General features: G+C 41.2%; 1 non-coding gene and 1 pseudogene across 1 annotated transcript; both read left to right on the top strand.

Moving 5' to 3' along the window:
* The first annotated feature begins 30,378 nt into the window (after positions 1-30,378).
* On the top strand, positions 30,379-30,480 carry LOC129325353 (U6 spliceosomal RNA). Its single transcript, XR_008596606.1, has one exon. It is a non-coding gene; the product is annotated as a U6 spliceosomal RNA (small nuclear RNA).
* A 26,011-nt stretch (positions 30,481-56,491) lies between these two features.
* Positions 56,492-57,209, top strand: LOC129323568 (SCAN domain-containing protein 3-like; annotated as a pseudogene).
* The last annotated feature ends 14,880 nt before the right edge of the window (positions 57,210-72,089 follow it).

Raw genomic sequence — 72,089 nt, 5'->3', positions numbered from 1 at the left:
CCACGGCTATACAGCCCGGAAAATCCACAGCAACCATCAGAAGAGACCCTGTTCGGATGAGCAAAGCTGCTGTGGAGGGACCTGCAGGGGGGAAAATTCCTGGGGCTCCATCAGCTCTTGAGGGCCCCTGAAGCTGGATTAATCATGCATTCAAGAAATGCATCTTATTTTTTATTATTTTGGTGCAGTTTTGCCTTGTAGCCACCCTAGGCAAAGGGAACACTAAGCCAAGGAAACTGCTTCGCAGTAAAGAAAGCTCACCATAGTTGTATTGAGTTAAGGCAAACATGGGCCCATCAACCAACCAGGTGTGTCTTAATTCCTCTACTCTCCCTTCTAATTCTCCCTGTGTTTGTCTCTCCCATTATCCCTACCCTGTCTGGGAACTTAAAACATATTTAATTTCAGAACAGAAAACCTTTGTTCATATTATGTTCAGAAAGGGCGTGTGTGTGTTAATATTTCTCAAGAATCTATCATATTAATGAAAGATTGATTCCCTCTCCACAAACACATTGCATAAAATGAGACTTACTTCTAAGGAGATTTGCTTAAGATGGGTCCCAAAAAAGTATTATCAGTTCTGTACCTTCAACCTGAGCACATAATGGGCCACTCTCGAAATTATTTCCATGGTCTTTTCAATTGCCCAGTCTGCCCCTGCTCCTGCTTTCTTGTTTTTCTCTTTAAGGAGGCAGCAGCAGAAGAGGAGGGGAAGGAAGCTGGAGCTGGTTTGATTTCAGCATCCAGGGACTAGAATCTCTTCCTAAAATTAGAGCAAGTGCAGGAAGAGAACAGCATATGGAGACTTGGCTCACCTGCTTCCTCCACCTGCAGGGTAAAACAGATTTTTCCTATGCCCCAATTTTTCCATCCTTCTTTATCCATCTTCATGTTGCTGTGAATTTGTCTTTTTGTTTTGGGATAACAGAAATATTTTAAAAGTATTTTTCAGTTTAGTACTTTTTGAAAAACTGATGTCTCACTTTATTCAACGGGCTTATTCCCACGTAACTTGTTTCTCACCTATATTTAATGGATAGTGTGCTTAAGTGTTCAACTAGGCCCCTGGCTGGAGAGGCTTCCGGATTGTATTTGCTGCTGGTTTGTTGTTGTTTGAGTGAGTATTAATAACGACTACAGTTATTATTCTGTTCTCAGTAAGAGAAAGCCAAGTGACTTGTTTTGTTTTAGATGAGGAGGTCTATGCACAGAGGAAGGCGATGAGTCATGTGCAACTCAACAGCACATTCTTCTTCATAGAGAGGGCAAATTGAATTTTTATCTGTGGCATATGGTGGCTCTGGGCAGCCCTCTCACCTCCTCGTGGAGTCCATTCCACAGATCAGGGGCCATGATGAAAGAGGTGCTACAAGGCCTGTCTCTTCACCAGGTCTTTTTAGAAGGTTCAAACAGCAGGCATCTGTTAATAAGGGGAGGGGAAAGGATTTGGGTGTTGTTATTTTATTATTGTTTTAACTTAAACTGTTTTCAATCTAATATTCTGCTATACTGAGCATAATCACCTGCTTCTAAGAGTCTCTCTACACAAGACATTTTACATGGGGATGCTCAAGTGACTTACATTCTGTGTGGTCTTATATTCAACTGTACTCTGTCTCCCTAGCCGTGCATGTGTATCCACAATGAGAGAATAAGTGTAAGATCTTTCACTTGAGTGTCCCCGTGTAAGATGTTTTGTGTAGAGAGACTCTTAAGTCCACACTCATAAGTGCTTACAATGGCACTGGTAAGATCCAACCCAGAGATTTTAGAAGTTGTAAATAAATAAAGTATCCTTGACTTTATTCAGAGGAGTACATCCACAGAATAGGAAAATGAAGTAAAGATCAGCCTTTTCTTGCATATCTATGGCCCATAATACGCAATTTCAGTGTTTTACATTACACAGTGCACTGCATCTTATATCATTATATATGAAGTTCCAGTTACTCCAACTCCAAAGCCTTTAAGGATTCCAATAGTGCAATCATATGCACAGTTACTCCCATCTAAGCCCATGGATTTCAATCAACATAAACGCGAGTAACCCTGCATATGATTGTGGTGCTTATTTCCTGTCAAGCAATTGGTTTTCAGTGACATGAAGTCAGTGACTTATCAAGAGACAATCACGTTTTCAAGAAATCAACTTTATATTGTAACGAGACAGACTAATATCAAACACAGATTCATATATAGTAGTGCCTGCCTCCCTAACCTGCTTGTGTTGCTTCTTACCGTAGCTGTTAATTAGAGATGGGCACAATACAAAAAAAAATTAACGATCAAGCTGATCGTGGATCGGTGCCGGCGCCGATCGGATTTAACGACCCACACCGAGCATCTCCCGTTCCCGATCCGTGGATCGTGGGTTGTGGATCATGGATCATGGAGGCAAAAGCGGAGGGACGCCCTGCTGTTCCCAGCGATACAGGAACGGTGGCTGATGCCGGCGGCATCTGTGTTTGTGTTTGGCCATCTGTGTTTGGCCATCAGAGCTGCCCATCAGGGTTTGCAGGGATGAGATTGGAGTGCCCATGGCTACAGAACACCCCCTTCCCCCTCCCTCCCCTGGGTGTCTTCTTCCAACTGGTGACTGCTTTGCTGCTCCGTGGTTGGAAGGAAGCCCTGCTGATCAAGGAAAGCTGGGCTTCCATTTGGGTTTCCAGGGCGACAGAAGGAGGGCAAACACAGCTCAGGCATTCCCCTGGCTCTGTTGCCAGGGGAATAGATTGCTGGCGCCTGACTGTCTGGATCCCCGATCCGAGCCCGATCGCCCCGATCCAGGCCCCTCCCGATCGCTGGATCGTTGGCCGTGGACAATAACGATCTGCCGGGTCACGATCGCGCAATCGCCCTTATCATGGGTTTTTTTCTATCGTAATGCGGATCATGCCCATCTCTGCTGTTAATCTCTTTTCTCCTTAAAATGAAATCGGCTCCTTCACCACCAACACTCCTTCCTACAGGCCATTCCCCCATTTTAGTCCCTAATATTTATTTTGTCAGGCAGTCCTTCCTGACTAGAGACCAAGAGAGCCTTGGATCTGTTCTGTAAGTAGATGGAATTGCATTATAACCTCCTCAAGTTTTTTCATGCTGATGTGTCTTGAGACTAATATTGAAGCATATGAAATAGCTAGCAATTTTTTTGAAAATGGCATATGATGGAATGTTTCACAGTAGCTTCTATATTAATAAATTGACCATTTGCACTTTAAATATTGCTTCCACAATCCCATGCCTTTCTATAAGAGTCCTGGAGTGTGGAATAAAGAGAAAAAATAAGCAACTAGTCTAGCAATCAGTTTTTCAAAACAATGTAATCAGACATGACAATCTTCATGTAATGATCAAATTTAGGTTCCAAAATAGTTTATTAAAGAAAAAGACTAGAGAACAGTCTGTGAACAGCATGGAAAATAGAAATGGTTTATTGTTTGATTGAAACACACAAATCTAAAATGCATAATGCACCAGCCTAGCAATTTCAATCAAATTAAACATTTGATAACCCTTTTCCAAACTAATCATTAATTTTACATGTATGAATTATTTATCACAGACCATCAGCTACTTTTGTTCCATTGTATAAACCACAAAACTTGAGAGATAAAATTCCCAAGAAAGCCCCCCACATTTTACGCACTCTAAGAAGGAAACTATAGGTTAACAAAAAAGTATGGATGATGCAAATCGACCATACAATGAGACAGTTGTAGGGAAAGTGGCATGGTGAAAAAATAATCAAACTGTAACAAAATTACAGTTTGACACTGAGAGATCTCTGTCTTTCGGTGCTATACCTCTGAAGATGCCAGTCACAGCTGCTGGCGAAACGTCAGGAACTACAATGCCAAGACCACGGCGACACACCCCGGAAAATCCACAATAACCATGTAACAAAATTATATATTTTATTTTTTCCACAAATGTCCATTTTTTCCACACACACAAAATGGGGGGGGGGATTCCCTGTGGCTTCAAAATGTCCAGAAATTTTACATCTCCAGCTCTGAGTTCCCACCTCCACCAAGAACTGCATCACAAGCTTTGTGACCCTCTCTCACCATACGTACTCCAGAGAGCACATAAATCAGCTGACAAACAATTACTGGTGGTCCCTGGCCCCAGGGAGGCTCAGTCAGCCTCAACCAGCGCCAGGGCCTTTTCAGTCCTGGCTCCATCCTGGTGGAACTCTCTGTCTGTGGACACTTGGGCCTGCCAAGATCTTCTGTCCTTTTGACAGGCCTGTAAGACAGAGATGTGCCAGCAGGCATATGGTTGAAGCCGGTCTGTGTCATCAGGTAAGCCTCTCTATCAGTCTGTTCTTGGGGGAGCTGTATTATGATCTTGCCCCCCCCCCATATGAATCAATCTGACTAGAATGTTGTTCCTCCCGCCCCCCCATGTATTATTAGCAGGGGTGGATGTTATGGATATGGAGAATTATAAACTGTAAATTTTAAGCTGTATTTATGACTGTCATGATTTTATTGTGATTTTAATTGAATTTATGCTTGATATAACCTGTCCTAAGCCCGTTCATGGGGAGGGCGGACTAGAAATTGAATAAATAGAAACAGAATAGATAGCTCCATTCTCCCATCTGCTTTTCCTGTACTTAATTGATGCCTATGGGCTGGTCCCTGGTATTTGCAAGTATAGCTCTGCACTGTTGCCAGGGGCAGGGGGGAGTGCTTTCTTGTGCCTAGGTAGCTTAGGGAACTGTCAATCCTGACATGCCCCACAGGCTGCCCCCTTTTCTACTCACTTAGGGGCCTGAGCCAGCATGGGAGGATATGGTCACTCTGTGCTGGTGTTTGGCAATGGCGTGGTAGTGCCACTTTTTACCCTGAACCATATATGGTAAGGCTAATTAAGCTAACCAGCAAACACACAAAATATTTAAGTATTTGAATGTAATGTATGTTTAGGGAGCGTAGCAAATTTATTTTATTTTATTTCTATTCCGCCCTCCCCACGAAGGCCTCAGGGTAGATTACAACATATTAAAACACATCAATTTAAACAGTTAAAAACCACAAATAGATTGATAAAAACATAGTATATTATAACATATTTCACATATAAAAATATAAAAATATATATTCAGATATATATTCAGATATATATTTTAGATGGCAGCAATCGATAGCAGCAGATACAACTTGACATGATAAGGTAGTGGACAACCTTAGTAGGGAGGGATTCAGATTATATTTTCATCATTTCCTCCATTTTTCAGCCAGTGGAGGCCAAGCCTGACCTCAACCATATGCCTGGCCGAACATCTCTGTCTTACAGGCCTGGCGAAATGATAACACATCCTGCTGGGCCCTGGTCTCAGTAGACAGAGAGTTCCACCAGGCTGGAGCCAGGATCGAGAAAGCCCTGGCTCTGGTTGAGGCCAGGTGGGCCTCCTTGGGGCCAGAGACCACTAGTAGGTGTTTCTCTCCTCATCGAAGCATCCTCTGGGGCCCATTTAGGGAGAGGTGGTCTCGCAGATACGCTGGTCCCAGCTTTATAGGTTAATACCAAAACCTTGAACCTGATCCGGTACTCCACTGGCAGCCAAAGCAGCTGGTGCAGTATAAGTGTTAGATGAGCTCCAATTGGTGCTCCCACAATAACACGCACTGCTGCATTTTGCACTAGCTGCAGTTTCCATGTCAGGCTCAAGGGAAGCTCCACATAGAGCGAGTTATAGTAGTCCAGACTAGAGATGACCGTTGCCTGGATCACTGTAGTTAAGTTACTGACTGAGAGGTATGGGGCAAGCTGCTTGGTCTGTCATAGGTGGAAAAAAGAGGACCTGGCAACTGCTGTGACCTAAGCCTCCATTTTCAAGGAGGCATCCAGAATCACCCCCAGACTCCTAACTGATGACACTGGCATAAGTGGCACCCCATCGAGGGTTGGGAGTCAAGAGTCTAGCACCTAACCCACCGCGACTCAAATACAGGACCTCCGTCTTCATAGGATGTAATTTCAGTCAACTCTGTTTCAACCAACCAGTCATGAAATCAAAGGCATGCTCCAGGACATCTGGGGCCAAGCCAGGCTGGCCATCCATCATCAAGTATAGCTTGGTGTCATCTGCATATTAATAACATTCAAGTCCAAAGCTCCACACCAACTGGGCTAGGGGGCACATATAGATGTTAAACATCAATGGGGAGAGTATTGTCCCCTCTTGACACCGCCCACCATAGGTTGGTGGAATGACAATCGAATGCTGCCAACAAATCCAATAATATCAGCAAGCGCCGATCCACCTCGATCCAGGTGTCTGTGGAGATCATCTATGAGAGTGACCAGCAGTGTGTCCGTCCCATGCCCCGGGCGGAAACTGGACTGGAAGGGATCTAGGGCTGGGATTTCATTCAGGAACCCCTGTGTTCCACTACTGCCCACTCAATCACCTTACCCAGGAACGGGAGGTTCGAAACTGGGCAGTAACTGGCTGGGTCGGTGACGTCCAAAGATGGCTTCTTTAAGAGAGGCCTCACCACGGCCTCCTTTAGCACCCCAGGGACAACTTTGGAGCTCAGGGACAAGTTGACAATGGCCTCCAAATGACTCCGTACTCCATTAGCACTGGCCTTTACCAGCCACAATGGACATGGGTCCAAGAGGTACGTGGTGGGTCTCACTGCTCGCAGGGTCCTGTCAATCCCATCCCCACAGAGTGGACTGAAATGATCAAATGTTGGCCCAGAAGATGGCTGAGGGGTCTCTAGTTCATGTACTGTATTAACTGTAGCTGGCAAATCGCAGCAGAGAGACAAGATTTTATCAGTGAAGAAGCTCCCAAAAGCCTCACAGCTTATATCCAAATTCAAAATCTGATGATCTCCATCTATCAAGGAGATCAAGGAACAAACCACATTAAACAATTTTGCTGGGCGTGAGCTAGCTGACATGATAGAGGCTGCAGAGAATTCCTTCTTTACAGCCTTCATTGCCACCTCATAGGATTTCATAAGTGTCCTATAAGACCATCTTGCTTCTTCATCACAGGATCGCTGCCACACTTGCTCAAGCCATCTTAGCTCCCGCTTCTTCCAGCGTAGCTCCTCTGTATACCATGGAGCCCATCTGATACAACTGATCCCCAAAATTGTTACGAACTTCATATCACACCAACAACATGCTGTAAGTCTGTGTGTGTTGGCAGTAATTAAGTAATAATAGTGGCCGATGACACAGCTTCTGTGTTTCCCTGCCCTTTATCCATTATTTATAGCTTAAGTTCTAAAGCCAATAAAGCATTCTCCATCATGGAACTCATACTAGGAGTAGACAGAGGAAAGGTAGACCTTAAAGTTGCTTAAATCCAGCATTGCATTGAGGCAAGAGCTCTAGCATCACTTTGACATTTTTCATCACAAGATTTTATTCTGATCTTTGTTGTCATTTGAGTTTGTTTCCCATTTGTGTTTTAGTATTTACTTTTGTTATTTAATGCAAATCAAGGTGAACTGCAAGGAAGGAAGAGTCATAAATAAACATTTGAGCCGACATTGGCTGGAATATACACAATAATATTAGCTGTCTGCCATGGAAGCAAACAAACCCAAATATGTCAGTCACCAATGAAGTGTACTCTAGCATACTATGTAAATTTCTGTCCCTTTACAAATATGCAAAATGGCTAAGCTCTTGATTCAACATCTTACAATATCCTTCTAAACAGTCATTTTAAACAGTAGCATGGTGTCAAATTCTTGACACCATGTTGAGGATTTTAGTTCCAGATTTTAGCATCATGACTGGATTAGCACGGTTTGGGATTATTCAAATTAACAACAAACTAAATTACAGCTGGTATTATTATTATTAGGCAAAAATATACAATGTGAAATTTCTTCAAGATGTATTCCAAAAACTGCCTACAATAACAAAACATTTTATGATGTGGATTTTCATTAGAGTCAAGAGTTATGCCGCAATCAGCAGCCATCAGAACTGTGAGATATACAGGCCATTGTATGTAACATAGTACTATTGGTGTTTCCCTGGATAACATGAAATTTGGCTCTCCGTACTTAGTTTTACATCACTGTGATTGGGGAAAAAATGAAACACTGACTTTAAAAAAATGCATTTAGTATATCAGAAACAGAACTGGGCAAGAATTATCTTAGTGGGTCAGATGAACTGCCTGTCCCATTGATCTAGCCTATCTCATTATCTTGGAACACTGTCTGGTTTCCTTCTTAGATTAGCAGTGGAATCCTATGGTGAATTACTATAGTCTAAGCCCATTGGAGTAACTCTTTGGAAACTTTTCTTTGATTCCTGTCTTTCCATGTAATGGGCTGTTTGGCTCTGTATCCTCATCACAACCTCACAATTATCCTGGCAAAACTGAAATAACATCAGATCCACAAGACTGGCAGTTTTCTCCCTGCATTCTTTCCAGCAGTTCCACCACCGCATGACAAGGCATGAAGGAAAGGTGAGATTTAGTGGCTGACATCTCAATTGCCCATGAATGTCTAGCTGCACAGTAGTGTACCCAGAGATACACCCAGCACAGAGGATGAGGGGAACCTTGGTACTTGTCTAGAAGGAACCCCTTCACAGTCTGCTTTCTGTGAAAGAGGCAGGGTGGCATGATCTGACATTTCCTACCATATGTCTGTTTATGAATTGATTCTAACCTTTCCTGTCTGGTCCTGTTCCTTACCAAGGCTCAATATGTGCATCACAGAAGTACATTACAGTACCATTAGAGAAAGTTTGTACTTTTATCACAACAGTTTTAAAGCAACATGAATATGCATCAAGCAAATGTATGGATAGTTTTAGGGGTGAGAATAAATATTGGCAATAAATCTCAAAATTATGGATGGTGCTTATCGTTGTCCATTAATGTAGCATGCTAAGTTGATATTGCATTGTTTGAGTAGAAAGTGTTTACAGGTTCACAAAATGAAGCATCATTCATCAATCATGAACGATTAAACCATTATAAGGCACAAAAGGGAAAGGAAAGTCCAAGCAAGTCCAAGAAAGGAAAGGAAAGCCTTAAGAAAACTTTACATATAAGTGAAAGTTCTTGTATATGATTGTCAGGGTGAACTGTAAAATAAGAAGAGGAATTAAGCAACATGCTCTAAACAATTTTAAAAAATACGTTCACCAACTTTAGGTATATAATAAAACGAAGTGCTAAAAACTAATATAGAAGGATAGAAGTAATTTAGGAATTTGAGATCTTGGTTGGCATTTATTTAGAGTATTTATATACTCTGTTTAAATGCTGAAAGGGTATAAAAACCTACAATACATTTGTAAATTTGGCAGCCATATATGCCAATGAAACCTTGATCCTGGCTTTTAAAAATAAACTTCATTTATTTTATTATAGGGGAAAGATGTAGGGGATTTTAAAAAGCTAAATTTGCAGACCAGGGCCTGAAGTTAGTGCCTGCCATATGATTGTGGAGTGGGGGGTGGACTCAGCCAAGGAATGGAGCTAGACCCAGTAGGAAAAAGAATAGTCAGATATGAATGGTTAGATTCTTCAGCATGTTAGGAATGGATCATCAGCAAAGTTAATATATTGAATGCAATGAAGGAACATTAGGATGAAAGAAAAGGCTCTTCTCTAACTTTGATCAATATGAAGTCATTCCATTTAATAGTCAAGATTTTACACAGCCATTTATTTTCATATACATTGAGTTTTCTGTCTGGTGCTTTTGTTGATTTTCCATTCCACATCGAGGGGCTGGAGAACAGCAAGGAGAAGAACATTAACTTGTCATAGCACAGGGGTTTTTTTTTCCAGCTTATATAGCTTTTCTTGTTGTGTGCCAAATGGCAGAATATAAACAAGGAAGAATGTTGAATCCAAGCTAAGGTGTACATAAAATGGAATAAACTCTAGCAGTATTTGAGTGAAGTTAGCCAGCAGTGTGGAAGTCTAGGAAATGCTTTCAAGAATAATGTGCACATAACAAAAAGAACCTTGTACACATCTGTTTATATTCTTACTTTCAATGAAAACTTTAAAAATGTGTTATCTTAGTGGAATGTGCACTGTTTACATACAGATTCTGAAAAGAAATTCAGGTATTGAGGGGAAATTAAGGTATTAAGACCAAAGGAAACAGTGAGTGGCCATCAGTTTTCAACCAATGTGGTTCTGTATCGGATGGACCTGCAATACATGGAAAGCCTTATATACGATGTTTCTGGCCCTTGATGAAGTAAATTGAAATGGGTATAATAAGCTAGCAGACTCATTGGGTGCACAAAGTATTCGGTTGCATAAGTCATAAGTCCACTGGCTACCGTACAGCCCACCAGCTGCTCCAGACAGACCCCAATTCCTCACCGATGAGAATGTGCCAAGGGGGTCACCGGCCTGCTCATTTTGCCATCCTAACCTGCCAACACCAAGGGTCAAGCCTCAGCTTAGACCCTTTCGCCCCACAGATGGCTTATGGCCAACCTGAGCCCTTGCTGTAGATCATTCAAGAATATGTTGTTGCCCACCCCCGACAGGTGGACTCCATCACACCTGTATAGGTTGGCACGCTCGGCCTGAATTAAGGGGTGTGGCAAGTAAATCCCCAGCCCATGTGCTAGGGCTTTCTCAAGAGCTCTGTTGGCCTTGTGCCTAGCCCACTCTATCCTCGCAGGATGTAACGCTTCCCGCCACACCTGGCGCGGAAGCATAGCTGACCAGATGATCAGCATCTCAGGCCAGAACTTGCCTATCAATAGGAAGTCCTCCTGGGCCTGCAAAGACAGGGCCTTGCCCTTAACCAAGCCAAGGTCATTACCACTTAGATGAATGACCAAGACGTGAGGGGGTGGACTGGTTCTCCCCTCAAAGAGGAGTGGCAGTAACCCAACGAAGGCCTCTACGGCCCTGCCACTCGACTGTGGCCCACTCACTAAGGCCGAGCTGAGACATGATTGGAGTCCTTCTGGCTTGGTGGGCTCCCCAAAAGACCATACTGTGCCCGCAGATGAGGATCTGAAGCCTGTCACCATGAGACAGAGCACCTAAAGAAGAAAAGGACCAACAAATTACAAGGATGATAGAGGTCGCACGTAACCCTTGTATGCAGAGGATCACCAATACCCTACCTTCTGGATGGCAGGCCCAGGAAAGCCCATGGCTGCTGCTGTTGAAGCAGCCCCAATCCTAAAGGAATGGGTGCCAAATCTAATGCCCACCAAACCTAGTCTGGCGAGAGCCTTGCCAGTAACTGCCCAAAACTGATACTTGGTGAGAGGGGTGCTGTCCACATGACAGAATAGTAAACCCTCACCTTCCCCTCTCAACTCCACATAGTGCTTAAGCACACCAACAGGACATAAACCCGGCTCAGAACAAGCACTTAACTGAACTACAGTCCCCTTACCCATCTGGTCTGTTTTAGACCATGTGATCCTAAGGGTAACAGCATTGCCAATCAATTTGAGGTCTTGCGCCATAAGGGCATGACCTGACCCATCCCTAAGGGATTGGGCTACCAATTCATTGACCCGCAAAGCCCCCCAAAATGCCGTGAGAGCAGCCACATGAAATAATGCCACCTCGAAATCTGTGGCACACCTTCCTCCACACAAGGCAGAGGCCTCGGAGCACAGAAGGAGAAATGGGTTGCCTAACATCGGCCCTTGTTCCCCATTCACGTGACCAACCCCCAAGCATCTTTCTTAATCTAAAGTCCCCAGTGGTTTCCTCCAATCCTCTAGCCTTGCTCTTAAAAGCGAAAGCCGCTAGCTGGCTTCTTATGGACTCAACCGCCAGCCCCTTATCTTTCTGCTTGACACAGAATCGCATAAGGTGTTTCACTGGTATGGGCCATACCTGCGGCAGTCTTGCATCACGCCTAAAGTCTGAAAATTGATGCTCCACCTGGCTGTAAGATCGCTGGGTACTAGGGGCAATAGCCAATTGCATGGCCCTTTGCACCTCTACCATTCAAGGCTCCACAGCTCCTGGGGCATCTTAGCTGGCTGCAAGTTGGCCTCCGGGGCAAGCTGCCAAAACCGTTCTATCTGCAAGCAAAACAGAGCATCTGCCATGCTGTTATTTAAACCCGGAACATGTCTTGCCAAAAACAAAAGGGAGTGAAGGACGCACACCACTGCCTGGTTATCACACCAGAAATGGACAGTATGGTCCACCAGGTCGGCCCCCACAAAATAAACGGCCACTAAAATGGGGAAAAGCTCCAAAAAGTTCAGGTCTGAAGGGAGTCCAAGATGTATCCAGCGTTCAGGCCACTGCTCAGCACACCAGTGCCCCCAGAAAAACACCCCAAAACCTGTGGACCCAGATGTGTCAGAGGACACCTGAAACTGCCTCCAACAGGAGAGACTCCCTCCAGAAAGTTACCCCATTATATTGTGTCAAAAACTCCTGCCAGACCACCAGGTTGGCCCTCATAGCTAGACTAATCCGTAGCCTATGATGAAGTAATCTAAGGCCTCCCATGGCATCACAAAGGCATCGTAAAAACACTCGACCGGGTGCCACAACCCTACATGCAAAGTTAAGGTGTCCAACTAGTTGCTGGAGCTCTACCAGGGAAACCTTGTGCCTCTCCAAAAAATAAGCCACTCAAGCACGCAGTTCCTCTAGCTTCTGGGGCAGCAGATGTGAAGTCTGATGTAATGTGTCTAATTCTATTCCCAGAAAGGTAAGTACAGATGATGGATGTTCAGTGTTGTTCTGACTGCTTGCATTTTCTAATTGGCCAGAATTGTATTATTCTCTTTAATTTTATTTAAAATATTTAAATATTCATAGATTTCACTTTACAGCTTAGGTGTTCTTACTTCAACACAGCACTCTTTACCCTTTACATCAGACCCAGAGTCCTCCTCAGAGCCAAAAACCCCTTTTCAGACACTGGTCAGGAATTATTCTTCTCCAAAAGACATAACTGTGATCACTTGGCTGAAGGGGTGTCTGTTTTCACCACCCACTTCCTCTGCCAACAATATACCCCCAGTTCTGTCTTGTTTGTGTAAACTAGTGCTGGTTTCCACACTCAAGTACTTTAACTAAAAGTTTTCCATAAACCTAAAGCTGTCCCAGTTAGGGCAAACTTTTTCCTTTTCCTCACACAAAAGGTTACTAGTCTGACCCTCCTTCTCAGATTCCAAACTTCAGCTCTTCCAACAATTCTGTCAGCACCAATTGTTACCTTCTCATAGAGAGGGGGGAGCAGCCTATCAATCATTCTGTCTTCAGGCAAATCTGATTGGTTACACAGAGAACCATGGCATCATCATCATCACATTCACAAAATGAGAGTAGATCAGGAAACTAGTAGCTTCAAATAGGAGACAAGAAGGCCTTAAAAAATTTCACAAGGGGACCTAGCAATATATTTTCCCCTAAATATGTTGCTCACACGCACATAGTTTGTACTTCTCAAAAATATTGCAAAATGAAACACAAAGAAAATCAATGAAGAACTGGAATCATTAGGGAGTATTTAATTCATTATACTAGTGGGAAGTTTTCCTAAAGATGAATGGTGAAGGGAGAGATTGATGGTGATATAAATTTTTCTGTGCCCACACATCTCTGATCTCTTGAAAAATTTGATGACAGCAGACTATTAATGCAGTATGGGGGCCAGAACAGGTTAAAAAGCCCCATACAGAAGAGACTTTCATTTCATGTTTTATTTGCAAGCACTTTTCAAGCGATTTTATACATAACTTTTATACAGAGAATGTTATACCATCTTCTCCAATACTATCCAGCCCACCAGATAAGATTTGCCTCTCAAGCCCTGCTCTCTGGGCCTCTACCTTCAGACAAGGGACATTTTCTGTGGTGGCACTTCACCTCTGGAATGACCTCCCTTTAAGACTCACCTGGAACCTACTCTACTTTCTTTCAGGCGTCAAGCCCAAAATATCTTTTTACTAGGGCTTTTTATTAGAGGTTTTATATTACCAGCTTTTAAAGTGATCTGCTTCTGCTTTATGAATAGTTTTTGTGCTGTTCATATCCAATGGCTTGTTTTTAAATTGCTGTGTTGTTTTAACTGTGAGCTGCCTCAAGCAGGACTCTGAAGAGGTGGCATAGAAATATCCTAAATATATAAATTAATATGAACTATTTGTGTAACAGCAGCTATATAACCATCTAGTCACCTTGCTATGCCAAATTCAGGAGCATCTTACTAAGCAGGAAGGATCTGTCTGCCACCAGCTCAGAAGCAACATTAGAGCTACTCACATGTGCACCACCTGTGGGATGATATGGCTTCTCTGCCTGGCTGGCCAGTCTTTCATTCATTTTGAAGCAGAAGGCAAATCCATGTGGATGTTTAGATGTTACCAATGAATTAGAAATCAGAGGGCTTTCTCTAAAGGCATTAGCAATTGCAAGGAAGATAGTATCCCCCCTCCCCCCAATTTGGCTTTGTTTACAATGTAAAGTACTGATCTATCTTCCTATCTTTGCATAACTTCTAGTTAATCTGTTCTATTCACATCCATGTCAGCAAATGCTCCACATGTCCTGTCACCATTGCGTACATGGAATGTTCTCTAACTTCCATTGCGCAATGCCTGCACAGTAGAGATCCATAAAAGTGTTTTGATCAACTTCAAAAAATGTTTTAATCACTTGAAAGGACATTGGATGTAAACCCATTGTAAAACAGCCAGCCTTTTTGATATCTATAAACCTGCTCTATGGTAAGTGGTGCTAGGGTTGTGAATAAATTCTCCAATCCAAAAAAGATAAGCTACACCCTTAGAGAGAATTGACATTGAAAATGTATTCAGTATCAAGGATGCGACAACTGTCACAGATGCTAAGTTTTAAAGGCACCATGTTGATTAATTCTTCCAGCATAAAAAACATTGATTTAGACATGGGAAGAGGTAACAGGAATCCATTAAGAAGCAGAAAATATGGCATAACTATGAAAATCACTGCATTTGGGCAAAAATGGGAGCAGAAAAAAGAAGAGAAACACAATTACATCTCAAAGAAGTACTGAAGATTGAACTAGCATGAAATACAGCTATTGCAGCAATAGGAATCAACACAATTTTCAATTCAGTGCTAGAAAAAGTAGGGCTGGTATTCAATTTTATAGGGGCAGCACAGAAAATAAAGTTATCTATAATACTGATGATATGTCATAAGACTCTAGAAATATTAAAATTTAGGACAGGGAAAAGGCAGTTCTAACAGAGAAGTGTGTGGAATATTCTTTACTTAAACTTTCTGACTACATTCTCCAAACTCATTAATGTTATTCCCTTAAAGGATACCTCTGTTGCATATCAAATGGAACAATTCTTCCTATGGAACATTTTGAATATTACATGTATTTGCTAATGTAAGAAAATAATATAGCTACCATTTAGCTAATATTTTACAGGACTGGTCATCCATCCTTTTGACTGATGGAAACCGATATAGATGCAATCCCCTTCAATCTAGAGTTTAAAACAGGATGAATAAGAAAGCTCATGAACTGTATACTTCTTCATCTAATAAAAATAAATTTCTGTACTATGGTTTATGTGTTGATCTTAAGTGTGCATATACATAGAAAATACCAGGAGTCTATTCTACTCGTATCATTCTATTAAAGGCATTCCATACATGGCAATAAATATGGGTGTGTATAATGAAATTCCTGTGTTGGAGATATACATAGAAATTGCTGTTTTGAATCATTACCTTTATTTTCTGGAACAGTAAGACAAATCCAAGATTCTTGGGAATTTTGAAACCCCCTCTCAGAAAAAAATCTTCTTTTTTAAAAAAAATCCAGTGTTTACCAGCCATGCAGCACAAGCACACGTTTTTCTTTGATTCTACTGATTTCCTGGAAAATAGCATTTCTCCTTCCAGTTGGATCCTTGCAAGAGAGGAGCACAGAGCACTCCCAACCAATCACAAGCTGCAGAGAGCTGCCTTTGCCTTACCCCCTCCTTTGTGGGGATTTCTCTTTGGAAGTAGAAAGCCTGGAGGAACCAGTGTCCATAGAACTGGAATATTTAGTCCAATTCACTTAAAACTGGGGTGGTCTTTAGTGGATAGACAGCAGTCACTCCTCTGCAGTTTATTTGTCATTTGGTTGAAAAACAACCTCCCCAGCCCCCCACCAAAGTCTTCCATGGGGAATAATGAAAATTTGCTAATTTCCTTCCATGCTTTGTTAAACAAACAGACCACAATAAGGAAGCATGGCAAATGGAGAGTTTTCAGTGGAAATTGTCAGTCAGTCACTGCATGAGTATGAAAATGAAATGCATGTAGACAAGGTTTGGGTCTTTTTAAATGCCAATGCCCATCCAGAACTAGAGATGGGCACAAACAGAAAAAAATGAACATGATGTTTGTTGTTCGTTGCCATCCATGAACGGGGACTCACGAACAACCATGAACAAGGCCCTGTTCATGAACATGTTTGTGGGCTGTTCATGGGGGCCAGCAGGCTCTCCTCCAGCCATCATTCAAGTCAAGATCCCTACTGCACCACTCCCAGAAACCTTACCTGAGCAGGCAGCAGGAAAGGTACCAATAATAAATAATAGCTTGGCTCGGAGCCTGGCAGCAGCCCTGGAACTTGAAGGGGTAGATCCCTATCCCACCACACACAAAGAAAATTCAAGCTCCAATGCACTCTATCAACATGCCAACAGCAACTGTATCTCCTTCTCCACTGTCTTTAAGCCAGAGCTGGGACCCCCCTACCCCCTGCTCTTTGCTCCCTTGCAACAAATTTGGAGCTCCATACTTGAAAGGAAGAACTGCCTATCAAGCTAAATTGGGCTTAGATTGGGGTTTCCAGGGCAACAGCAGGAGTTCAGACAGAGTTCAGACAATCCCTGCCTAAGTTGCCAAGGGAATTGATTGCAGGTACCAGACTGTCTGGCTTGACGAACAGCAACGGATGAGGCTTGCAACGACTACCTGTTCGTTTAGAATGGGGTGTCTTGAACAGCTTGTTCATGAACAGAAGATTGGGCTGTTCATGGCTTTTTTTTTTGTTCATACTGCTGTTTGTGCCCATCTCTATTCAGAACTCTCCTGCTAGGCTGCAGCCATTTTAGGAATCAGCATAGAGAGAAGTGCAGCTATGCAGAGAGGGATCTACTGTGGGTGTCTGTAAAATTGACCCCCACCCTTTGCACAATCTGCTTGAAACTTAGGGGTGTCTTTAGATTAGAGAATGGGCTGTGTTTTTATGCAAACTTGGTGCCATTATTTTTATAGACAGCTGACCCAAACCCTTGAATAGATTCCCCATTAAAAATAAAGTTCCCAAAGAAAAACTACATGGAATTGACTCCCAAACTGGCAATATCCTACTCAGAAATAAGCAATCCTCCCCCTGCCCCTGAAGTCTGGATCAGAAATTATAATGAAAACTTTCTTGGTGCACACCCCGAGAATAAAGATCAAATGCTGAAGGCATTTCAAACTCTCCGATAGAATTAGGTTGAATGATGGTAAGACAATGGGCAGAGAAAAGCCAAATTTAATTCTTAATATATGGTCCAGATAGCTGAGTTAGGTAAGTATCAAGAAGTAATACTGGTAGAACCAAGAACTCAGAAAAGGCTTACAAAGTAAAAGGTTTAAAATAAAAGAGTTTTGGATGAATCCTAGAGCATCCCACAATAACATCACTTCTGGTTATGTAGCCGAAAGTGACATTGTGCTGCCATTTTGGTCAACCCATTTTCCCCCTGCCAGCCTATCAAACAGAGATGGGAGACATGGGCAAAGGGCAGGAGGTTACCTACCAAAGCTGGTAACCTTGCATCTCTAGTGTAGTCTGACTCACTGATAATTTCAAACTCTAATATATAACTATTAAAGAGTACTTAAAATTATAGTTCTTTGTGGCAATAAGAGAACATCCTATTTGGCAAGGTTCACTGTGATAAATCTCTGTGTATACAAATAAACTGTATGGCAACAAATTCCTCTGTGTTTCAAGGACTCAAATCAGAAGCTAACCTAACTCCTCTCTGTAATAACACTGTGCAAGTACTAATAATGCATTTCTCATTACAGCATTGCAGTATTCAATAGGGCAAGTGGGCAACATTCAATTGTATGCTTCTCTTTCCTTCACTCTCTGCACTTATGTCTATAGTGTTCAAAACTTTCATGTTGCCTTAACAATGCAGACGGTCACATCTATTAGTAATCTGCATCAATACATCAAAACATTGTTCTAAGCAAAATGTGCTGTTAAATATTACATTGGTAGTAATTTAATCGATTAGGATAATGATGGCACATTGACATTGTTAAGGTTTGTGACCTAATGATTGATGAAACAAGTTACATTTGCACACATATTGATTTCAGAAACTGGGCATGAACAAGAGTGGAGAACAATTTGTGCATTTCTTTATTGTTTTAAAACATCTCCCTCTCTGCCCACCTCATATTATTTCAACCACAGAATTACATTTCTGAAAGCTCACTGTGTAGAGAAGTTATATAGGTCATGGGATTGATTTCAATTTTTTTCCTCCCTACCTACTTTCATGCAGGCCACCACATGTAAGGTTTCTTGGCTTCATCAGTGGGCCTTGTTATATCAACACAAGCCATTCTTGAAGTTTGCTTTACAGGAGGACAAGTGACTGTCCAGACCAGTAAGTGGAAACTCATGAGAGCAACTGGATTGCTTCTGCAGGCATGACTCATAGAATCTGCACTAATCCAGTGGGATGTGTAGCTAACCACAGTGCTGGTAGTGAAGTTTTCATTAATACATGTGGCAGGAGGGAGGATGTCTTTCTCCTTGTTGCAGCAGCCCATTTTGCATGGCTTTTACTCCACATGGTTCCCTCAGTCCCAGTATCTCCTTTCTGATGTTCTACTGGTGTCTGTATATTACCAACCAAAGCCTTTCCTAGTCTATCCTCAGCACTAACCTGTGAGGCAGATCAAAAGACAAATGGTGAATTGTCAGGTCACCCAAATACTATAGACGAACAAAGATTTGATTCTAGATTTCCATCTTTGGACCCTATGCATTCACCAGTAATTCAAATATTTTGCAAATGTTTCATTTGTTTGTCTTAAATTCTCTTCTGGTGAAATAGCATCATAGTTGACATGCTGCTCCTTTCGCTTTTCCTTGTGGGAAAACAGATAAAAATATGCCAGGGATTCACCTATTGGCCTAACAGGTAATGTCTTGATGGGCTAATGGGCTTGCTTTCATTATGGAAATGCAGTTTGAACTAAATGACGCTGGAACTAAATGATAGCTGAGACTAACAATTGAGGTAAAAAGTTCATTTCAAATTCTCATATCCAGTTTATGAATTGCACTCATTCCCTTTATTCAATTAGTCAAATTGGCTTCACACCATATACAAACCCATGTAATTGCCTGAAATCAAAGCTCCCTGCTCATTTTCTTTCAATTCAAGTCACCATGAGTTGTAGTCAATGAATTTCCCATTTGTCTACTGCTATTTTTAGAAAAAAAGTTAGCGTGCTTTGTAGAGATTCAAATGGGCTGGGAGGGAAATCTTTCATGGGAGTTTCTTTGATCAAATGCCAACCTATAACTTCTAAAATATGAGACATTCTTGAACAGATGGATTAAATACAAATGTACACAAGAGACAATGAACACATTTTATATCCTAAGGGCCAAAATATCCCATCAAATTTACCTAAGCCATATTTGCTATGACTTTGAAAGGAATAAGAGCAACCAGATGCTCTCTTCTATCATTGTAGTTAGAGGCATAAAGGCAGAAGGCTTGGGAACAACATATCCCTGAAAGCTTAGTCTTTTTGAGTTTTGACTGACAGCTCATAAATGGTTGGCTAACTTTTTTGCATGCACATTGTCACTGCAGTGTAAGCAACAAACTTGTCAAACACACTGCAAATTAGACAGCTGGACAATTATACATTCCCACTTTACATTCTATTCTCTATATTTTTTTCCTAGTGACATGGAATGAAAGAGAAATTTGATGATGACCTGTTTGGAAAACTATGTGCATTAAGTGGCAGGGACTAGTTTTTTTGCTGTTCATATTGCATTTGACATGTTATGACAGACTCCCCCTTCACTCTCCCACTGTGAGGCAGATTTTCCTACCAAAATTCAGTTTTTCTGCTTTGACTGAGCTGCCCCAAGTAGCATGTTAATATTTGAGGTTTAGAAACTCTTTTTGTCCCACCCTAACTCACAGATATAATTTTGGCTTTTAGTCCAGCCTAGGTACTTGATGGGGAAAAGCAGGAGTCCTCTTCCTCTTTTGCTTGGAAATGGCACTAGAGACTGTTTAACATTCAAAATTCAACAAAGTAATTTCACAGGCAGGGATTGAGTAAGTGTAGTCAGGAGGGTTGGAAAAACAGTTAAAATTTTATGACAGCATACACTTTGTGTTACAGGCAAAATACTATCCTTGAAGCTTATTTCCATATATTCTTGGTTCTTAACAATGAGAGGTGTTTTACTTAGTAATTTAGTGACAGCAACAATGCTTCCCCCCCCACACACACACTCAGTCAAAATAAAAGGCAGACACCAGTTTTGGGTTTAACTTAGGACCACTTTATTAATTATAACATAAACTGTCATCATGGCAAGGTATCTAACTAGCAGTACAGGTCAAGCCCTGGGGTCCCCCTGGACCTCCACCTTGACCTGTCTGGGTGAGCCCCTTCTGCCCCAGGGGTGTTCCATCCAAAGCATGGCTGGGACCCAGCAGCCAGGCAAGTGGTTCCCCTTCAAATCTCCAGTCCCCAACAGCCGTGGAGCCTGGGGGCAGCCTTGTCCAGGCTTCCCACCAGGCAGTCTGCCCTTGCAGCTGACAGCCATGCAGCCTCACCAGCCATTCCTGACAGACCTCAATTCCCGACTAATGGGAATGTGCCAAGGGGTCACCAGTCTACTCAGTTCCATCCTATCCTGCCAGTGACCAAACTATTTACAGTACCATCACACCCAATAATTAATACCTCCAGCAGTGAAAAAGTAGGCGAAAAACAACTCCCCCTTTGTGCCAATTAGGGGAGAAGAAAAATTCCTACCTGGCCCTGATAAACAGCAACTGGATAATCCTGCACTGCACTTAGGGAGAGGTGGGTGGGCCAAGCACAAGCACAACTGAAGGCCGTAGGAGTGGAGCAACTGACCTATAAGTCCTTGGCTCCTCCCCCCAGCCAATACCTGGATGCCTGGGAAGGGGCCAGCAGCCCTTTCTTTTTTCGGGGTGGCAAACCCAGCCCCCAACTTTAGCTGCCTTTCTTGCCAGCTGGGAGGGCCATATTCTTCTGGAAGTTTCCTATGACAGTTAAGTTTTTCTGGAGCTAGTCACTTTCTTTGTGCACCTAACTTGCTCTTTTCTTGAAACTAGAGGGTACCTCTATCTCCTGAGTAGTCTAAAATTGTTTTCGCTTCACAACAGATTGGAGTCCTCCTAAGAGCCAAACTGCCTTCGAAAATGGGCAGGAATTAATCTTGTTCTCCTCAGAAGACATAATTCCTCTTCTTTTTTGCTTGAAAGGGAGTCTCAACCCACTACCCGATGATTCTCACCCAAAACCCTCTCAGTTTTCTGGTGTCTGTGTAAAGCGTACTTCAGCTTATGCTGATGCTTAGACTTTGAGTTCTTAGATAGAAGTCTTCCTCAGGACAGTAAGACTACAGTTAAAGCAAAAGAGTCTTCTTACTTCACTCTAAAGGTAAACCTGTCTGACTTTTCTTGTCAGACTCTCTGACTCCAAATCCTGTCAGAAACCAACTGACTGCTTTTTGACTGGTTCTGACAGAAACTCTGGTATAGAATTTTTTAAAAACCCCACTCCTCAGCACTCGGTTGATCATATAGTTGTTGTTTTTTTCAGCTGGCACTGACCAGTCAGAGAAGAGGGAGCAGCCTGTCACTCAAGCTTCCCATTCTAGGGTATAGTTAACCCTTCCCCTCTCAACTCTCTGATTTTGCTGCACTGCAGAAACTTGCTGTTAAGTGCAGTTCATCACACATGTTTACAATGTTCACTTCACAAAAAATGAACCAACAGAGGTGATGGTTAAGATGTTTATTACTGATCGCCTCATGGAAAAATGTACATATTAAGTGCAGTTTGAGAATTTTATATGAACATGGCTGAGAAGTATGAGCTAATTAAATATCTGGAACAGATGTATATTTATGTATCTTCCTGTTATCATTTCACCACAGGCTTACACACAAAGATACACATATATCATAAGCTCCAGAACAGCCCACATTAAATGGTTCATGCGTGTTCTGGCAGTCTAAAAGTATGAATAACATAGTCAACCATATCATACTATTAAGTAAATCAGAATGACAAGAAAAAGAATAGAAAATATATTTAAAGAAAATTATATATATACACAATTGAGGGACTTGGAAGACTTATGGGAGGCAGGCATCTCACCTGCTTCTCCCCACTATTTCTTCTTTCGTTTCTCTGAAAGTTCCATAGCATCTCCCATTTTCCTGCTCCCTTCTTTCCCTCCCACATACCTTTATCTGCCTCTCTGTCTTCAGTTTTCCTTCCTTCCCTCCTCTTGGCAGCCTCTCCCCAGGAAAACGATGGCCTTGTATGGTGTGGAATACACAAGGATTTGTAGGGGTACTGCATTTTCCGCTGTATCTCCTTCTCCAACTTCCCCTTTTCCCTGTTCCTGGTAACCCACCATCCCCTCTCCTTTCCCTGCTTCCTTCTCTCCTTCACACCCACCAACCAACCTTTTCATCTGTCCCCAACTTCAGCTATATTTATTATTTATTTACTTCTTTTATACTCCATCTGTGTCCATTTCCTCACATCTTAAAAATAATGCCCCATTCATGGAATGCTGGCAGCTTCTTCACATGATTTCTGATATCACCTGGATGCAGGCAATGATGATTCTGTTTTAGAGGTGCCACGAAAAAGGAATCATCATCACTGCTGCATCCGAGTGACATCAGAAATTGTGCAAAGAAGCCGCCAGTGTTCTTTGAGTGAGGTGCTACTTTTTAAGATGTGGGGAAATGGCCTTTCTCCTCAATAAGGACCCAAAACATCATTCTCCTAGCCTCTATTTTATCATCATAACCAACTTGTGAAATAAATTAGGCTGAGAACGTTTAACTGATGCAAGGTCACCCACTGAACTTCCGTAACAGACTAGTAATTAGAGGTGCATAATGGAAAAAATGAGCCAAAATTGCATTTGGAAATCATAGGATTGGCTTGTTAAAGCAGCTTCTGGAATGCTGAACCAAATCTGGGAAACAAAATTGTAACGAGTTCCTCCTGCCAAAAAGTTTGTGTGCTTCTTTTCCGTTCATACCTTCCAGCAGAGGCAGGCACTGGTCTCGCCTCATAGGGTGGCTGTTTGTTTTCTTGAACAGTACCAATCAGATTCCAAGGGGAGAGAGACATTACATTATTAATTAACACTGTTGGCGGGAAGGGGCAAAGAGACCAATGTGCACAAGTGCATTAATGATTTAGACTAGGTGGGGGGGACTAATGGTTGATGCTGTTTTTGGTTAAGCACCAAAACAGCTGCCCCAGAACCTCATTTCCCCACCTCACCTCTGAAAAGAATAATGTCTCTTTGTACATGTGCAGTTAACACATTCTCAACAGACTGAAACTCATGAAACTGGAAAAAAAATCTTGATGTACACTCCTAGTAGTGATTCAAATTTGGATCCCTCAGATCCTAATGTGAAAGTCTAAACATTATACCACACTGGCTTCCGGGGTCGGGGTGGGGGCTGCTGTTGAACAGTAGCAAGCAGCCAACCCAAGGTGAATTATGCAAGTTATGTAGTATCAATATTCCCAGTGGTTGCTCGTGGCCCTGGTGAGTTGTCCCTCAAAGGACAACATATTCCTGGAAAGGGCCTTGAATCCTCCACTGCCTTTTACTGACAGAACTGACTCCTGGAATTCTGACAATACTGTCACAGTTGCCTAGTAACAGCCACTGAGAGGCTTTCATTTCTTAAAGCTACAATAGCTGCTTCTGTTATATTTTTTTTTTTAAGATTTCAGATTTTTCTGCAAACCTATAACATTTTTTAGGTTTGTAGAAAGATCTACCTTGTCTGTTCATGGCTCCAGTCTCTGGATTTAAGTATACACAAATTGTCATATTGAGAATTATATATATTGATGAAGAATAATAAACCTCATTTTTGGTTTGGTTTTTACACATTTCTCAAAGGGTTTTAAATAATGAGTTTCTGCATTTACATTCAAACACTGGATGATATTTGTATGAAGAACTTTCTCATTTGGATTATATTTCCTAATTCCCATGTACCTCTTGTCCCTTTTCTCCTTTGAGTGCCACAACATATATATTAAAATATTTAAATTAAAACAAAAATAAGGCACCTCTGTCTTGACAAATGCTGTTACACTACAACCAAAACATAAAATAAAAATTCTAATAAAATCTTTACACTTTCATAACATTATGAAGTGGACCTAACATATATTGGAGTTATACTGTATTTTGTCATCAACCTACTTTGATTTATCGCATTTAGGCAATATTTATGTAAAGAAAAAACATTGTATGTTAGGCAATTTTACTCTTTTGCCTTATTTTGAATGGTAGATTCTCATTCCTGACAAAGCCATACCAACAACAAGACAAAGGAATTGTATGACTGGGCCCAGTTCTATACTGTACAATGAACTGTATTAATGTACTTTCACCCTCATAGGGACGCAAGACTATTCACCTCAATCCAGTGTTCTGTTGTTGCAAATAATAGAACTAGCCCTTTTCAACATAACCCTGTAGTATTGCTAAGCAACAAATTGAATTTGACATTATTCTTCCCCCTTTCCTTTTATTCTGAAACCAAACATAAAACTGTACTTTGATGCTAGCACACACGATGCCCACAACTATAATTTCAGAAAGGTCACTTCTTTGTCACAGCTTTGGATGACTTTTCTTTGGTCTCCATTCATGGTGCAGCTCTCCATTTGTCTAATGTATCCAATTGTAAGAACCACTTCTTTATTTCTTGAATGCAAAACTTCAAGATGCATCCAAAGATACATATACATATTTTACATTCAAAAACAGATGAGTTAGCCAGTTACTACCCTCTTGCTAACTTGGGGGTAGGGGTGGTATTGACAGAGTGATTATATTGCAGATTTCGACACATCAAAGTATCATTAGTTTAGTTTTATGGACTCTGGGCACATTCACAGGGACTGAGCCACTCTTACATGTGACTTTGATCATTGATGTCCATGACTATGTTGAAGGGAATTGTACTGCTTTGATCTCCTCCCCCCTCCCAAATCTGTAGCCTTCATTACCAGTTAGTAAAAGCAGCACAGGCACCATGAACAACTAACTAAACAAAGAAAAAATGTATCTAAATAAAGAAATAAACAATATTAAATTATGTTTTCAGTCTCATATATTCATTGAACCATATAACATGACTGCCACAAAGAAACTCAGAGGCTTGACAATTAATCAAACATTCAATAAGTTTGGTCACAAACTTACAATGATACTGCAATAATCAAGTACAATAATAAAGTGCAATATGCTCATATATAATGGGTATCAATTAATATAGGTAAGAAAGTGACCAATGCTTGTAAATATAAAGTGACAGTCCCTTGAGTTACAAGTAAAGTACACAATGTAAAGATATTGAATATACAAATTTCAAAGGGAAATGTCCATCAAGTTCTAAGGAGGAAATATTCCACAGTTGAAGTTTATCTGCAATGGGGGTACTAGTGTTTCCATCCCATTTCTGTTGTCCTTTTTCTGGGCAGTTACCACGTGATAAAAAACAATTCATATGAACAGACAATAAAAGTATATTATACAATATATTAAAAAACTGAAATGGAACAATTATCAAAAATACTTACAAAGAAATCACAATTTAAAAAAGGAACTTTCCCAATTCATTACCAGTTATTCATGAGTGCTAATGACAGAACTAAAAACCCAGCAAGTGCTTGCCAGAGGACTTCAGTGGATTTAGAAGGGTGTAACTCTGCGTCCCTATATTTTAAAAGTTTTGATACTCATGCCAGTACATACCACAGGCAACTTTGTACACTCAACTCCAAGAGGTCTGACTTAAACATGACACTGGCAAAACAAAAGAACTCCGTGTCCCACTTTAGACTTCCCAGCATCTCACTTAAACTGCAAAGTAGCTGCATGGACTTAGCATTGATTTTTTAATTTATTTTAGATTAGTTATAGTACCCTTTCCTCACTAATACTCAAGATATAGAGTTAAAACAATGCTGAAACAAAGCATAAGCAGTTAAACATGCCATGTTAATGTAGAAATTAAGTAGTAGGAGCAGACAGTACACAGTAGTATAGTCTACAGATGCTTTACCAAAGCATCTGTCTGAACCATTTCATTACAGTACAGCCCTCCTAACTGGGTAAAAAACCTCTCCTGAATAATTCAGTTTTGCATAACTTGCAGAAAGCCAGGAGAGTGGGTGCCTTCCAAACTGTATCAAGCAGGCTGATCTATAAGGTAGGGCCCAACAGAGAATGAGCATGTATGGGCAGTTGTTGGTTTTGCCTATTTGCAAGGTGGTACCTGCAAAATGCCCTGTTCAGATGAGAAAAGCTGCCATGGTGGAGCATAGGGAGAGAGGTGGTTCCTCAGATATGAGGGGTCAAAGCCACAAAAAGCTCTGTATGTGATATCCAATACCTTGGATTGATCCTAGTAACTGGTGGGTAGCTAATGGAGTGATTGAAGAATGGGAGTAATATGCATGTTCCATCTAGCTTCTGATAACAGCTGAGCTGCAGCGTTCTGTACCAACTGGAGTTGAATATGAAGGGAGACCTATGTAGAGTGCATTACAAGAGCGGATGTTACCGTGGCATGGGTCAATATGGGGAGATCAGCTATGTCAAGGTAGGGAGCCATTTTCTGGACTAGACTCAGGGCCAAACTACAAGTGACGAATGACACAGGTTGGACACTTGTCAACTTCCCTAAAGTTTTGATGGGAAATGTAGGCAGCTTGGCAGAATGTTGGACAAGTGACAGTTGAAAAGTCCATTGGACAGCAGTTGGACAGCCAAGCTGCAAAACCAGGATGCCTACATTTCCCATCAAAACTTGAGGGAAGTTGACAAGTGTCCAACCTGTGTCATTCATCACTTGTAGCTTGGCCCTCTGTTGGAAGAAGGCATTTAGTGTAACTGCATGTACTTGCTTCTCTAGCAGGAGTGCTGAATCCAGTATAACCCCTAGGTTCTTTACAGAGTCAGCAAGAATTAATTGAACTCCATTGAAAGTGAGGAGAACAATGTTCTTCAAGATATCCACTCTCTCAAGGGTATGCCAGAGACAGGTAGCCTGGGTAAGTGTCACATTGGAGCACTAAACCATAGGTGATTTGTGTGGGTGGCAGCTCAATTTTAAACAAGACGCTAGGGGAGAGAAAAGTCAGGCAGGTGAATTCTTTTGCCTCAGCGTTATGTTTAAATCAGGCTAAACATACTGGGGAGGAAAGAATGAAACCAAAGAAAGACATAGTCACTACATGTCAAAACAGGAATGAAAAATCTATTGAAATAATAAAAGGAGAGCTTCAATCAAGCCATCAATAACTTCTTACAGAACTGTAATGAGATAGTACTTTCTGGTGTAACACCATGGCTGGTGCAAATTAAAAAAAGTTACAACTATTGATATTGCCGTTCTAATTATGTCATCTTCATGGAACAAGAATGACTGAAGTACACAGCCTAAAGGCAAAAGGTAGTTATTGGTGTTACTGGAAGAAACTGTTAAAATGTCCAGTGAAGTTATCAAAGCATCCGTACTTTCGATTTGCCCGTTTCTGATCTCCTCTTGCTAACATGCCTGCTTTTAAAATTACTCTATTGAAACATCAACTTTCATTTGGAATAAAAATGCTTAGTGGCATTAAATGGATCCAGTCCATTTAATTAATTAGTGCCTAAGTCCCGTTTAAATTAAATTAGTAACAATTAACTTGTCCCAGACATGTCAGCAAGAATTAAGTACAAGAAACTTTCTCAGGGTTGGAGTTGGAAATATAACGTGGTTAGCATTCATGCAACACTCTAAGGTATTCCAAGTGCTATATATAAATCTTCTTCATAATCCTCACACATCCTTCATAATCCTGCCCAGTAAGATAGGTCAGGTTTATCACCCCCATACTATAAGAGGTAGGCGGAATCTGAGAGACTGTGATTTATCTAAAGCCACCTAGGAAGTTCATGCTAATGGTATGTTGTGAATAGGATTTCCTGGTTTTCCAACCCAGTCTCTCGCAGTGAGATCCTTAGTATAGGAACAAGCTAGGATTGCCAACTCCACCCTGGAAAATTCCTGAAAATTTGGGGGTCTTGCCTATGGAGGGGAAAATTTGGGGAGGAATCTCGCCTAGATTATTTTATGCTTAGCAGGTTTTCATTGACCTGTTTTTTGGGGCACCCTCCACAGCAGCCATTCTGTGATGGGTCCACTTTCCCACTTCCTGTGGCACTCATTTTCTTGTGGTGTACACTACTGTATTTCAAAGTTTCAAATGTGTCCAATAGCCTAACAAGGTTGTGAACACCTAATATAATCCATCCTGCACAGTGTATGCATTGTCATGGATATGGCCAGAAAGACAGGGGAACAGTTGCTGGACTTAACCCAAAAAAAGTCATGGAGGATGTTTCTGCAAACCAGCAACAGAGCTGGTGTGGCTTCTCAGCTAAACATGCCAAAAGGCAGTTTAGAGACCCAGAATAAAATAATGAAGTTATAAGATAGTTAGCCAAGAATGTGTGCCCTTCTCAGTGGGACAGCTAGCTATTGTTAGGAGATAGCTTTTAAAACCTTATAAATATGGGAAGTTGAATTGATTGGGGGCTTCTCAGAAGGGGTTCTTTGCTTATCCTTGGGTAAGATACTTTTAAGGGTTTGTGTATTTACTCTCCTTTATTTATGTACCCTGACCTGGATAGAGCAGGCAAGATCAATCTCATCAGATCTTGGAAGCTAAGCAGGATTTGTCTTTGTTAATAGTTGTACGGGAGATCTTCAAGAAAGATGACGATCGCTATGCACAAGCAGGCAATGGCAAACAACCTCTGTTATTCTCTTGCCTTGAAAGCTCCAGCAGGGGTTTCCATAAGTAAGCTAAACAGCACTTTCTATCATCACCAATGATCTATGGAAGAGTTAAGGGATGGTATAATTTTCTGCTGAATTAGTCAATGTTAAGATTAGTCAGTGTTAAGAATGCAATATAGTTATGCTTTAATAAAAGATTAAAATGGAAGCAGAGATTTTCTAATAGTATCACTTATGTACTTGACTACAATGAACCTAAAACATTGTTGAGGTATACCTCTTGCCAGCAATCAAATAATCTAATATAGGAAACCTATCTAGACTCCTAGGGCTGCTAAAGTGCACACAGATTCATCCAGCATACTTAGTATAGACAGCTGCCACATGTAGCACATATCTCCAGGGGCAAAGTAACCTTTCTAACTTAGATGGCTAAGTTGCCAACTTAGCAAGAATTAAGCAACCACCATGTCTTACTTGCCACTAAAACTTCCCACTGTAAGAACTTGGGTACAAAATTCAATGAAGCTTTCCCTCTAAGTCTGCTCAAGTACTATCAGAAGAATAGTGTGCTAAATAGTAGTTTATTGCTCTATTCCCTCCCTTTCTAGCTAATGTTACATCAGGAAAAAGGGAAGATTGACTGTTGCTTATAAAAAATCAAGAAAGCCCTCTCCATACCATTAAGCCTGTAATGACTGGAGGAACCATGTGTGAAGAAAGGCCTGACAATTCTCTTACACTGCAAAATTTATCTAATGATTGGGAAGCTTTGGTATCATTTTCCTGTCTTTATATCACCACCCCTGCCCAATCTGAACTCTCCTTACACGATCTCCAGTTGCCAGAGGAAGGATTAAATCAATTTATTTATTTATTTATTTATTTAAAAGATAAGCTGCCTTTCTACCCCAATAGGGTCCCCAACATGGTAAGCAACAGATATTAAACAAATAAAGTAACAAATAAAATGTATACATAAACACAATAAAAACATGCAGACATATAAACTAGCACACAACTAGGGAGGATGGCCAATAAGAGTTTACTGGGGGGGACACCAAATGAAACTGTTTATTTGTTGTGATCATTGATCAGAGCATAACAAACAAGTTAGGAAGGCATAAAAGAAGTAAATACATGCTGTAAGGAATTCATAGCCTTGCTAAAAGCAATAAAGTTATTAAATTATTATACCAGCTGGTTCCTTATTTTGCATGCTAAAGCACAATTTTTGCCACCTTAAGGATACTGGCTTCAGTAACATCTATACAAAAACTGGAACAATACAGAGAAGATTAGCATGGCCCCTGCACAAGGATGACACCAAATGAAACAAAAACAGTAATAAAGAGTCCTGAAGTTTTGGAGCCATTACCAGGTTACCACCCATCTAGCCTCAGATGGCCGGACCACCCAAAGCAAGGCCTGAGAAGATGATCAGGGAAGTTGGATAGGTTGGTATGGGAGAAGGCAGTCCTTCAGGTATGCTGGTACCAAGCCATATAGGGCTTTCAAAATCAATACCAGCACCTTGAATTGGTCCCAGATGGAACAAGACTGGAGTGATATGGTCCCTACAATCCAGTCAACTTTCTGGTCTCAGCATTTTGTACCAATTACACCTTCTGGACAGTCTTCAAGGGTACCCCACATAAAGAGCATTTCTGTAATCTAATCTAGATATTACCAGGACATGCATCATAGTGCCAAGACCTTTCCTGCTCTGCTGCAGCTGACTCACCAACTGGAGCTGATAAAAGGCACCACTGGCCACCTCTGCTACTTATCTAATAGGAGGTCTGGGTCCAGCAGTGGATAACTACATGCCCATTTGTTTTTGCTACCCTGCCACATGTAACAGTTTTCCTTATCATTGCATGGTCAACTGCACCTTCTGAAAATTTCTGTCTACACATTTATGGAATATACTAGAATTAACTTCCCCGACCAACACAGCAAGGCCAGTTATTTCTGCACCCAGTAGTGTGCAGCCCAGTATGTAAGATGCTTCACCAACATACTGATTAGTGGGACTGTCCCATTAGGGCAAAGGATTAGCAAATCCATATCTAAATTACAACATAAAGGCTTTTCAAATAGGGGAAATAAAGGCATGATGATGTAGCAGGTCCACAGCAGCAGGCATCCTTCCTGATCAACATCTGTTCAGACCTACATATTCACAAAGAGTACAAAATAAAATGAATTGCATTTGAGATTACAGCTGAAAATCAGCCCCTATCTATAATGGAATAGCTGGGCATCCTGAGTCAACGCAGACTGAATATATAGCACCAGATTGACAATCTATAGCTTGAAAATAAACACCCAATTCACATATACCCTAAACACACAACAGGCAAGGGGGAGTCAAGCTTCTGTCCAAGACAGCTCCCACATGAAATCTAGCCTGTTACACAGACGGGGGGCAGGAGGGGGTGTTTAAAGCACAGGAGCCCCATCAAAATACCCCAATTGCCCCTTTAACAAACGTGTAGATTGACCAACCAGAGGTTGTGAAGGCTCTTATTTAATTAATGTATACATATGTATATAGCTTTAAGTGAGCCCTCAAAAACTATTCTCTGTCTCCTCCTCAAGGCCTGTATAGGAGGGATGTCACTTGAGCATTATGTCTTGGCACTGAAGTTGTCTTCTCTCACTGGGTATTAGTGCTCTCCATTAGTAATTGTTCTCTGCCAAGACTTGTGGCTGAGGGAAAAAAACAATCCACAGGGAATACAATACTAGTCTACAAAATTACAAAAATGTATTCAGAGTGCAAAGGCTTCAAAATTTCATCACTGTGTTCAAATAAATACTCTTAATACAATTTCCAGGCACATACATGAACAATACAATACTTTTTACATAATCATATAGGGCACATTGCAGTGGACATCCACAGTTTCCACAGTCTTTTTGAAATAATTATAACAATTCTTTCCAGGGCTCCCCTTGGCAAGTGAATGGTGAAGCCCAGCCGTGAAGCAGACTCCAACCCACGCTCAATCTGGGGCCGGCTATCTGTGGCAGATATCGGAATCCTTCATCAGGAGCGTGTGGAATGCTTTACAGCAGAAAAGGAAACTTCCAATGTATTCAAATCCTGCATGCCCAAAACATAAACTTGAAAATCTCTTATGCGCATAAGAGATTTTCAAGTTTATGTTTTGGGCATGCAGGATTTGAATACATTGGAAGGATTCCGATATCTGCCACAGATAGCCGGCCCCAGATTGAGCGTGGGTTGGAGTCTGCTTCACGGCTGGGCTTCACCATTCACTTGCCAAGGGGAGCCCTGGAAAGAATTGTTATAATTATTTCAAAAAGACTGTGGAAACTGTGGATGTCCACTGCAATGTGCCCTATATGATTATGTAAAAAGTATTGTATTGTTCATGTATGTGCCTGGAAATTGTATTAAGAGTATTTATTTGAACACAGTGATGAAATTTTGTAGCCTTTGCACTCTGAATACATTTTTGTAATTTTGTAGACTAGTATTGTATTCCCTGTGGATTGTTTTTTTCCCTCTTCTATTTGCTGTTTCATAAGGGAATAGCCATTTTGTTCTGCAAGACTTGTGGCTGAAGCTGCTAGAGTCCCTGGCTACAGAGCAAGCCTGAAGGCTGAACTGGAAGTAGGTTTTCACCTCAAAAGGTTCTATGCTGGGGAAGCAATGGCAGTAGAGCGGCTGCAGCTTCTCACCCCTGTACAGCAAGGTGCACCTGCTGAAAATAATCTTAGGGGTAAGAAACCCCACCATTGCTAAGAATTTCCAACATTTGGTGACCGAAATGTCTTGCTTCCTTAACAGAGGCTTAATGTGAGAAATTGGATAGTGAAGCATTAAGCCTCTGGAGATAAATAACATTCACCTGGTAAATAACAGCCTGCTAAGCCCTTGTTAGGGGAGGGAAGGTGGCTTGGTATAGCCTGATCTAGTCAGATCTCAGAAGCTAAGCAGGGTCAGTACTTGGATGGGCAACCACCAAGGAAGACTCAGAAGAGGAAGGCAATGGCAGATCATCTCTGCCTCTCACTTGCCTTGACCCCTTGCTGGGGTTGCTATAAGTCAGTTCCTATTTGACAGCACATATGCATGCACACGGGGCAAGATATTTCTTTTTCCAGATGGTTGGCAACCCTATTCTACATACAGGGCTGTGAACTGAAAACAGGCTTTGTAAGAGAAAAAGGTGTAATCTTAAGGGCTTACCCAGTTCCCCTACTCAGTATTTACAATAGCTATCTTTTTCTGCCTTCCATTCCAAATGAAATGTTCAAGACAAATCTGTTCATATCCTCCATACCCACCACTTGCTCCTGAGGAAATATGTCCTGCCATTATCTACATTTGTCCTCACATTACTATATGTATTGTGTGTGCTGGGTTTTAGGCCTTGTGAAAGAAAAGGTTTTGTTACGTTTTACAACATGGTATTTAATATACAGAGCTGCCTGCAACTTGCTTTTTCAATCTGAACGTTTTATTTTACTTTAAACGAGAATATTTTGCTATGTCATAAAATGTACATTTTACTGGATGTAGGTAATGTCTCTTGCATAAATACATGTAATTGTTTTAATGCCTTGCAAGCTGCTGTCACCTGATTGAAGAGCCCAGACAAATTGGTTTGGCTTATTTCATGCTAAGATCCTTGGCAGAAGCTGGAACTGTGCCAGAAGAATAAACTACCCAACAGATGTTAATTGTATATTAGGTTAGACTGCATGACTCCATATTGAAAATTACTTGAATGGTTACAGTTGCTCAAAAATACTAGGCTATGTTTCATGAAGAATATATATATTTTTTATGAGACTCAATGTCATGCAATGGCTAGAGTACCAGACTGGGAAGGATCTGATGTCAAATCCCCACTTAACTATAACCTTGGGCCAATCTCTCTCAGGCACACAGCTTAATGTGCCTCAGGAGGTTATTGTGAGGATAAAGCAGAGAAGAATCATGGGCATTACCTCTCATTCAGGGGGTGGTGGTGGTAAAACGGTTATAGAAAGAATTAAATTCTTACCTGACAAGAAAAGATAAGTATGAAAATGGTAAAGTAATACATGGGATTTTATTGTAGAGAAAATAGTCAACAATAGTTGCAGGTGTTTGCACTAGAATGCTCCTATTCCAAAGTTCCTTTAGAGCAGAAGTTCTAACTTCCACCTCTAACCCAAAAATATTTTGACTAAATACACACCCCTTACACACATATGGTTACTGCTAATCTTCTAAGGGAAGGGGAGGAGGCCTTGTCAAGCATTGTCAAGGGAACCACCTGCCAATCTGAGTACATATTTCAGGGCTGTCTGCAGAGGGGTACTGAATCGTTAGCGATGGGGACGTGGACGAACAGGCCTCCTGGGTCCACTCCTGGAGCAGCATAACAGTTGATTTTCTCTAAGTGAGATGAATTACATAAGGACGCTCAAGTGAAGGGAGACGTAGAAGGGGAGGTGAAACTGACAGCCTTCCGGGAGGCGAAGAAGAAATAAACAAACCTCCTGAGCAGTGATATTTGCAGGCTCTGTAGAGAGGGGAAATTGACAAAGCATTTCAATCTGTCTTTTAGAACTTGGTTTCCCAGCTAACGTTGTGCCTCCCTTCCCTTTAGCGACCTCGTGAAATTTGTCCCAGAATTAACATCATCACAGAGGCCCAGGAGCATTCCCCCCTCTCTTTCACCAGGAGACGGAAAATAAGCTGCTTAGTTGTTATCCAATGATTTTATAAATTTGCTCAGCCACTGAAGAGCGAAACGCTGATTACTTTTTTCATGTAATGTCATGCAAATGTTTAAAATAAATAGTGGCAACACAAAACCACACCTCCAGGCACTTCGCCCCATGTTTTTTTGTGACAGCAAGGAAGTTCCTGACACTTTAGCATCAGTATTGACTAGGTATTATGTACAGAGGTCTTCCAATTCATAAATGACTAACGAGTAGAATACAAGGGAGGTGGCATTTAAGAGGCAAATGTATACAAATCCGTTTTTGTTCTTCTGTTATTAGGAAGCAGAGACATATCCACGTTCCATATTTTCCTTCTGGCAGGACTCCTGTGCCTTTAATTGCTTCATGACAGGCAAACATTCTCCTAATGAAGCTTTCCAACTCCTGCAATTCTGTGCTTAAAAATGCTTCTTTAAAAATTTCTTTATGTTTTAAGGCATAGTCAGAAACAAGATGGAATGCTAATGTATTTCTACCCATGTACATATAATTCACTGAATGAGCTTTTTTATTTATGTATTGTCGAAGGCTTTCACGGCCGGAGAACGATGGTTGTTGGGGGTTTTGACTTTTTTATTTATGTTTGTAATGCACTGTTAGTTTCAGTCTTTAGGATGGGGGGGGGGGCGAGTAAGGTCTACAACAGAAATTCCAGAAAAATAGCATTTTGATTGCCACCTCTAAGACACATTTCATGTAATTATAAATATCAGTTACTTGGATTCTAGAAGACATTAGTAGGTCGATAAACCAGTGGGTGGTTTGACACCATCAACAGAATATGGACGTGTCACAGCACAGTCACTAATAGTTACAAATTGCAATATATAGGCTAGAAAGCCGAAATAAAGCTGAGCAACACAAAGGCAGCAATAGAGCACAAAGAGGACCAGGCCAGAACACAATAGCAGGCCAAATAAAGTGGAGCTTGGTTTGCAACAATTCAATTAACAGAAAGCCAATTTACAGGAAAGGTGAAGTTTTCTCCTCTCTCGCACACATTCTCTTTCTCTTTCTAATTCTGACCTCATTAAATACTAATGTAACAGCATTGTGGAAGTCGATTAGGGGAAAACTGAAACATAATACCATGCTAATGTCAGGGAATAGTGACTCAAAGTATTCTATAGCCATGGGCGGAATTTAAAGAACTCCTTGCTTTCTTGCTGTTACTCTGTTACAAGGCTAGCTATAAAACTAACTGGTAATTGCACAGTATTTTTCACAAAACAGATCCTAAAAGCCTGTACTGAATTGCTTATGTTACTCCAAGTCTAACAGGTGGTACTATCATACAGAGTGTCGCACTGACCACCACTCTAGACTAGAGATGGGCACGAACCACAAAAAAAACCGAACCATGAGGTTCGTGGTTCGTGGATTTTCACAAACCATGAACTGGCATGAACGGGGGGGGGCGGTATTTTACGAACCAGTTCGTGGTTCGTGGGGCTTAAATGCCCCTTTCCAGCCACTTAGCAGTGGCAAGGAAAGGGGCATTTGACAGTTTAAAGGGCTCTTTCCTCCCTTGCAAGTGGCAGGTCCCTTTAAACTGAACAAACCCCAGCCCCAGCCCCACCCCCCAGCCCTGCAGGCCCGCAGTATTGTCCCCTCCTCTCACAAGAGGCGGGAAGGCTGTTTTTGGCTTCTTCTGTCACTGCGTGGGCCCACCAAAAATGGCCTTCCCGCCCCTCAAATGTCGGCTGTGGCGGCCATTTGAGGGGCAGGGACGCTGTTTTCGGTGGCAGAGGAAGCTGGAAATGGCCTTCCCGCCCCTCAAATGGCCATTGCAGTGGCCATTTGAGGGGCGGGAAGGCCGTTTTCAGCCTCCTCTGATGCCCCTTGTGGGAGGAGGGGGAGGATGCTGCGGACTTGCAGGGAGAGGTAAGTGTGGGGCTGGGGGGTGGGGGCTGGGGTTTGGGCAGTTTAAAGGGCCCTGCGGCTTGCAAGTGGTGGGTCCCTTTAAACTATTAGCTGGCAGGCAGCAAGGGGGGGATCCCCCCTGCCACCTACCAGCTAATAGTTTAAAGGGACCTGCCGCTTGCAAGCCACAGGAAAAGTTTATATGGCCATTTCACTGCCCCTTTATGACCCAAACGAACCAGTAGACCAGTTTGTGGAAGTTCGTGGAATTTGATTAAACATTTACAGCCCACCTTCCCCTCCATTCAGGCAGACTGATGGTCAGATTAGACATGACAGCATCCTTCTGGCTGCCACAAGGACATTGCTGCCATTTTAAAGTCATTTTGTCATTCTAAAATGCCTCTTGATTGGGCCTGTATCATAGTGGCTTAAGGCATTCTTGTTCCACCCTTCCCTGCCATTGTTATAGCTCTTTAAAAGGCATGGTGGGAACAAGAGTGCCTAACTGCTCATAGCATTTTTAAATGACTTGAAAATCATGCCTAGTTGGCTCTCAGAGGCTTACAAAATCCTAGATTCCAAAACAGGCACCACAGAAGATCAATAGAAACACCACCAGTAAACCAGTGATCAAAGATAGAATAAGAAGGTAAAGCAGATGCAGCTTTTCTGAGCAGGTTTCAGGCACTGGTCTGAATCTTGAGCATTGGGGCAAACAATAATGGAAAAAGTAATCCAGAAGGAGGAAAGCAACAGTTCTGATGGTTGCACCCCATATCTCAGGGCATATGGTGAAGCAGTGCACAAGCACAAATCCTTCATAAGCAGAGCATTCTGAGCACCCAGTGCCAGGCCCCAAAGCAGTCACTCAAGCAATAGTCAAAGCAGAGATCCAGAGGGGGGAAAAACCAGGGGAGCTCATAATTAGACATGGGCACGAACAGCATTATGAACAGAAAAAACTCATGAACAGCCCAATTTGCTGTTCGCAAGCATGGTGTTCATGAGGCCCCATCCTAAATGAACAGGTGGTCGTTAAAAGCTTTGTTCATTGCCTTTGGCAGCTGTTTGGCAAGCCAGACAGTCTGGCACCTGCTGCAATCAATCCCCTTGGCAACCGGAGGGAGGGAGGGACTGAACTCTGTCTGAACTCCTTCTGGCTTTAACCCTTCAAAGTACTTCCAGGAGAGGGTCCCATTTTTGCCACTGTGAAGAGAAAATGACAGCCAACGGGGAGACCTGTGGATCATGCCTTTCCCGGGGTGCAATCTCTCTGAAACTTGGGGGGGGGGGTCTTCAGAGGACAGTGAGGACTATGTCCCCTGCAAATTTGGTGGGTATTGGACATTGGGAAGGTCAGTTTGTGGGATGTTTAAAGGGCCCTGCTCCTTGCATGTGGCAGGAAAGGGCCCTTTAAACTATCAGCTGGCAGGTGGCAGAGGGGAAGCCCCCTTCTGCCTGCCAGCTGATAGTTTAAAGGGATCTTTAAAGGGCCAGGTAAGTAGGTTTATGGGGAGGGGGCTAAGTGGGGGGGGGGGTGAACAAGGAACAATGAACATGTCCGGGAACAGTCCATGTTCGTCCATGTTTGTTGTTCATTGTTCGTTGTTTATGGATGGCACTGAGCGACGAACAGGGTGTTTGGGGTTTTTTTCCGTTTGTGCCCATGTCTACTCATAATCTGTGCTAAGAAGAATTACTGTAGTGCCACACAGGGGTATTACCTGCAGAAATGCACGCTTTGGAATAGACTGTGGTCTCAGTTATATGACTTGGGGCTGGAATGAAAACTGATGATTCCTTTATGCTACAGGGCCAGGAGAAAGAGAAAGAGATCCCAAGTGAACTAACTGGTATGTTCTCTGATTGTCCAAACAGAGGAAGAGGAAGCCCAGGAAAGAAGGCAGACTATCAGGGCAGGGCAAGCAAGTAAGATGAAATTTTCAACAGGCTATTTCAACCAGTCTTTTTAGTCCATTATAAAACCCAGGGTACAGGAACTGGCTTGCAAATACTCATGATACATTGGAATACTAATTAGGATCACATAATAGTTTTGTTAACACTACAAGCACTGAAATGTCCAAGGCTTGTATCTCAACAGCCAAACACAGCAGCCTCGTTATATATTAAATGGAAACATATAGTGTTACACTGAGGCCTGTGTATGTCCTTGGAAGTGCCATTTCTTGGAGAAACTCAGCATCCAGAACTGTAATGTTTGTTGTGAATATAGATTGCCACAACAGCATATTCTGAGTTTTTATCTAATGTTGTTCATGCATTATTCACTGTAAATAAAACCTCAACAGTCCTTGAGTTTGGGTGTAATGGATTCATACCATGAAGCACGTAAACAAGACATCTATTGATATGTTGATATTGTTATTGTTAAGATTCACAGGGGTTTTGTGCTAATATGGAAAGCAATTGCAACCCTAGGAATCAAGAAATAGAAGTCACTGATAGGTATTATTTGCATCCAAAGTTCCTCTCAAATATAATAGCTTTGGTGGTTCTGTACATAGTGTGATGTACATATAGGTCATCTTGCTTTAAAAGAAATTTGCATGTGCAGTGATTTACATAGGAATATATCCATGGTCCAAATACCATTTTTGCAACTCTAGGTGAAGAATATGTTCTCAGATTGCTCTGTCTTTTGCTTCATTTCCCACTTTGGTATCCATTGGTGGAGAAGCAAGAGTAAATATTTCATAAATCTATGCATAGATGCATAGATAGTTAAGTTTCTGAACAGTTCAGGGTAGAGGCCCAAATGTGTGCTTGAAATTCATAATTAAGGCAATAAACTGATTCGTTATACATTTAAGTTAGGTCATCTGTGCATCATGCTTATGCTACAAGAGCACATAAAGGAACTTTCTCAGCAGCTGTCTTGCAAAAGTGAAACTGTTTCATTAGTTTGTTTATTAAATCACTTCTGAACCGCCTTTCAGCATGATGTACCCAAAAGGCAGTTCACACTTGGTTAATTCCTAAGATTTACAAGTCTTCTCCAATTGCAGAGGAGATATTATATGTATTCCACTGTCTATTGCAGCCCAGGACATCTCCTGAAAAGCTGCTTCTGAGGGTCAGGGATCTTTGGAATCAATGTGAGATACAGCATGTGGGGCTGCATTTGGAGTGGGGAATCAACACAGATTGCAAGCCACCCCTTGCATAAAGAGAAATGCCTTCCGCTCATGCAAGGGCACCTTATGGTCCAAACCCAGGTTTCCCCATCCCTACCATTGGGCCTGCCTGCACTTCCTCTGGCTCCTGCCAAGCTTTTCAGAAAGCGAGCAGAACCTTTGAAAGGCTCAGACTGTTATTGGCTGCCAGCAATGAAAGGGTTTTCCATGGGTACAATAGCAGCAAGATAATCCAAACAATAGTATTCTCCATTATGATGTACGGATGTGAAAGTTGGACTGTAAAGAAAGATGACAGGAAGAAAATTAATTCATTTGAAACGTGGCGCAAACACTCACATCTATACAAGAATAATGACTATTCATAACAGTAGTAACTACTGATAAATTAATTCAGCACCATGAGGGCCAGGGATGCTGCTGACAATTCCGATGAGGCACAGTACAGTCCACTTCTAAAATAGTATAATAGTGTATGACATAGATCAGCCATTTAACCACCAACTATGGTAGTTCTGTGTTTATTTGGGTGCTGGGGACAGACCAATCTTTGTAGCTTTGCCATGCTAGAGTAAGCATCTTTAGTGGGGCACACCTCAATTAAGCCTAAAAGAATTAGCCTTGCTAATCGATTCTAGTTCAGGTGTTTCACACTGAAGCCACCCTGAAGCCACATTTATTGATGTGCTAAAGATTTAAAAATATGACCTTCAGGCCAGCAGTAAAGTGTCTTGGAAGACTTTTTCCACTGGTTTATGAATTTCTGAGGCTATGCTGCTGCTGTTTCAGCAAGAACCTGTGGTTCATGCTGGCTTTTAATAACAGTGGTTAAGAAAAGAGAGAGCATTTTTATTTCAATATAGATTTTAAGAGCAAGATCCTGGGAAAGTTTTCTCTTCTTTTATTTATTTAGGAGATTTGTATCCTGTCCTTCTTGAGCTTATGACAGCTTGCAAAATTAAGTACAGAATCAGATTTACAACAGTTAAGAAGTGATCCCTCAGAATTGTGGATCCTAGGCTATGAAAGGCTGTAAAGGTTACCAAAAAAAAGTACCTTGAACTGAATCCAGAATCAAACTGGTAGACAATGCAAAGTTGACCATATATGAACATGATATCCGTTCCAAACAAAAACTGAGCAACTGTTTTCTGCACTAGCAAAATGTTTGAGTTGCCATCAAAGGCAGCCCCATGTAAAGTACATTGTAGTAATCCAACCTGGAAGTGGATTAGCATGGTTTGGTTTGTCTAATAGAGCATCAGATAATTTTGGAGTAACCTGCTTATGAAAAAGTAGACCAGGATCAAGAAGACTCTTAGACTCTTTACCCATGCTGATCATGCTACTGGATCACAATTCATCTTATGTGTCCAGTTCCTCATTACCCCCATTTTGTCTGCAAACAATTTTAACATGCTTACCTACATTGACCTGAATGCTGCTTCGAACCACGGGTTCAAGACAGAATTAGTCATCCACATATTGATGGCAAGTTACTCTAACTTTGGGCAGTGTCACACAATGCCTGCATATGGTCATGGGACAATATCAGGGACAAAAGAGACTGAAACTTCTTTGCTTAATTGATTTTAATATGGCCATTAAGCAGAACTTTAACTCACTCTCATTGAAATAATGGAATTTATAGTAAATATCTCTGTCTAATGGACTTAGCCTCAGCAGGCATATCTGAGAAAAACCAGAGCATATGACCAGACCATGGTTTCTTAATTATGGTAGATACCTCCTCAAGGGTTTAGAAATCTCTCCAGCCAAGCATCCATCAGGGCTTGGAGGAGGTAATGCCCCATCTAAGCCTAAGGGAGATGTGTGAAGAGATTCTGGACATTATAGAGAGAAGCAGACACTGCTGTGACCTGGCTGAAGAAGAACCTTTAGGGAGCAAGACCTCTCTCTTTTTCTGGGGATATGATGTGGGGTAAAGTGATATCCCTTTTTTCTCCTACCAGTGTTCTACTTATGGGTTTATAAGTAAAGCAAGTACTACAAAAATGCTACAAGTCTCCAGTACTCTCGCATCCAAAGGGAACCTTCCCTGGCAAGTGTTGCTCCTAGAACTTCTAACTGCTCAAAGAAGTGGAGAAAGTGTATCAGTGTTTTAACAGGGATGTTATTGGCTTAATGCTGTTTTTCTGCCTCTGAGCCTTTAGAATAGAACATTTAAATAAGCAACCTTTGGGCAAATGAGTTAGAAGCCCTTGGGTGATTTAAAAAGTAACACAACAAGATTCATCAGGATGTAGATTTCAGCATTCCAGTACTCAAAAAGCTAGGTTAATAAAGGAAATGTTGACAGAGCCATAGCCATGGTTGTGTGCTGCTAATACCAATTAAAACGTCTTGTTTGCCTCTCGGCCATTCAAATGTTCACTTTTCCAAATGTTCACAAGGAAGAATTCTTTTGTTAATAGCTTGTCTGTCTTCTCTGTGGAGTCTTGCAAAATGGATTTCAAAGAGAAAAAGCTATCAGCCCAATACTACTATCCAACTGAAATTTAATCTTTGCTTGACTTTGAGTCAGGTGCTTAGGAAATACGATTTTAAATTAATCAAAAAGATCAGTTAAAATATTCATGAGATTTTAAAAAATGTATCTGCAAGAGTGTTCCCTTTTCTCTTTCCCCCAAACCTGTTTAACAGCCTTTTCATTTCAAGAGATTTTTTTAAATGTTTCAGTGGATTAAGCGTAAGTTTTGTATTATTAAAAATTTCTGAGCACAGTTTCGAGGGAAGAAAGAATCAGCAGTCAAAGTACAGAAGTTCAAATGTATGCAGATTGCTCCTAACAATCAGCAATTTTCAGAAAGGTGGGATTTAATCTCAAGGCTGAATAAAGCTTTCTGAGTTAATAATAAGATGAAAATATCTTTCTGAGGTGATACTTAACTGTTTTCTCTGGCCAGGACTTGCCAGTTCAGTTCAAGATGGAAAATGAATTATTTTTGGATTTTTTTAAAAAAAGCAATGTCCTGGAGAAAACAAGACAAGACAAGATGGAGGTTGGGAAGGCAGGTGTTTTTGAGAGGATTTATTTACATAGTATATTTAGATGTCTTTGAACTCGATCTTATCTTCAAGGCAGCTCACCAAACAATCTCAAGCCATGGTTGTTGTGGGTTTTCCGGGCTGTATTGCCATGGTCTTGGCATTGTAGTTCCTGGACGTTTCGCCAGCAGCTGTGGCTGGCATCTTCAGAGGTGTAGCACCAAAAGACAGAGATCTCTCTAGAGACCCCCTCACCTCTGCAGGAGTATAGAGACCCCCTCACTATAGAGACTCTAGAGACCCCCTCACCTCTGCAGGAGTATACCGTATACCCTGCAGCTGTGGACAAGTTTACATTGGGACCACAAAGCGTAGCATCCAGACAAGAATAAAAGAACATGAAAGACACTGCAGACTTGGACAACCTGAAAAATCAGCAGTGGCTGAACATAGCCTAACTCAAACAGGGCACAGTATCTTATTCCAGGACACCAAAATACTGGACAACACTTCCAACTACTTTGTCAGACTGCAGAGGGAAGCCATTGAAATTCACAAGCATAAGCAAAACTTCAACAGGAAAGAAGAAACCTTAAGAATGAACAGAGCATGGTTTCCAGTTCTGAAAAACACCAGGCTAACAAAACATTCTATCCCCGACAATAGCCCTGCAGAGAAGATTAGCACATCAAGCACCAATCCATATGCAAAAGAACCTCCTCAGGATACAGTGAAGCCTCCCGCCATTAGCATTCCACACCCTGGGAAACTCTTACAGGATGACTCAGCTCAACCCCACCCCTCCTGAGTAGATACAAATGACCCACAACAACCATCATTCTCCGGCCATGAAAGCCTTCGACAATACAATCTCAAGCCAAATGACAAAATCGTTGATCTCTCTTGGCTGAATGACATTAAGTTGACTATATCTTATGAGGAGCTTGGGAATCTCCTGGGTCCAGCTCCGCATCTTCAAAAGCAGGTTCGTGCTGTGGCCAGGAATGGGTTCTTCTAGATGTGTCTGATGTGAAAGCTTTTTCCTCTTCTTGACTCTGTCAACCAAGCCACCTTGACCTGTGTTTCTATAACCTCCAGGCTGGGCTACTGAAATACATTCAACATGAGGCTGCCCTTGAAGCTAATTCAGAAGCTTCAGCTTGTGCAAACTCTAGCGACCCCCACCCCCACCCCAAGTGGGGTTGGCTAATCTTCACTTGCCATTCTGTTTTTGCAGCAATTTATCTGGCTGCATATTTATTTCTGGTTGTTGGTGCTATCATTTAAAGCCCTTCAAAACCTGGGACCAAAATTCTTGAAGGGCTTCATCTTCTATATACCCACATGCCAACTTAGGTTAGCTTAGAATCTAATTCTTTGAAATGGCTTATCTGATCTCCAAAAAAAACTACAGTATTTTCCATGGTAGTATCTACCCCTTTGTGATGGTCTGCTAGAATTGGTGCATAGGGCACCTTCCCTGGCAAGATTTAGAGAATTATTTACAGTTAATGTATGCCTAACGGCACTGTAAAATAGTATACATTTGTGAATATAGAGATTTGCTGGGGGGTTATAACTAGATATAGATATATGGATTGATTTTGTGCAGTTGTGTTAAATTGTTGGGCATTCTTGTTATCCAATTGTATTTATGACAAATTGCGGTATTATTATTTCATTATTTTGTTGCATGAGCTGCTTTGTGCACTGGAATAAAAAGTGTGTTTGTATATGTGTGTGTGTGTGTGTGTGTGTGTGTGTGAGAGAGAGAGAGAGAGAGAGAGAGAGAGTTGCTAGTGTAAGAGGAAAACATAGGTGACACTGTTTATTAATGTCTGATTGGATAGAAAATGTGCAAACCGGTCCTGAGTTATGACACTGCCCAGCTGAAAACACTAAGACCTGGGTCCTTGTGTCCAGCTAGAATTAATACTGAATTGTACAGTTCGTAAATCTATTACCAATCATTGTGAGCAAAATCAGATGTAACTAGTGTTTAATACTGGAGGAAATCAAATGATAAATTTCACCCCAGCATAATGGTAGAGAGCCCCATGTTTGTCACTTTTAGCTTGACAGCTTGGGGCATTCATGTAATACGTTAAATGTATTTCTAGTTACACAGTCAACCGCAAAATATGGGAAACAATTACATAAAATCATATGGGTTTTGATACCTCTATTGTATATAACTATGTATACCATTTGCAATTTCTTAGAACAATGTTCATCAACCTCATCTTGGCAGTTGAATGGAAATCTTAATTAAAAACAAGTCAACCCAATTAATCCTTTATGAAGTTTGAGCTTCATTTAAACCCTTGCAGGAATCCATCTCCGTAATCAAATGCATCTACTCCACTTGGAGATCACCTATCATTACTACTAAACCAAAGACCAGTGAGAGGAAAACAGAGAAACAGCACTTATTTTCACTGGTACAGAAATATATTCAGCAGCAAATCCTGAAGGAGACTCCTCCACAGTGTTGCAGTGATAAAGAAGGAAAACAACATTGGTTGTTGTGATTCTCTCAGACAATAGGCAGCACATAACTTCAGGCCTCTGTAGAGTTACCATCCATTCTTGAAGGGAAATTTCTATGGCTTTCCTCCTAAAGGAACAGAACATGGAGACACTGAAGCTGTGTTCATACATTATTTTCTGGAGTTCCACGGGGCACAATTTTATTCCCCATGTTATTCAACCTCTCTGAAAACACTTTAGGTCTCCCTGGAGACTCCGGTTGCTGCAGAATGCTGCAGCTTGATCATTATCAGGAGCTAGGCAAAGCATGGATATTTCTCCCATTCTGCAGTCACTCCATTGACTTCCCATCAGTTACTGAGCTTTGTTTATGGTTTTGGCTATCACATAGAAAGCCCTTTGTGATAATTCCATCAGCGCACCATGTTTAAAGGTTTGAAAGTTTTATTTGAACAAAAGCAGGGCCTTCCCTGGCCTCTGCTAGTAGAGAACAAACAGCCCACAATATGAAGGGAAAATGAAACCAAACTACTAAGGCTTTTCGGCCTTAAGGGATCAGGGGAAAAATACTAAACAATTCAATAAGGGAACATCACCAAATTCACAACTTGCCACGATATAACACCCTTCATGGCCTCGGTCCCTTATATCTGCAGAACTGCCTCTCCCTCTATGCCCCACCATAGCAGTTTCACTTAACAGGGCCTTCTGCAGATGCCACCGTGCACATGAGCAAAATCCACAGCTGTCCATAGCCATGCATTCTCTCTGGTGGACCCCACTTTATGGATTAGCCTGCATGAGGACAGTAGGAAAGCTCCCACTCTTCTGGTTTTCCACAAAATGTACAAAACTGAATTATTCAGGAGAGGTTTTTTATACCAATAATAGGACTATGTTGAAAAGATCTATTGGAAAGGGATATAGACTGTAGACTATACTACTGTGCACTTCTGTTGCTGTAAGTATGCTCCTGTTGAATAGTTTCTACATCTTGTAATATTTTGTCAATTGGCTTATGTTTTGTTTCAGTATCATTTTCAGCTCTGTATCACATTTCTTCTTATTTTTCTGCAGCCCTTACTGTATTGTATTATTTATCAAATGTTTCAGCTGTTGACCATATTGATCCTCAGTGTGTAAACCAGGGCTTTTTTTCAGGGGGAACGTGGGGGAATGGAGTTCCGGAACCTCTTGAAAATGGTCACATGGCTGGTGGCCCCGCCCCCGGATCTCCAGACAGAGGGGAGTTTCGATTGCAGCGTAGAGGGCAATCTAAACTCCCCTCTGTCTGGAGATCAGGGGGCGGGGCCACCAGCCATGTGACCATTTTCTCTGAGGGCAACCCACTGAGTTCCACCACCTCTTTTCCCAGAAAAAAGCCCTGCTTTAAACAAACAAACAAAACAAACAAACAAACAAACATGTATAAAGAAAAATCAAGCATATGGATTATGCTTGTAACGTGCAAACAGGAACAACATGGCATAGAAGTAGAAATGACTGATTCCCAGTAGAGAAACTATCTGCACTATACCAGATGGTTTCCATTAAAATGTCACCAGGGTCCAAAGATCTACCAAGAGGTCCCCTAGGCCTATCACAAACTATTTTTGAAAGTTGCTTCAACTGAAGAGGGAGTTGCCGTAAGCATGAGAGAGTGCACAAGCCCAAACACCTTTGGTTGCACAGTATTAGATCTTTGAAACCTAGCCATTATTAAAGGTCTGGATAATTAAGGATACAGTCCTAAACACTTTTCCTAAAGAGTAAGTCCCACACAAACCTATGGCACTTATTCTTGAGTAAACTGATTAGGACCATGTTGCATGTAGCATAGTAGCTCAGAGACTGAAGTATGAATTAGAAAGTCCCTGGTTTAAATCTCACCTTGGCAGTAAACTTATCAGGTAGCCTTAGGCCAACCATTCTCTGAGCCTCAACTATCTATCTGCAATCTCAGAGTAAAAATACTGGCTTATTTTACAGGGTTGCTGTAAGGATTACAGCAAGATAAGTATGTAAAGCACTTTACACAGTCAGATGCACTATCATTACTATATCCCTGATCAGAAGATCAGAGCATGCAATAGAGGGTTGTGCATTCATTGCTACAGGTGAAATCAGAGCACTGGGAGCTCTGACAACTCTGATCACCTTGTGGGCGGATAGCTTAATGAATGTATGAAATCAACCAATGCTGAAATTGTAGGCTATCTTTTTGGTATGGCACATACCCAGTGCAGATGCTCTGTACAGACTTCTGGATGCAGAACTCCCCTTTCCACTGCAACACCCTTTTACTGACTTTTTACCTTAATGACTTTTTACCAAAAGAGGCCAAGCAGCACTATAAACACTTTGGCATACAAGCAAGTCTGAAGTTGCCCTATTAGATATGCTGTTTGTGCCCTGTTAGGCTTCAAAGTTTATTTTGTTAAAAGTTTTGTTTGACAGGTGCTTAGATGTATAAATCATGCTCATAAATTATGTTTCCAACAGTTTTGCTGCCTGACAACAAACAGCGAATTAGGATGTCACCATTTATCTAGAAGAGTGATGAAAAATGACAAAATTGAAGCCCTTGCCTGTCCTTGGAGGATACTAAAGAAAGGGGGAAGAAAGTGAATGATAACTGCCCTGCCAGAAATGGAAAGCAAGAAGAAATCTTTGCCCTCTCTTGACCAAGGAGATGATGCACAATGCATCCAGCCAAGGCATCCATTTGCACACAACTGCAGCTTACAAGCAGCTTTGTGTTGCATCTTTTGAAGATGCACTTGAACTTGCTGTTAACTTGTTCCCATTAAGTGGGATTGGTCGCTTACATCCCATCACTGCATGCCATCACTACTGTTTTAAGTCCATTAGATATTAAGGGCAAGCCAAAGGAAAATGGGCAAATCCTCATCATTTCAGTAATGAGCTCCAGCCCCTTCTTCGGTTCTTTTATTTCGCATTATTCAGTGTTTCCATTCAATATGCAACCTCAGAAAACACAGCAGTGGCATTTTTCCAAGACCAAATGCAATTAGTCTTTTTTTTTTTTAAAGACTGCAATGTGGAGACTGGCAGTGTGCGTGTGTGAAGGAACAAGATGAGGAGAGAATTATTTATTATTTAGCCCTGCCATTATTTAAGCTAGTTTCCAGGAAAAGAGCTGATTTGATCAGTTAGTTGAGAATGAAATTTATTTTAATGGTCACACTGGCTGATTTCCTCCCCCACCCCATACACACTTGTTATTAGAGACTCCAAATGGTAGCACAAAAATTACATTTGCTGCATTAAGATTACCTCTGCATTGACTTGCTGTCCTAGGCAAAATTCCCTGTTGATTCTACAGATTAAAGACTGGTTTCTGGTTGGACGAAGCACTTAAATATGGGGGAAGATTTTTGAATCAGCCATTAATGCAGGTAAATGGAAAAAGCAGTATAGTATTGTGCCCTAGCAGGGGACAAGACCAATTCTTAGACGCCTAGTCAGCCTGGTGGATAAGGAAGGAGAGGTCAGAGCAACCACTCACTCTGTTGGGTTGACAGACCTATAGGAACTCCAACCCACTGCTGTTAGCAGCTTAGCTGCTGTCAGTCTGACCGCTCTATTGACTAACCATAATCCCATCTTTCTTTTCCTCTAATGATTTCTTTTAAAATAGTGAAGTGGACATTACAATTTTAAAAGGTAGGTCATCTGGGGGCAGATTTTTGAATTCTTCCTCATGTGCCATTTGTAGATCCATATGGATTTTCTCTAGTGGAGGTACCAGTACCGGGGTGGGGGCATGATATCAGGTGAAACAGTTAACAGAGCATCTTCATCCCAAAACAGTTCTCGCATCCTTTAAACAGAAACCTCTGGAACTACTGCACATCTCCACTAGGGATGCGCACTTCAAAAAAAATTGGATACGTTTCAGATCCTTGTTTTGGGTAGGGCACTGTTATTATACCATTTTGGGGAAGAATGTTGTTACCAGTTCAACATTTGAGGACGTATTTTTTCAGGTCCTGAAAATGTGGGACCATTAGTTTTTTTCATCTCCCCTTCTCCCCACTTGATGGAGAAGAAGTGGTAAGGGGGGGAGAAAAAGAGGAAGTCAGCCTCAAACTTATCTTCACTGAAAACTTATCCCCATTGCTGGCACCAGGGCTACACAGCTGGAATGTGGCAGAAGGGCTCCTGGACTCCCATGAGGCTTGGCTGCCACAAGAGCCATTTCTTCTCATTGCGACCAAGGGGCTTTTTTTGCTTTACACCTTTTCCTTGATAACTGTGCAAGGATAGGGGATAGAAACTTACTTTTTTAAAAAAAAATGAATGTTGGGAATTCAGATAACTTGATAGACATGTTGCTATATTATTAAAGTTATTTATTTATTTAAAACATTTATTAGCCACCTTTCCCCTTTAAAGGAGCTCAAGGCAGTTTATAATATGAAACAAAAAGAATTGTAAAAATACATTAAAATGCCGGTAAAAACTACCCGTACATAAAAAAGTGGCTAAGCAAAAGCCATTCTAAATTTAAAAGCTCTTCAGCTGCCTCCTGAAGATCAAGCATGAGGGGACCAGGTGCACTGTCTTGGGGAGATGGTTTCATAATCACGAGGCTGCCACTGAAAAGTTGTCGTGGACCTGCCACCTGAGCTTCTTTTCGATTGGTGGGGCAGTCAGACAGTTATACCAATATAATGGTATTTAATTGCTAATTCAAAATAATAACAATAAAGCTGAGTTGAACTGAAACAGCTAACTTCAGGTATAATTTTGGCTCAGGTAAACCTGAAATGCACCTCTTGTCAGAAGGGGAGGTCATTGTACATATTGTGTATTCCTAATTATGCTATTATTTTCACCGGACCTACATGAGATGTAAACTGAAACAAACAAATATTGTACCCAGGTAACTAAAAGACAATTTGGGATGTGGGATTACCTTGTTAAAATCCATGAGATTTTTCCTTTTTTCTTTGCATCAATGATTGTTCATTTTGCATTTATATGGCCGTGGCATAGGCAAACCCACCTGTTCCCGTATTAAAGGCTACTAAGTCATTTTTCTTCAAGTCAGCTTATGCATGGCAAGTGGTCATCCATGGACATAAGATATCCTGATAAGTAATCTGGGTCAGAGATCAAACGAGTTTTACTTGTACAGCACGTAAAAAGGGCTAACTCCCATAGTTTTGGGTTGGGGAATAGCAATTCTTATGGAAATTTTGGAACATTTCATTTAGTTCTCAAATGTTTCTTTTGGAAATGTCTGTCAGTTTAACATCCTGTATTTACTTTCATGGTTTGGCAATGTTTGAACCAAGGTGAGAGTGAGAAAGCTGAGGACCTCCCTTTCTGACATACGGAAAGGAAAGCACATGCCAGCTAAGGCAGACACACAGACACACAGAAAGCACATGCCAGCTAAGGCAAGACACTATGGCTGCTTCCATACACATTGGATAATCCACTTTCAATACTCTTTAGTGAACATTTGAAACTGATTTTCTATGTGTGGAACAAAAAATCCACTTCAAAAGGATTGTGAAAGTGCATTGAAAGTACATTATTCAACGTGTGTGGAAATGGCCTATCTAAACGCAAATCATCTTTTGCCAACTGGTCTCTGACTACAGTGTCAGTATATAATTACTTTGTAAACCACTCCTGTATATTATTCTGCCATATGGTGAAGGAAATCTTCTCATACTTCTGTTACTTGGTCAGAGATCTGGAGAGGCAGGGAACCCACTAGAACCCACTTGATCTAGAACCCACTTATTTGTCATTTTGGTGGTCCATGGTATCCATCAAAATCTCCTCCAACACCACATTTCAAATGAGCAACTTTCTTCCTGTCAGCTTTCTTCACTGACCAGCTTTCACATCCATCATAGTCATGGGGAATCTTGGTCTCCAGTGACACATCCTTATCCTTAAGGATCTTTTCTAGTTCTTTCATTACCATTCCAAGTCTCGATAGTCTTCTGATATCTGGGTTACAGTATCCCTTTTGATTGATGATTAAGCCAAGGAATAAAAAATCTTTCAACAATTTCAATTTCAACCTTTAATTTATGTAATTTTTCAATGGTCATTTGACCTCTTGATGTTCACCTGTAATACTGTTTTGGCACTTTAACCCTATCAGTAGTTGTTTCAAGACTTCACTGTTTTCTCCCAGCAATGTGGTCTCATCCACATATCTCAAATTGTTAATGTTTCCTCCACTTATTTCCACTTCAGCTTCTTGTAGATCAAATCCAGTTCTCCTTATTAAATGCTCTGAATATAAATTGAACAGACAGGGAAATAATATACATCCTTGACTGACATGTTTGCCAATTGAAAACCATTATGTTTCCGTATATTCTGTCCTAATGGTTGCCTCTTGTCCAGAGTACCAGTTGCACATCAAAACAATCAGATGTTGCAGCACATCCATTTCTTTTAAAATGGTCCATAGCTTTTCATAATCTAGGCATCTGAAGAGTATGCTCTAATCTATAAAATACAAATTGATATTCTTCTAAAATTCTCCAGTATGCTCCAGTAACCATTGTAAATTTGCAATTTGACCTAAAGTGCCTCTTCCTTTTCTGAATTTGGCATTTCTCATTCCTTATATAATAACAACCTTGTAAAATGTGGAGCATCACTGTGCAATGGTCTGATAGTTGCTGTAGTTTTTGACATCTCCTTTTTTTGGAACTTGAATGTCGATTGAACATTTTCTCACCACTAGATAACATGACATAGATGACCAACTTTCCAAGTGGTTACATGCACATGCTAAAAAATTGCCCGTGGACACATGGTCATCTCTATTTGACTCCTGATTCCTCCTTTTCGCCCTCTGCTACAGTAGCGGCTTCTCCTTCAAACTCTTAAACCTAGCAGAATGTACATGGGAGACTAGAGAGGGCAGTAACAGAGGCAAGTGCAGCAAATGATGCCATATACATCTGGAATTGACTCCCTGCTCCATCCTGCATCTGACAAAGAGAACTGTGGTTCTTGAAAGCTTATGCTACAAAAAAGTAGGTTAGTCTTAAAGATGCTAAGAGGCAACATCAGTAACAGTATTGGCCACTTGTGCCCTGATGGTTGGTCCTCCGGAGAGACTGGTTGGCCATCATATGAAACAGGATATTGGACTCAAAGACCTCCTGGTCTGATCCAGCAGGGCACCTCTTATATGTTACTGAGACTCATTGCTTTGTCTCTCTTGCTTGCCACTTGGCATGCTGGTATCCTCTACACACCAGAACTCTAGTGTGATCAAGACTATATACTCACTGTTGATAAATCTAAAACAAATGTCATTTTGAAGGGGTCAAAGAGATTGTATGCATTCCATTAAAAAGAAAATAAAGAACCGTCTACCTCCTACAATAGCCAGTCTAGGAACAAAAATCTTGTTTGCTTCAGCATTGTTTGTATTATTTTGTTACTTGCATATGCTCTCTGAGTGCAAAATCATTCCAATGAAAATGAAAGACAGCCTGATGTTCCTCATTCATTATTTTTCGCAGCAGTTGGTGCCCTGCCGGCATTTGAAATTAGCGTTAAGGAAAAGTTCAAGAGATTTAGCTTAGTTTGAGATTGTGTTTACCTCCATGATTTTCGAGAAATGTTTCAGATAGATTAAATTGCATTAGGAAAGCTAATTGCAGAGCAAAAGAGGGGAATATTAAATACCAAGCAAGAGAACTCATTTTAAAGCTTCAGCATTTAACTGGCTGGATAAGCCTACAGACAGGATGAAAGATTACATGAGAGCTAATATCGTGCCATGGCAGAACCTGGATATCACTGTACAATACTTGAATCCCAACAGCTGAAGCCCAGTGAAGTGTTAAATGACAAACAGAAAAGAAGGCATTTTCCCCAGTGTTCATTGCAACAGCTCTAAACCTTTTCTACCTTTTCTACAAAGAGAGTTCAAGTCTAAATAAATACTGTGTATTTTGAACTTTTTAATCTTCTAAGTTCCTGACAAAATTTCCAAGTATGTCAAAATGTGGAGAGATGTGGAGGCCTCACACCAGTGTCCTCAGCTTCAATTTATTTTTCATGTGCAATTATTATCATTTGCATCAGCAGTTCCCATACTTGATTTGAAGCACACTGTTGGATAGAGAAGGGTACAGAACTATGCTGGGAATATTGGCAACAATTTTAGCTGTCTCATGTTACAATGAAAACTATCTCTTGAAATAACATTCAAATTCATGGGGGATAATTGGATTTCAACCCAACAGTTTATCCTTCAGTCCTCCAGTGCTTTGGCAGGCAAACAGTAACACTACAACAGTTAACTTCACTGCTTTTCCTGTGGAAATTGGAGCTTGTAAGAGGCAATTCTCAGCAAAGAATTTTGGGGAGGGGTGGCAGGGGGGGTACTTAATTCCCAGCTGCTGGCTTCCTTCCACAATTCATGGAGGGCAGGGCTTGGAACCACTGATGTGAGGAATGGGGTACTGAAAGGAATAGAGGAAAGATGGGGGGGGGAAGGGTTATGAGACCTTGTTTTGCCTATTTGTTTCCTACCTTCCTCACCCTTTTGGTGTTTTCAGAGAACAATCATTGTGTTTTTAATACATAAAATGGAAACACAATGTGCACTTGGCCCTTGGCTTAATCCAGAAAGAGAGGAATAACATAACTTCTTTTCCACAGGTGATACTGAAACCTGGCTTCACCACTCATTCCATTAGCCCTTCCTCAGTCCCAGGGCTTTTTTTCAGGGGGAACGTGGGGGAACGGAGTTCCGGCACCTCTTGAAAATACTCAGCAATAGTGCTTGAAAATAATATTATTTCAAAGAAACCCGTGTGTTTCTTCCTTATTTCCCTCTTGAGAGTTCCACCACCTCTTTTCCCAGAAACCCCCCCCCCCTGCTCAGTCCATTAGCTTGACAGGAGACAGGGCACGGGGAAACTAAAATATCAACAAATCCCCTATCTGTTTTTTAAAAAACATTATTGTAGCAATGTAGAAAAGTGTTGCTGGTGTGAAAATTAGAAGTCATATTTTCCATTCAAAGCAAAATCAGCAAACCCTGCTTCAAAGAACTGACTCATAGTTAAAATGACAGGTGTGCTGTAGTGGCAGGTTACCTATCCAGGTGATGACACAGGAAACCCCCAATCTGTAGAGTGGCTCTACACCTTATAAAGAATTGCCATGACCCTCTTGGATCAGCTCAGGGACTCTGAATCAGAGGGTTTAGAGGAAAAGGAGCCAAGGCCAGGGAGCCAGGCGGGCCAGCAGGATCAGGGAGGGCCTGGCACTGCAGAGGCTTTTCCTGACCATGCTTCAGCAGCACCAGAGGCCACAGCCTGCCAGGGAGACCTTGCCACCAGCCTCTGAGATAGCCACCAGGCATCTAAAGGTAGAGTGAGAACCCAGGTCCATAGCCCCTTGGGATCCACTCCCACTCCACAAGAGCAGTGGCAGTGGAAGGTGAAGGCCAAAACAGCACAAAGGAAGTGAAGCGGTAGACTGGCTGTGAACAATCCCATCCTGGATCCAGAATACCTCTCTGTGGGTAATACTTCTTTGCAGAATTCTGACCAAAGCATAGCACAAAAGCTTTCAACACCTGCCGGCAAGTGCAGCTGAGCCCGATTAGCTCCCAGCTTATTTAGGCTGAGCCTTGGGAAGACTGCCTTGCTGGACCCACTGGTCCGATAGGTGCAAGCCCAGGTCTTGCTTGCTAAGCCTGAGGCCGTACTCCAGAGGGCCTGGCTGCAAGGCACAGGACAAGAACCACCCACAAACCATATGATTAAAATGTCAATGATCAGAAACCACCACCACTCACCATGCAGCAGAAAGTTGGGGTGTTGTGGCAGAGCAGGGTTATCATGTGACAGGCAACCAAGAGGAGGCACACAGCAAGTCTGGATATCCCTTAACCCAGATTCATCTACAGTTTGTGCAAAGCATCTGTGGTCCCAGCCATCTGTTATGTAGGAAGCTCTTTTATCAAAAACATTTTATCAAATGACTTATAAGAAGTAACTCTTGCATAAATGGGTGGATGGCGTCTGCACATCCTTGTGAACAGCAGCACTAGCTCAACTAACAATAGTAATGGTGTAATGGCTATACAGCCCAGCACAATGCAATCCAGAAGGACTGCAGGGTATGAAAGAAAAGCTGATAAAGTCAAGCGATAAAAACATTTCATCACAAATAATTGAGAACCTACCACAAAGAAGAGGGAAGGTATTCTAAGAAGAATGCTGTCACATTTTTCTTGTGTTCAAAGGTTTACTGGACACATTGTTACAGATAAACATTCTGGGTGGTATTTAACAGCAGAAAAAAAGCAATGCCTTGAAAATACTTAACAAGAAAATAATTGCTATGCTTAAAAATAATCTCAGAGGGTGAACTGTAAATATAAAAAGGATGGAGAAAAATAGAAATAGAAAGTGGTGCATGCAATTTATTTTATTCCAATGGAAATGAAAACCCACAGCAAGAGGGGAACCTAGGAATTGTCAAGACACAATTCTAAAGCTCATAACACAATGTCTCAGGGTATTAAAATCAAGCAGACAAGTTATAAAATTTGCACTGAAGTCAGAATGTAAAGAAATCATTCAAACATTGCATATATAATTAGTGGAGCCACCTACTGGGTGCCATTCTTAATATCTCTAGGTGGAATGTATACAGAGGAAAAGGAGCTTTCATGCAGGACAGACATTGCCCATTTCATATTAGGGACTCACCAGAATGCATAAATGATGCAGATCATATATTATATTTTACTTGTGGTGAAGCCTGGCAGGTACTACACTCATGGATAAAGGCTGAAAGAGATGATTTAAAAAAGAGACATGTGAGACATAGAGAGGAATCAAGAAAAGGAAAGATGAGAAGGTAGTGATTGGCAGAGATGGGTAAAGGCTGGGTAGGAAAGAAAAACTGGAAGGAATAAAGACTATGGATCGGGGCCCCTATGGTGCAGTGATTTGGCATCAGGGATGATATAGAGAGATTCTGTCTGTTGGAATTCATTGACCAGAAATTGGCTGTGGGCCTTGCTGGACAGGACCTTGTAAATGCCACTCTTTGACTCAGTGCTAGAATTCCTAGAAAACAAAGATGATGCTTTTCGAGCCAACTTGATTGATTCCAAAAAAGACGTAGCTTATTTGACAGACTTGTTTACTAAATTTAATGAAACAAATCTACAGCTCCAAGGCGATGAGCTGAATTTAATCAAAACAAAAACTGTCATTTCCACATCTGTGGCAAAACTTCTGTACAAACGAAATTTAGGACAAGGGGAATTCAGCCAGTTTCCAAATTTATCAACAGTAGAAAAACATGAAGAAGACTTGCTTACCTATTGTCAGCACTTGGAGGCTCTCTATTCTGATTTTAATCACCGATTTGAAGATTTTCTTAAAATGAACAAACCTGACTGGGTTTTGGACCCTTTTTCAAGTACAGAAGAATCTCCAGAATTACAAGAAGAACTTATAGAAGTAACAACAAATGAAGAATTGAAATTTAAATTAAAACCAACAATTCTGGCTTCAAAAGCAGATACCTACACTTTATCCTGGATTATGGGCTCTATTACAAAAGTTTCTAATTGCATTTCCTTCAACATATTTAGTGGAACATGGGTTCAGTGTGGTCACAAATCTGTTAACTAAAAAAAGAAACCGACTGCAAATAGCTGATCACGGTGATTTAAGATTGCTGCGGACAAAAATAGAGACAAACATTAATAAATTGATAGCAGCACACCAGGTTCATCTTTCTCATTAGGATTATTTTTAATGTTACTTGTGATTTTTATTTTAATATTATCCTTCGTTATCTTAATTTTCTGTGTGTATGCAAATGTTACTATATGGTTGATTTTGTCAGACTATGGCATTCCAGACACGAGAGTCTGTCTTACTCCCTTCTGCAAGAAGACAAGGTCTTTTGATTTCAAAAGGTTTTATTTTGAAAGACAGCATTCAGGCCCAGACGTCCATATTCCAGGATTAGAGATCCTGGCTGAAAAAAGCATTGTTAGGAATGAGACACAGAACTAAAGTTGTTACATTTCACACTCTCAGAGCCCAGCCTCCACCCAGAGTTCACATAGCAGGAGAGTTCTCTGTGGGAACACCAGCCAAGGTTGAATCGGCTCGAAGAAAAGATAAGACAGTATCCTCTCCCATGGAATCGGCTCCTCGCAGGTGGTGGGGCCTAGAGGGAAAAGAAGACTAAACAACTACAGAGTTAAACATGGCGTTACTCAGGTTGCTTCCTTTCAGGCACTATACAAACAGACCCTGACAGATTTCAGGGCTTTTTTTCTGGGAAAAGAGGTGGTGGAACTCAGTGATGGAAATCAGGACCACACAATGATGTCACTTTGGGTCAGCTGGAACAAGGGGGGGTTAAAGTTTAAACCGCCCTTGGCAAAAATGGTCACATGGCTGGTGGCCACGCCCCCTGATCTCTAGACAGAGGGGAGTTTAGATTGCCCTCCACGCCGCACAGCAATCTAAACTCCCCTCTGTCTGGAGATCAGGGGGCAGGACCAAGAGCCATGTGACCATTTTCAAGAGGTGCCGGAACTCCGTTCCACTGCGTTCCTGCTGAAAAAAAGCCCTGGTTGATTTTATAAAATACTTTATGATTTCGAGCTTCAAAGTGTCTTATTTACAACATCTTTCTTTACTGTGTGCAAATTTTTCACTGCATCTTTTTATCCACTTCTTGAAGGTAGATTTCCAGGGGGGCACTGAATAATTTCTTTTCTGAAAAGGGGGCGGTAGGCCAAATAAGTTTGGGAACCTCTGTTTTAAACTCCATTGGACAGTGCCATCTGTTTTTAATTTTGGTATATTTGTTTTTTGGGTTCCGTCAAATAAAAAGAAAGTTATAATTAGGGTTATTAAGGTTACCAGCCCTTGTGGGGGGGGGGGGGGAGAACACTACTCCCAACCTCCCCCTCCTGCCATCTCTCACCTTGCCAGTGGGCAGGGGATGGTGCAGGAACCTGCTTAGGAACTCTGTAGCATGTTCCAAAGCACTTCCTCATCTCGTAATTCCCGGCATGGAGCAGAAGTGATGGATTGTGCATGGGGCTGATTTGGTAAAAATTGGGCCCCGATCTAGTGTTTGGTAATTCCTCCCATCACACACACCCCTCGACTTCGCTGTCCCTTGCTTTCATGCCCAGAGAACCTGGCAACCGTATATGTTTCTCTAGCATACATTCTATAAGTTTCAAAAAAAGTCCTTTGGCACTTTGAAGACTGGATAATGTATATGGCATGAGTATTCACAGCCAAGAATAAATTTCTGCAGTCTTGTTGGTTTGTTGCTTAAAAGACCATGTTGCTTTACCATAATAAAGTTAAATTCTTTTGTAGAAATGTTATGCATGCTTCTTTTGAAAACTGAACATTCTGCGAATGGCAATTAGAGGTTATCATGTCTGTTAGAATGTTGTGACCTGCATTCCAACACTGTAGTAGATTGGAAATAATCTAAAATAATGTGACTGGATAGGATACCTATACTGATGAAGTAGTTTAAATGTTATCTCTTGATTAGGTGTCCCCAATCGTTTTAAGCCTCAGGGCACATTTGGAATCCTGACAGAGGGTTGTGGGCTTTGGCTGCCATTGGAGGCTGCCAAGAAGAGGGACAGAGGAAACATGGGAAAGAGGAAAAAGTGAAGTAACTGCTGCAAGTCCATGCAGGTTTCCCACCATGCAACTGGGCCCAGCTCAGCCAGCACCACACAACTGGCCCATAGGAGAGAGGTGGGGAAACTGAAGATAAGGAGGCTGGAAAAGGTGTGTAGGAAAGTGAAAGGGAAGCAGAAAAAGCAAAAGGGAAAGAGAGGGCAGGCAAGGTAAAATGACATGGGAGAGAAGGGAAAAATGAGGCGCCCCCTAAGTGTTTGCGGAGCCCCACATTCTATTATTAATTTCTAAAATGGATGTCAAGCAGCAGCCAACAAGAGAGCTCCAGCCTACCACTGTCATTTAAAAAGGTGTTCTGTTTTTCTTTCATGTAGTAAGAGAGGCTTCCTTTATAGACCCTCCCCTCATCTGCCGTTATTCAGTTGTTGTTTTTTGGACAAAGGGCTTGAATTCTATGGGCAGTTCTTTGCAGCTTGGGATTGGCTGGGAATGCTCTGGGCTCCTCCCCTGCAAGATCTGATTGGAAGGTAGAAACACCGTTGTCCAGGAAATCAGTAGAATCTCAGGGCCAAGCTACACATGACGAATGACACTTGAACGGCAAGTGGATTGAGTGGAGGGCAAGTGAACAGGGAGAAATACACTTGCCATTCAAGTGTCATTCGTCATGTATAGCTTGGCCCTCAGAAAAGAAAAACAGATGTTCATGCTGCATGGCTGGGAAGCATCGGAATTTGGAAAAAAACAGATTTTTTCAGGGAAGGTGTTTGATTATTCCCAAGCATCCTGAATTTAATTTATCACTCCAGTCCAGAACATCAAGGTAATGATTCCAAACAGAAATTACTGTGTATATTTTTGGCTTGGGGATTTTGTTACACTTACCCCTAATGTTTTCCATATATTGACCAAGCTCAAGATGGCTGCCTATCAACTGAGTTTTTTCATGGCTGCCTCTTCCCAGAGTCTGGACCTGTTCACTTTGTACATGGTTAGGCTTCTTTCTTAAAATAAAATAAGATAAAATAAAATAAAGACTTCAGTGCAAAATCTCTAGGAAATTAAATGGCAGGGCTCAATTCTAGCTGGAAACTATGGCTTCTGAGCTGGGATGGAAACCACCGTCCCTATTTCCTGATGCTTGGAAAATCTCTGTTAATTGATAAGGGGAATGCACTTTGTACTTGCTAAGGAACACTTTCCTCCATTTTTTCTTTATACAGTCTGGATTTAGATATGACATTGAGAAAAAAGAAGCTATGCCCCGATCAGCAATAGCACAAATTAAGCCCTGCTCAGCTTGTACCAAAGCATTTGTCAAAAGCTATAGTAGCCAAATTATTGGGCAACGGTAGAACTTTCTATCAAATCCTAAGCATGTAACAAGGCACTAGAATACACATGTAGCTTCCTATTGGGTGCAATTTTGCTATTAGACCACTGACTTTAAAGTAGTGCAGGCCTGGTTTGATGCTATGGCCTCAACTGAGGACTTCTCTCATCTTTCCAGGAGTACCACAACCTTGCCACTTGTCAAAATCATGCAGCAGGTTAGCCAGCGATGGTCAAAAGCAGGAGTCCCCAAATTATTAATATGTCAGCATATTTGAAATTTTGAAAACAGGAAGGAGGCACCGCCACAAAATGGTTGTCATGGGGGCTAGGACCAATCACAAAATGTTGGAAAGTTCCAACCAACTTTCTTCTTGTGATGTAGGAAGTTGTGGGTGAATGGGTGTTCCAGGTAAACACAAAAGTGATACCTTCTGAGGTCTTTGAAGCACTTTCTGCTCCATTGAAATAGAAGAAAGTCAGGATTGTCTTTGTTTGGGGGTGGGGGGGGGGAAGGAAGTAGATACCAGGAAACACACTGAGAGCATCACAGTACTGACAGGCACCATGTTGAGGACCACTGGTCTAAAGCATGTTTGCCATGAGCACTGACATTTAAATGTGTTGCAATTCTGGATTTACTCCTTTATTATGTATGCAACAAGATTTTAAAGATATCATTTCAAGAGATGGCAGAAATGCCTCTAAGGTCATTTTTAAAGATTTTAGACATGACTCATGAGTCAGTATCAAGCTTGTGTTCAGGAATGGCTGCAATTTCTGTGGGGATGTTAGGACATACTGTTCTCCACAGAGAGAGGAACCCAAGAAGCAGTCTTGTATTGAGTCATGCTGTTGTTTACTCTGGCTCGTTGTGGCTTTCCAGGGTCACAGAGAAAGGTCTCGCCCAGCACCTATTACTTGAGATCCTTTATCTGGAGATTAAGAGATTGAACCTGGGCTGTCTGCATGCAAACAATTGAGCCTTGGCTTTTCCTTGAACATAACATACCTGACATTTTTTTTGAAAGGCGAGTTATAAAGTTTAAAACAAACTCGGTGGTTGACAGTACTGATGCACTACTTGTATGTGAGAACTAATGCAGAAAAACGTGTTTCTGCTGTTTGGTGCAGTCTTCATGCTGACAGTAAATAATTATTAAAAAGGTTTCCTGGCCTAAGGTTTCCTGGCCTAAGAACAACTAGACCATGTACGGCTGCAGCCTTTGCTCGACTCAGCGCCGGACGTTATGTTACTGAGGGTTTAAGTGCAAGTCAAAAGTGGATGAAGGATACGTTGGAGTGCACATATACCATCTTTGAGATAGGGATTCCAGAAACGGGACTTTGCACCGGTTTCCCGTCAGATGGATAATTCTACATGATTTAGGACCTATAGTGCTTTCCTGGCCATCTATATTGTTGCATTGAATTGCATTGGACTGAGTTATTCTGTTTATGGATTCATGTATATAGCTATATAGCTGTGGTTTTAAACTATTTGTTATACAAGCACTGAGCACTTTTGGGTCTTGTCACAAAGACTGTATGTATTAATATAACTTTGCATTGTGAATGGATTTTGAATATTGTATGAATTGCATGTAATCTGGCAAATTGTAATTGTATTGAATATATGAGTGTTTACTTTTGAAGTGGGTGTCATTAGGTGGTCCTGAATTCTTCTGTTGACTTACTGGTTGTAACTGCAAACATGCGCCATCGTGGCCACACTGGAGATTAACATTAAGAATCCATGCCTGGACCAGGACACGTGCTCATCGAGAGAATGCTGGACACAGGCATTTGGGGTAAGACGCTCGTTCAGTCTCATGTAATTTGTATCATGTGGTTTGGCTCTTAGTGTTTGTATGTTGTCTGTTTTCTGTTATCAGAAAACAGGGTTTTTTCTATCAAGAATAAACTAAATGAGGTATAATTTTATATGCTTTTCAAATTGCAGAATTTTACAAGCAGTCAAAACCTTCTAGTTATGTCTTTGGGGGAAAAAATATCCTGGCTCCAAGGGGGTACAAACACTCCAAGGGGGAACACAAAAGTAAAAAAAAAAAAATCTGACAAAGGCTTTGTTTTAACAAGATGCCATAATTAATTGCATTCCATTTTTGAACTTATGCCAAGAGAAATGAAGTTAATATATGCATTTGTGTATAAACTGCTCTGTGAATTAGGATATGAAAAAAATGCTGATATGGGGACAATAATAATAACAATAATAACATTCAAGACAACTTAATGCCCACACAGAGTGATTTACAAAGTGCGTTGTTATCCTTATGACACCCCGTGAAGTGAGTGGAGCTGAGAGAGTTCCAGGAAGCTGTGGGTGACCCAAAGTCACCCAGCTGGCTTCAAGTGGAGGAGTAGGAAGTCAAACCTGGTTCTCCAGATTAGAGTCCTGCCACTCTTAACCACTACACCAAACTGGCTTTCACAAGAAAAGGAGTCTCATTTGACTGAATAAATATACAAGGCAAGTTTTCCAAAAGTTTACCTATAAACTAAAGATATGATCCAATAAAAGCCAAGTACTTCCAAGGCCCCTGAAATTAAGCTAGAGGCTTCTGCACATATTGATCATCTTCCATGGAAATCATCTGAACTAAACTTTGACTGGATCATGTCCCAAACCTGTACATACTAATTTGGTTACATAGGTGTGACAAATATTTTAAAAAATAGCAGACATTTTAAAAAATCCCAATCTGAAGTTTCATTTTATTGTATTTGGGTTTTTAAAAATCACCTTGTCGATTTTTCCTTCCATGCCACTCAATATCATGCCATTCTCTCTAACTTGTCAGTGTGCCCAATTTTATTTATTGCTTAATTATTATGAAATAGTAATAAAAAAATGACAAATGACAATATAGATTTTCACTCATAATGTACCAGTGTTCCATTTTGCTAAAGTGCTGTAAAAGATCTATTCCTATTAGCTACAAATGTGCTGACTGAAATAGCTGAAAACGACTAAGAGCCAGGCAGTAAATTAAAGGGGGGAGAGGGAAAATAACACTGCAGCTGCAACATCTTAGCTTCCATCCAACTAGTTGCTTTCTGTACAGAAGCTACAAATTGTTTACATCAAGGGAAAATGGTTAATTGCATTTTCTGCACTCCATGTACAAGAAATTCATTTAATAGTATGCAATTTATAATTTACTTCTCCATAAATGCTTGCAGTGCCACAAGTGGAGGAAAGCAGAACAAAACATTAACAATTCTTTCTTCAATTCTATATTGATTCTTGTCTTCAAGGGCAGGCCCAGAATTCCATCCTGGAAGAAATAGTATCAGCACACTGTCCTTAATTGACCATCCAAGTTTCATGGAATCAATGGAGAATCTGGACCCAATTGCAAGGAAAAGAAATGACTTGTGCTTATAAATAACCCTTGGAAGCTGAAGGAGAATGGAGAAGAGGCAAACAGGAAACACCCAGATATGACTCCGGTTTTGAGTGGGGAGAGGAAGTCCTGGATACGCTGCTCTGGATAGATTTGCAGGGACACTTAGGTGGATCCGCTAGTGTCGTTCAGCATTCAGGTGCTTTGTTGTTAACAAAGAAGTCATTTTTTAAGATTATTACTAGTTTCATAATGGCATTCATTGTGAATCAATAGTAGTAGCAGTAGTAGTAACTTGAGGAATGCTGTGGATGGGTGGGTTTCAGAACTATGGCTCAGTGACTGCAGTACAGGCAGTATAATTAGTCAAACTAGCTAAAAGCATAGACAGTAGATAGGATGGAGTGAGCCTCTCTTGGTTGCTGGAATGTCCATTTCAGTCCTAGACCACATTGGCATAGCTGAGATCTTTCCCATTCACTTCCCATTCATTCAGACTTCTCTTTGTCCCTTTCTTTTGCAACAGGATGTATTAAGTATACATCTGATGGAGACAGTAGAAGTACACCCATTGCACAGGTGTTCAACCAAAGCAAAAGTATAAGTACACCTCATCATTTATAAGCTATGACAGTAAACTGAAAAGCTAAGAATCTTTAACTAGGCCAGCAATAGGGGAGACAGACTGGGATTTTAATATCTTGACCACGATGAGACTTCTCCCTCAATTTATATTCTCTCGTTAGTGGTTGCTATGTTTTTATGCCAGTACACATGATGCAATTTGATCCTAGAACAGGTACAAAGGATGTGTTAGTAGTAGTGGACATGATCACATTGGTGTGGTATAGTGATTAAAGTGCTGGATTAGGATTTGGGAGATCCAGGTTTGAATCTCCTCTCTGCCATGGAAGCTCCTGACAGGGCTGCTGTGAAGATAAAATGAAGAATATAATGTTGTAAGCTGCTTTGGTTGCCATCAGGGAGAAATGGAGGATATAAATGAAGTAAAATAAACCTAGTCCAGCCAATATTTTACTTAATAAGTACTACCCTATTCTATGTGAAGGAAGGTCATAAGGCAGTCTATTTGACCACGATACACTCCAGTCCTACAAATGGATTCTGTTGTTAACAAAGAAGTCATTTTTAAAAGATTATTACTAGTTTCATAATGGCAGTCATTGTGAATCAATAGTAGTAGCGGTTAGTGGAGCAGTACTACAATATGCCCCATAGTGCAGAGCTTAACAATCTATACCAAGCTCAAAGAGTTCTTCTCACATTTGGCAGCCCCAGAATTCCAAGCCTACTTCTTCTCTGGAAGGAATTTTTGCACACTAAAAGGATTTTCCCTTTGGGGGCTTTCAATAACTTGATCATAAACTCTCTGCTACCATGCTGTCAAAAAGATCACTCCCAGATGGAGGCTGAGAGCTCTACTCCAGATCCAGTGTCAGACGTCATGCAGAGTGACTCTTCCTCACACCTGAGAATGGCCCCAGCCCATTCAACTCTTGAAAATTCAGTTGAAGAAGAATTACTCAATTCGTTCTTGGCCCTTCCACCTTCTGAACAACTGGCGATTACCGTAGTGCAGAGCGGTAAGCTGCAGTACTGCAGCCCGAGCTCTGCTCATGACCTGAATTTGATCCTGGTGGAAGCCGGGTTCAAGTAGCCGGCTCAAGGTTGACTCAGCCTTCCATCCTTCCAAGGCCAGTAAAATGAGTACCCAGTTTCTTGGAGGTAAAGTGTAGATGACTGAGAAAGGCAATGTCAAACCACCCTGTAAAAAGTCTGCCAAGAAAACATCGTGATGCGACATCCCCCATGGGTCAGTAATGACTCGGTGCTTGCACAGGAGACTACCTTTACCTTTTTTTTACTACAATATACTCTAGTATTAGAGTACTATAGTCTAGGATCCAGGAGATCCAGGTTCAGATCTCCACTCTGCCATGGAAGTTCACCGAGTGATCTTGGACAGTCACACCACACATTCTCAGCCTAACCTACCTGACAGAGTTTCTGCGAGGATAAAGTGGAAGAGGGCAGAATGTTGTAAGCTGCTTTGGGTCCCCATCTGAGAGAAGAACAAGGTATACATAAGTAAATGCAGGAGGTTCCTCCTGCTGCAAACCACCCTCATTTCATTTCTCAGGATCAGCATTCCATGGAGGTCCGTGGGCTGCAGTGGGAGGAGAAGGCAGGAAAGTTCATTTTGGTGACTTGAAAATTTAGTCTGGATCCAAACCAGTAAATATTGCCAGTTGCTCCTGAAGATCCAGAACTGATACCACAAGTATAACAGGTATGGCACAGTAGACCACCATACATGCCTTTAAACAATTATTATAAAGGAATATTATTTCCCATATCAATTTTTCTCAGTAATGATAGTCTTGCTGCACTTGGACTCATAAACCAGCTTTACCCTAAACCTAGATAGCTTAAATTCACAATGCATGTTTTAAAATAAGATTCTTTGCACTTGTTTTTAAAATGTTTTTATAAGAGGCTAATTGGAGTTTGTTCCAACATTTAATTGACTCAGGGCCAAGCTACACATGACAAATGACACTTGAACGGCAAGTGGATTGAGTGGAGGGCAAGTGAACAGGGAGAAATACACTTGCCGTTCAAGTGTCATTCGTCATGTGTAGCTTGGCCCCTAGAGTGGAAATCTGAAGTCCTGGGAAGAAATTGAGATATTAATCACATGGCAAATAATTAAAATAAAGGCAATGTGCTAAGTGTGTGTGTTTGTGTGGTTGTGTTGTTGTTGTTGTGTGTGTGTGTGTGTGTGTGTGTGTGTAGACAATTTTGAGAGAGCACTGGTTGCTTTTGATGACAGTTTAATTTCAGGCTTTATATGTTGTTCTTCCCGCATCAGCCATACTAATGAAATATTAAGGCTATGTCTTAAACCATAAAGTCCATAGTTGGATCACCAGGGATGAATGTCAGAATGGTAAAAGGAATGAAAAAGAAAGGAGCAGGTATGAACAAGATGAATAAGAACTAACCTAAGGGATTAGTGCGATAATGGAAGGTTAAAGCTGAGGGACCTTAGTAAGTATCAGAGAAGGTTAGTAGGAGCCTGATCAGGCCAAATAATTACGAAGGATGCTTTTTCAAGAAGGAACAAAAAAGAGAACAAGTGAAATCACACAGCAGATATCAAAGGCACATCAAAACCAAAGCATCTTCAGGCTCAGGATGCTGCCTGACTTGAAAATGCTTTGATCGCAGATATGTCTGTAGATAAAATGACAAGAAACAGCACAAGGTTTGGGAAAGTACTGCAAGGTCAAAGAATCAGCTTTCAAAGAGATTCTGGATATCACGGTGGATAAAGGTAGGACAGATGAAATCAAGGTATTAGAAGGAGGGTCCTAAGGCTAAGTAAACCCGTTGCAAATTGAAGCGGCCATGGCAGATTTCTTCCACAGCAGCCACCTTTCTTTGGCTGGCACTTTCCAATTTTACTCAGTACGGCCACTCTCCTTCAACCACAAAAACAGAGCTATACACCTCATACACATTTTACCAAAGCTGTTATTCTTTTAGGCCTACAAATAAAAACAAACTCTGACCAGAGGGCCTGTTAATTGCCACACAAAATTCTGGGAAGGGGAAAACTAAATATGTATTTCAGGCTAGCCAATCTAGTACCTCTTTGCAGTTGTGCTCGATTTATTGAAGCAATAAAGTTTAACATGAGGGACTAATGGAGAAATATCTGCATTGCTGTATCTAATATGTATTCATTACATATTTGCTATATGATTTTGCATGAGCATATGTGTGACCAGAAATTTTAAAAAATAGGTGGCCAGTGATATATGCTCACAGCATCCTAGTTAATTCCTAATAATTATATGAAGATGAGGAAAAAGTAAACAAGGGAGATAAGAAAAAGATCTTTGGTTTCATATCTTATTTTTTAATAATAATAATAATAATAATAACACTCAATTCATATACCACCAGGACAACTTAATGCCCACTCAAAGTGGTTTACAAAGTGTGTTATTATCCTCACGACAATCACCCTGTGAGGTGGGTGAGGATGAGAGAGCTCTGAAAGAGCTGTGACTGATGCAAGGCCACCCAGCTGGCTTCAAGTAGAGGAGTGGAGAATCAAACCTGAGTCCTGCTGCTCTTAACCACTACACCAAACTGAGGTATAAGATATCTAAGAACTTTGTACATTACCAAGAAAGAGACCCCTTTGACTTAATTCTATATCCCTGATGGCAAATGTGCTACATGGTGAGTTGTGCATCACATCCATGAGGGAGGAGTTCAAGATACCTTCCATGATGCAAAAATCTTGCCTCTGTAACAGCAGAAGCAAGGAAGCAGATTCACACAGGCACTAGTGAAATCCTGCACAAGCAACCAGGCATTGCAAGATTCGCCCAAGACTAACAGTCTCTCTACACAAGACATCTGAGAGTCTCTCTACATGATACTTCTTACACGAGGATGCTCAAGTGAAGGGAGACACAATTTTAGCCAAGACATGTAGTTCAAAAAGACAGAATAGAAGTCTCTGTCAATTCCCCCTCTCTACAGGAGGGTAGTTTAAAAAGACAGAAGGCAGAGATGCTCCTCAGAGGGTTTGTTAATTAGATGCAATTAACAAACCCTTTGAGGAGAGATCCTGCTCTGTCTTTTCAAACTACCCTCCTGTGGAGAGGGGAAATTGACAGAGCATTTGACTTTTAAACTACGCTTCCCAGAGAACACTGTGTCTCCCTTCACTAGGGAATCCTTGTGTAAGAAATACTGTGTAGAGAGACTCTCACACTGGGATGCTCAGCTGACTTACTTTCTGTGCAGTCTTATATTCCAGTGTACTCTGTCTCCGTAGCAGTGCATGTGTATCCACAATGGGAGAACAAGTGTAAGATCTTTCACTTGAGCATCACTGTGTAAGATGTCTTGTGTAGAGAGACTCTAAATAAACTTCCTGCCTTTGTTGGCTGCTTGGGACTATGAAAATACAATTGGGGAGCCAGCAGCCATTTTCATATCTTTCAACACATGGGTCACACAAATCTGTGTCATCTACCTTTCTATAATGCATGAACAGACTGTTGGTGTACTTGATATCTTTATGGGGATATTACACTGACCATTAGGAAATTAGAAATGTTTTAATAGAAAAAGTATAATATATACTGCAGAACAGTAAAAATCTGGAAGATATCTGTCCAAAGCATCTACTGCTATATTTTTTAATAATAATGTTGAGTTCCACATTTCCAGTAAAAAATACTTGCAAGCTTCCTCCATCTGAAAAAAAAAATATTGTGTCACTACTGTTTCAAAGAAGTTGTGGTGGGCAAGATATTTTCAGTACAACTGAACATTCTTTTCAGTTTATCAGTATTTTAATCTCAGGTAGACTTTTTTTGAAAATACGAGAAAATCTGAACATATGGTAGTTTGCGGCTGATGCCCTTAAATTGTAGTACATGAGCATAAAGCAGGAGGGAAATTACTTCCACATTTCTGTAGGCTGAAAAGAAATTGAACTCAGGAATGTGTTGTATGAAATTGAAGTTTACTGAATAAATAATAATAGGAAGATAGCAGAACTGCAGAACTGTACCACCGCAAGGCAACTAGATTTCACCTATATAATCATAAACAAGGGCACAGGATGTCATAATAGTTGGCACAGAACTTTGGCATCCATTGGAGGGTATTAATGACAATCATTACGGATGTAGGCCTGTTGTTTGGTGTACTAGATCAGACTATTAGGTCCTCACAGTGTTGCTTTGCCTAAAGTTGGCTCTCTACAGACTCAGAAAGTTCTGTAGTTCTTCCATGTCTTGATATGTTTCACTGCAGTCCAGCAATTTGATCTGGGTTTAAAAATTCAGGTTCTTGTACAGAATATCTCTTACCTACCAGAGACGGTTAAATATTTGCAAGTAGAATAATTGAAAATCAGTTTCACTTTGTTTGCGGTGTCCATTTCCTGTATATATGAGCTCCATGCAATTGCATGGAATGACATATTCATAATTTAAAGCAAGCAGTATTTTGAGATGTTTTGCATCTGCTAAGTTGGTAGCGTTCACCATGGTAACTTTGCTGTTGGAGTGCCAGGATCATTATTGAATGTGTTGTTTTTGTGCCTGTGCAGTTGGTAGTATTAATCAGTAAATGGTGTTCATATCTGTATGGTCTGCTTGGCTAAGAAAAAAGGTAGCCCTAATGGCAAGAGTCTGGATGCATTATGGGTAAGAGTTGCTAGTGAGAGAATGACAGAACAGTGCTATTACTGAAGTCTTCAAGGTTAGAGGGAAGTGAGGCCACAGCACCCTAGCAATCAAGCTTATCTAACCCAGCTTTAATTCCCATAGGAAGGTGGTATTGCTCCTAGCAGTGTAATGAGGATTTGACATAGCTGCGGAACATCAAGTCTCACATATCATTGTGGAGTCCTGATTGGTTGCCCCAGTTGCTAGGCAAAGGGGCATGAAATGAAAAAGTCAGGTATGGATTTTGTTCTTGGCCTTAGCTTCTTGCTATAACCCTTGGCTTTCATCTTCAGCCTTTGTACCCTTTGTTTTTTGAGCCCTCTTTAAAGACCTTATGGATTACAACTAGACATGAACCACAAAAAAACTGAACCATGAGGTTCATGGTTCATGGCATTTTCATGAACCAGGAACCAGAAACCTCCACGAACTGGGGCACGTTCACGAACCAGTTCGTGGTTCATGGGGTTTAAATGTCCCTTTCCTGCTGCTTAGCAGCGGCAGGGAAAGAGACATTTGATAGTTTAAAGGGCCCTTTCCTGCTACTTGCAAGCAGCAGGTCCCTTTAAACTATCAGCTGGCAGGCGGCAGGGGGGATCCAATGGCAGTGGCCATTTGAGGGGCAGGAAGGGTGTTTTCAGCCTCCTCCGCCACCCTGCAGGCCCGCACAGTGGCAGAGGAGGTCAAAAATGCCCTTCCTGCCCCTCACTGGAGGAGGGGGAGGAGGTTGTGGCAGACAAGAAGGGGATAGCTATAGGAAAGCAGTGAGAAAATGTATATGCGCAAAACCACTGCAATACTGTTTAGATCAAAGAAACATCTATTTGAAACCAATCTTGGCATTATTTCCAAGTAAATTCTGAATGGCAGGATCTGAAAAGTGAATTTTGTACTTAAATAAAACCTGTGCATGAAGCTTTTAAACTTCCTGGAAATCCTGCAGGCATGATAGAGGAGCACTTTATGAATTTGGCGTATTTCCTAAACAGTCATAGAAATGGCGACGATTATGGCTCCACTTTCACTGCTGAATGTGCTTCTCTCTTCCAGACTCCTTACCCCAACCTATTTGGGCCAGCAGTTATAAATGAAAATAGATTTTACATTTAAAAGATTCCATTAAGTGCTTCAAAGAAGTTATATTTCTGATTAATTTTCGTTTCCTCTGGTATTGATATGGATATTATACATCAGACGTGAAATGTATGCTGGTGCTTTCAAAAAAGCAGTTGACATTGATTTTTATGCACACTGCATTTATATAGTTTTCTGGTATAAAGGTCCTCCTAGAAGTTTTAAGTTACTAGAGAAGTTAATTTTTGCTTTCTATTCTCTATTAGTGGGGAAATAGATCAGTCAAAATACTTACCTCATTTATTCATATAAAAAAATGCATTTAGAATTTTCATTGTATGTAAAAATAAAACATGAATAATACGGGGAGAGCTAATTGCTGTCCAAATAAATTTTATGGTGCTATACAGTGGAAATGAATCTCCTTTGAATACAGCTGCTCCATTAGTTCTCTCCCCTGCCCCGCCAAATCTTAGCTGATCATACAAAGTAGTTTGCAAAAGAAAAAAAAGGAAAGTTGTAAGTGTCTTGAGTTTTATCTTGCCATTTCATTTCTCAGTTTTCTGTCTTGCAGAAGGAGTCTTACAATGGAATTCATTTGAAATCGAACTGGTTTGTATAAGATGGCTGTGACTGGATGGTTGAAGCAGAGTCAGCTAAAATTAAACCCCATGAAGATGGAAGTCCTGTACTTGAATCGCGGGCATGTGGATTCGGGACCCCGGCTTCCGGCCCTCAATGGGGCGTTACTTACTGACCGGTTCTGAGGGTCAGGAGCTTGGGGGTGATCTTAGATATCTCCTTGAAAATGGAGGCTCAGGTCGCAGCGGTTGTCAGGTCATCTTTTTTCCATCTACAACAAACCAGGCGGCTTGCCCCATATCTCCTGACCTGCGATTTAACTACAGTGATTCAAGCAATGGTCACCTCTAG

This window comes from Eublepharis macularius, chromosome 2 (genome assembly GCF_028583425.1).
Source record: "Eublepharis macularius isolate TG4126 chromosome 2, MPM_Emac_v1.0, whole genome shotgun sequence".
Taxonomy (NCBI): domain Eukaryota; kingdom Metazoa; phylum Chordata; class Lepidosauria; order Squamata; family Eublepharidae; genus Eublepharis; species Eublepharis macularius.
Note: the sequence above shows the minus strand (reverse complement) of the source record. Positions and strands in the feature narration are given on the sequence as shown.